Genomic DNA, 72,089 nt, shown 5'->3' on the forward strand with positions numbered 1-72,089 from the left:
AGTATGCAGCCTAGAAAGGAATCTTTCCTTTTCATCCCTGCTTCTAATTCTTCTCCCCTTCCTATTAATCACTACTCTTACAATTTGATGTAAATGCCTCTAGACAGTCTCCTGAGTATGCAGGCTCACACATTTGGACTTATACGCATGGGGAAGCACATATATGCACAATGACACAGACGCAGAATTAAAATGTATGTATAAGTGGGGCTTCACTATCATATTGTCATTGATAGGAGGCTGCAACATGCTGCCTGGTTCCTCTCTCTCGTGGAGCCTTGTCTCTGTTTCTTAATAGGACTCCCTGTGGCTTCTCAGGAGAGAAGGACTTACATATGTCTTTTTGTTGTTTTTTTTGGGGGGGGAGTTAATTAGGTTTATTTATTTGTTGTTTGTTTGTTTGTTTATTCTTTAATGGAGGTACTGGGGATTAAAGCCTGGACCTTGTGTATGCTAAGCAAGCATTCTATCACTGAGCTATACCACCCCCTCCTCCTAAGTCTTTAATATTTTCACCAAAACACTTGGGAGAGTGGTGTGGGGCATTGGAAATGTCACTGAAGGGAGAGGTGCTGATGTAGATTTAGCTGGAATGAAGTGCAGAATTTTTGGTTAAGGTAGTTTGTAGAATAGTGAGTTGAAGAGTTTGGGTTCCAAAAACTTAAGTTTGAGTATGGGTTTCACACTAATTAACCTTATGACCTTGGGAAAATTACTTAACCATTTAAAGCCTTGGCTACCTCATTTATAAAATGAAAATTTAACAGTGCCTACCTTGTAAGATGGTTTGGAGGACTTGACTTGCCTGCAGAAATGCTTATCACATTGCACGCATGTGACTGCTCAATCCAGTCAGACTTTATCATATTCCCGTTTCAGGGTCACTTTTGATTACTGGTACTTCTAGTCTATCTGAAAACTGCTTTTCCAAAGACTTGACTTGCTTGCTTTTATTTTTGATTCAGGACTTATGCACATTTTCTCTTTTGAATCTATCGTCTCTGCTTCAACATGCCAAGCCTCCTACTTGGCATTTTGGAAATGAACGAAGAACAAACCCAAGTGTTTGATGCACAGTTTCTTGGCCTTTCCTTAAATTGAGTTATAACTGATCATTGCCTTTAAAAAAAAAAAACAACCTTCTCTTTGTGGCTTTAATGGCATAACTTTCTGAATTGACATTTGATTTTGATGTCCAGGAATTGAGTTTCCTTGTGTTTGGACCTGTGAAGACTTGACTCCTTTTGTGCCTGTTGTCACTAGCTGACTCATGACTCGATCAGCCCATGGAGGGTTGTTGTGTATTAATTTGGTATTAACTTGTATTATGCTTTAGTTGTACATCTGTTTCACTAATTTATCTGTTTATTCAATAAGTGCTTATTGAGAATCACTGTGTACCAGGAATTGTACTATGTTCCAGATGGTGGCGGTTACAGTAGAGATGGTCCCTCCTTCCATGAAGCATGGGGCCCAGCAGGAACTATCCATGTTAAATGATGAATCACTAATACAGCAGTGCCCTGTAGGGGCTGCACAGGGCTCTGGGGGCTCCTAAACTAGCCTGTGAGAGGGGCCTGGCATGGCCTCCCCTGAAGGAAATGAGACCAATGTAAGATCTGATCAAGTGAGTCAAGTGAGGAATGAGTGATTCTTCCAGGAGAAACAACAGCATATTCAAAGACCTGGACATGGGAAACATCTTGGAGCATTTGAAGAACTGAAATAAAATGAATAATTGGTGTGGAGAGAGTGAGGGTGTTGAGTGCTGAGGTGGGATTGAAGCCATATGACAGATTCATTGTTTTCAGGAGTTTCTTTGATGGGTTTCTGATGAGAAGTGGTTACATAGTCTAGACTGTTGCTAAGCTCAGTGATGATGACAGTATGTTTGGACCTCACTGAACACAGCAATTCTTTATTGCTCTTTGGTGATTAATGAAATCTTGTCTCTGGCCAAGTAAACAGATTCTTAACACGATATATTTGAATTCAAGTCAAGAAGACAAAAGCACAAGTGCTAGTGAATAGCTCAAGTTAATATGCAGATAGAAAGAACTTGAAACTAGAGAATCTCTCCTTTATTTGAAGTCTTTCTCTGCCTTCCTTTATTAGTTTTCCTTTCTTTTCTATTTTTTGACTTTTTAAACTTTGTCTAAATGTTGTCAAACAGAGCGAACAAAACAAAATGATAGATACTGTTCCAAAGCTGTGAAACCCATGGCGACCTCAATGCTTCAGAGGTTAAACTTTTCCTTTCAGTATCTGCACTTACTTATACCTACATTCTATATCTCCAGCAAGGGGTATTGAAGAGTCATGATTTCCAAGGCCCAATTTTCAAGGCATAAGGGAATGGAATACTACGTAAAAAGGAATTCTAGTCTTATATCTTATGCAGAATTTAAAAATATATTTTTATTATTTAACCCCTCTAAATTCCTAGAATAAAATGGTGTAGAAAAATCAATAAATATAAAATACATTTATAAAAACATAACACTAATATAGAATATCTGATATGAAGTTTTACTCTAAATTGATTCTGTATCATCCATAAAGAGTTTCACGTCTGGTTTTTGGGGGTTTTTTGGGTCTTATTTAAAAAGCAGAACAGTCTTTTTTCCTTAGCAAGAATACAACTGGTTGCCAGATGCCTAGTCCCATTCTTCTGAGGGGATCAAAATTCTCTTTCCAGTCCAGATTTTTCAGTGAATTCTCCAGTATGTGGGTAGCCCTCACTCTAGATATTTCAGAATGGTGAAATCACAGTCATGCATCTTTAGGGGCACTGAGAAAGCCCACATGAGCTCCAGGAACCACTCTCTTGGGCCCCTCACCTGGAAAGAATTAAGCTCCCATCCCATGGAAATAAAAACAGCCCTGATTTAGAAGCCGCATGTTCCACAGGAGCCATGCCTCTTATAACAATGTCCATCATGTGTTCGTTCATAGTTCCACCCAGTCCAGATGCAGTTTACCAACCAGGAGTCATTTTTATCTACTGTGTCCTGGCCACAAAGTTGACCCCATTTTTATCAGATTAACCAGGGAACAGAGAAAGACGATTAACTGAAGTTCATATTCTCAGGTAGAAAGAAAAATGGTTTTGTTAACAGTGATTAGTGAGTCATGTGGGGAGGTTTTGGAGTTCACTGGTGCAGCCCAGCTATGATAAATAAATGTTGATGTAGGGGTTTATCACTATAAGAGATATTACCCCTTCTTGCTTTCGCTTTCTCCCTGGAACTTTCATCTTCCCCTTGTCACCAGGCTGACCTGATTAACTTAACACATTAGCTTGGATGTTACTTCTTCCGTGCGGGGAGGGTAGAAGTGGGCATGCTGAGCCCTGGAGTCCTGCCCAGTACTGCCTCTAACAACCTGTGTGACTGCAGGCATGTCCTCCAAGCTCTCAGCTCCTCATCTGGGCCATGAGGGACCCATAAGGGCTCTGGCTCTGGCCAAGCACCCACCTTCAGAAGCTTTGGTTTGGGGGCAGAATCTGTGGCTGGTTGTACCACTGCTACATCCCACGATTTAAAGGGCTTATGCGAAGAGTGTCTGTTCCCTCCCATGCTTCCCACGTGGAGTTCTCAGCTCTTTGCCAAATTTCTCCCAGCTCCTTGGTATGGAGGCTGCCGCAGCCTGGTCCTAGATGGGCTGTGCTTTAGAGTGTGGCTTTTGAGGTGACTTCTCCAACTCAAGCCTGTGATGTGTTTTTGCTCAGGTGGTCAGCACCTGTGGGGATGTGGCTGGCAGATCCCCAGCCCAGACTCTGGGTAGAAGACAATGGGAGTCCCTCACAGGGCTGCCCCGGAGTGTGGAAGGACCATGCTGTCAGTGTCTGGGGTCTCAGATATGGTTCTTAATGCATGATTTGGTACCAAAAGTAGGCTTTTGGTGTTTGAGAGTCACACAACTTTCAAGTGTCATATCAGAGGATGTAACTTTCACCTACATGATTACCCTTTCCACTGACTTGTTACTTAGTGAAGGTTAATGCTTACGAGGTAGGATAATTTAGTTTAGAGGGAGGATGTTAATATACTTGCTTCTCTACCAGAGAGGACTAAGATAGCAAAATGAGTTTCTATGCAAATTAGTTGGTCAGATGACTGTGTTAAGCCCAACAGAAGTCATCTGGTTTTTCCATCACAGCTGGTCATTCGCAAGGAAGCCACTTGCTCTCCTCAGATCATTTCTCTCTCTAATCATTTATGTCCATCATATTGTAGAGAAAGAGTCAAAAACCCATCAGTTAGGGCTTAGTCACCACTTACAATTAGGTTCAGTTAAAGTAGTAGTAAAATAAAAATAACAATAGCTTAAATAAGGCAGGAGTTTGCTCTTTCATCTCACTCTCATATTTCTTTCTCATATGTGTGTCAGGATGTAGGCTGTCCAGGGTAGTATGGATGCTTTATGACACAAAGACTGTAGGCACCTGGGCTGCTTCTGTATTGTGGCTCTACCATGCAGGACCTCCATGTCCAAGTTTACCTCATGGCCCAAGATGGCTGCCTCCTCTCCTGCCATCATGTCCATAATCTAGCTAGTAGTGCAAAGAAAGGTGTAAAAGACTGCATGGCACCTCTCACAGGTTCTTCCTGGAGCTGCATATGCCTTTTTTTCTTAAATGCCATTGGACAAAATTCAGTGGATTGGTCCCACCTAGCTACAAGGGAGTCTGGGAAATATCTTTTTTCCTAGGTGGCCATATGCCTAGCCAGAATTTGAGACTTCTGTTACTCAGTGATGAAAAAGAGTGACTATAGTTGGGGATAACTGGCAGTTTCTATCAGTAACTGGATTGGGACTCTTTACAATGGTGTGTGATCTTGGACACATAGAACTACAATCCTTTGAGCCTCAGTTTTCTTATGGAAAATCACCATAATGATATTTGCCTCACTGAGTTTTTGCAAGGATAATGCAAAATTAAATAAAGTAATGTTTCTGAAAATGCTCTGTCAGTTAGAACACAACATGAAAGACATTACTAGACACTAATTTGTTTCTAACATTTAAAAAATCAATTTCTCATATGAAAATGGACAAAGGGAGGAGCACGGCAAGTACATCTTCAATCAAACAGAAATGACTTTGGAGACAGAGGCTGATCTAGGGGCAGATGTGGAGTTTCATCTTATGAAATCAGGTAGAAAAATCTCAAAGGCAAATGTTCAAATGTGAATTTTCCAATTGCAATTGAAAGGATGATGTACTCCACTCAAAGGGATTTTCCTTTGGTATTTCAGCATCATTAGCCTTAGCTCAAATCTGTAACAGGAGAGTCACTCATAACCAACAAGTAGTAATGAAATCTTCAAAGAGTTTTTACAACAGAAAGGCTTTATTTGAATTAGGGGAAAGGGTCTTAAAAAAAAAAAAACAGCTCAAATCCATTTGCCTATTTTACCTAATAAGGAAATACTTTATAGCACATGATGCAGTGCTCTGGGAAAAGAATCAGCTTTTTTTTTTCCTTTTTATTTAAATGGGACCTGATGTAATAGGAATGGACTGCAGTTAATATTGCATATGATTATTTATTAGAGTTGTAAAAACCTCCTATTGCCTTGGCCCCTGGGCATATGGACAAAGCTGAAATACTAGGTAGTAAATACAAGCAGACTCAGCAAACACAGTTGCAAGGTCTTTCTATTAATGGACTCAGTGGAAACGTTGGCTCTCTCAGGGCCAGACTTAGACAAACTCTCTGGGGAGAAAAGTGACCAGGTTAGAAAGCGATGGCCTCTTCTTTGGGCTGTACTGTTGTTGGGAACCACACTTTGCTGGAGGGAAGAGGCCTCCACAGTTCTTTGTGCCAATTGTGTTTGGGCCTCTGCCATACTGGTCACTGAGACCACAGTGAAGCTCACAGAGGGGCTGACTCTATGACCCATGGACCCAGGAAATCACTTGAAGTACAGTTTTCTCCTTTACACAGAAGGAGCTGGAGGTGCTGAGAGTAAACTATCCTCTGATTTTCTTATATGGAAATATCCACAATGACAAAGAGGTGCTTAAAATAAACCTTGACTCAGGCATATATATATATATTTTTTTTTAATTGAAGTACAGTCCGTTACAAAGTGTCAAATTTCTGGTGTACAGGATGTCCCAGTCATGCATATACATACATATATTCCTTTTCATATTGTTTTTCATTAAAGGTATTACAAAATATTAAATATAGTTCTCTGTGCTATATAGAAGAAACTTGGCTTTTTAAAAATCTATTTTTATATATAGTGGCTAACATTTGCAAATCTCAAACTCCCAAATTTATCCCTTCCTACCCTCTTTCCCCGGTAATTGTAAGATTGTTTACTATGTCTGTGAGTTGAATCAGGCATATTTGGATATAAATCCAGATTCTGCCAATTAATACCTACATGTTATGAAATAAATTACCTATATTTCTGAATTCTGCCCTTGAGGATAATATGAAAACAAAAAATAGTAGACACTCAATAAATGCATCTGAGAGCTAGCTAAGGGATATCATAAAGAAGAAAATCAAATACAGATGACTTATAGTCCTTTCTCTGTCCAGTGAAGCAATTGAGGCCTTAAAGTAAGTATGGTGATGTTCTTAAAATTTGTGTCTTGAAGGCACCATATCTACTATTTTCCAAAACTTTCTAACTCAGTGGAAGAGGTAGGTTTATAAACCAAAGCATTATTTATGGGAAAAAAATCTTTCTGGCCCCTAATTACTTTCCTTAATCTACTTCACCTTTAATTTTGGATGTTTAATGGAATCCCAGTAAGGAATGGACTTGGTAGATTGTCTAGAAATGTTTTGGTTTTAGATAGAATTGCAAGCAAACCATGTGAAAGAGTGAGGAATCCAACCTTATATTTGACTTCCCAGTGAGGTGCTTGGACACCATCATGTATCTGGATAATTCATTCCACCATGCGGTGGCTATGTCATGCCACTGGGAATTATTCTTTGTCTATAACTTCAACTCCTTATGGTGTAATTTAGATCCATTTAAAAAATGTTCTCCTTGACATATATTCATTGAAAACCTACTATGTTCTTGACACTGGCAAAATGCTGGGATATATATTTGATCCTTAATGGAACCAAAATATCACTGGTATTCCATTTTAAATAAGGCCCTTCTTTAAAAAAATTTTTTTTAATTGAAGTACAGTCAATTACAATGTGTCAGTTTCTGGTGTACAGCACAATGTCCCAGTCGTGCATATACATACATATATTCATTTTCATATAAAATAAGGCCCTGCTTATAGTTGAAGAAAATTATTTCTTTTTAATTTTAACTACTCACCAATTTAAATTTTTGAATCAATTATTTCAGTCTTCACATCTAGGCATTTAGTCAAACCCTGAACCTTATCTAATTTCTCCATCTTTCCCCTTCTCTCTCTTTTTTTTTTTTTTTTTTTGAGGAACAAAAACTGCCAATTCTTTGAACTTAAAAAAAAAAAAGATTGATTTTTCTAGCTTTGGTCCCCAATGCCCCCATAAAGAGACCAGGTATTTTCTATGGAAATGTCTTTTATAACACTAAAATTTAAATAGAAAAAAAGCTGAATTAAGGAGCTATAATTCAGTCAGGAAATTCAAATAAACTCATAACATACAATAGCTTGACTGAATCAGTCTCTTGCTAGTCAAATCTCTACCCACATAAAATATGAAATGAAAAATCCTTTTGTGAAACAGTTTGAAACAAAAGTTCAAAAATTTTAAAGTCCCATGATCAATGGGAAGAATCCTGATTTGTTTTACTTTACTTTCTCCTCCACTGATATTATTGAAAGTAAGTCTTTGAGAGACATGCTTATAAAAATGTTTCATCTGAAAGTGTTCGCATCATTAGTCTCAAGAGTAGAGAGAAAAGCAGACCATCAACTTACCTCCATGTAAATAATTTTCCCTCTGGATATTTCAGGCAATAGACTTCAGTGCAGTTTTGACGCAATTTTATCATGATACACAAGGCTTAAAATTTATGCTTCAAATTTCTGAGACCATTAAGAACAATGATACAATAAAAGAATTTTATTGGTCCCAATGATACAATAAAAGAATTACAAAAGATACATTTGTAGAGACCTCTGTAGTCTATAAAGCATCTTCAATTCTCGACACCCTGTATAATAGGTCAGGGAGATCCAATAAAAAAATGGAAGCTGAGAGGCTGAGGAGCTTCTCTTGGGTCACCCAAAGGGAATGGCCCTGCTGTGGCCCTAGTTAGGCTTCCTGTGCCCCAAATTCATATTGTTAGCTTATTGTACTCAAGTCTCTGACAGCCCCATTTCAATAGATCCTTGGGGACATTTGAGTCATTTCCTATAAAGATCAACGTTTACCTTTGGAATTGCTCTGGCCAACTTTTGCTTCATATGCATGTGTCGTTTATCACAGTGTCTTGTGTTGCTGCTGCTCATTTCCCTGAGAAAATCCAGGCATCTTACAGCCCCTCAAGTCTGATCAGCTCCAATAGCAGGGAAGCAGGACTGGACAACCACAGGGTTTATTTGGCACATGCCCAGAGGCTGTAGGGTAACCTGTTCCTTTCCGGCATTCCTACAGCAAGAATGGGCCTCAGTTACCTGCCCCCTCAAGCGTGCTGGGTACTTGACTGGTTTTCCCTTCTCCTTAAAATCATGCTCACATTCCCCTGCCGCTGACTTCTTGGCTGTCATCCCTTTTGTGGCAGACTTGTCAAAAGAGGAGTGCACACCTGCAGATTCTAATTCCTCTTATCTTCAACCTGTCGACCCGACCTTAGCTCTGCCCTTCCCTCTAACTTATTCTCTCCGAAGGTCACCTCTGATGTGAGGATCTTTCTATATTTTCTCAGGTTTCTTTCTCCTTAACCTCAGCTTGGCTGCACTCCTCTTTCTGAGACTCTGTCTCTTAAATCTGCTCTGGTTCTCTTTCTAGCTCTCCAGACACCATTTTCTTTCCTCCCCTCCTCTCCTCTTGCTAGCCTTCCTCACTTCTTCCTTCTTTCTTTCCCCCCGTCCAGCATCATTTTCTTCTTCTATTCCAAACAATGGGTTTAACCCATAGTGCTTTAAGCTTTATTCACTTTTCCCTCTCAGCATACAGTTGCTTTTATGATTCCATCTCTGATCCCAATTTTGAATGACTCCCAAATCCAGGGCTCAAACTCTGTGTTCTTTCCTTGGCTTCCACCTCTGCTCTCCAGATGGTGATGGCACAGCTCTACCTGTGCATCCAGCCACCACCCCAAACTTATGTCTAAACATAGACTCTTCCTGATCCCTCCCAGACATCTTTATTTCTGTTGGCAGTGTTATTCCTCCAGTCACCCAAGGTCAATGTTTTGTATTATTTGGGGCTACTCAATTTTTTCCCCACAAATGCAACATCGAAACCCTTTCTTCCTAACATCTCTCAAACCCCCACCCTACTCTTCAGTTCCCAATGCCATTGTCCTTGTTCAGACTGCCTCTATGGCAGTGAGCAGTTAGCCTTTCGTTCCTACAAACTGCTCTGCCATCCTGCATGTTGCTGTCCCTGACTAGTTCTCTTTATTTCACTTGATGTGATTTATCTGTATACTTTGAGCCTCCACTTCCCTACGATACATTGTTCCGTGTACTTCTTCATCCAATTAAAAAAATGAGTTATAATATAGCTCATGTAGAAACCGTTTTTTTTCTCTCGAGAAAGTCATAGACTCCTGTAAATTTTCACAGGGTCTTAGCTTCTTGATGCCCTCCCCTCTTTGGGGTGAACACAGGTGGGAAGGAAAACGAAGTCATCTGGTAGTCTTCTCTTCCTGTGTTGTGGTTTCTCTGGGCCGATTCCCTGGTTGGAAGAACTGGCTCGCACAGCAAGGTTGCTGTGCTGTCTCCGGGCTGTGGTTGTTCTGGTTAGGCTTGAATGTATGTGCTGCTCAGCCTCCCAGACGTGGTTTGCAAAATTCTTTATTGTTTTTCCCTTCTGGGGAGCGATAAGGTATAACATTTCTTATTGATTTTGGAACTGTTTCTACCATGCAAACACACACTTATCTGAAAAACCGTGTACTAATCACAGAAAAATGTGGTCATGTGGGTCCCGGAGTGCAAGAATTTCCATGGCTATAGGTCTACAGAGAGTTTTCTTCTTATTATTCAGGGTTCTGTTAAAAATAGTTAAAAATAGTTGTCTCAATAGAAAATGAACAATGCAGAAGCAGGATATTGGAACTCTTTCTTCATGAATTCTCGTGGTAGCTTGACATTAGAAAAACCTTGCCTGCTGTATCTCCCTGTTGGTGAATCAAGCCTTGATTTCTTTAGTTGCTGAGTGTTGAAACTTAATGGAACTTCTAGCCCAATATTCTTAAGAGGAATCTGAATACCAGAGAGTGGATATTTCTGGCTGTAGGGCACAAAGACTGTTGGTGACATCCCTGACAGACCCTCTCTGTCCACCCCCCTCCCCAGCCCCCCGCCACTGCCTTCCCCATGTCATCCTGCCCTTGGTTCTAGTGTTTTCCTCCTACTTGAATGAAGAAGTTTGTGTGAAATCCAGTGGGCCTACCCTCAAACTTGTGGGGCCCAGGAGGAGAGTACAGTGGAAGCCCATATGTCTAAATAGTGAATGTTATACGTCATGCTGCCAGATATTAAATAAAATATGTCCTATCTTTTCTACCTTGGCAGACATAGCTTAGTAATGAACTAGAAGGCCAGGTTTAAATTTTGACTTTTTAAAATCTTAAAAATGTGGTTCCTAGACATCACCCATCCTTTTCCCTCCCCAGCATCAATTCCAGCCAGCACTCAGAGGGGCCTGGTGTGCCCATATCCAAGTTCTCTGTCCACTCTGCCCTGCCGTTAGCGGCCCCTGGGACTTTGTGGTACTCACCAACTATAGCCCATTCTCAGTAGAACAGACCTAGGAGGAGGCCCTCACAGGCCCATTGGCAAGAAATTCCAGGAGCCTCAGCACCCAGAGAGGGTCTAGAAGGGGCATGTCATCCTCCAATCCCGGCAATACAGACTCCTTTCCCCATGGAAACTGGTCATAGCCGCAGCTGGGTGTCCAAGGCAGGACTCCCTTACTCCAGGAGCAGCACTGAAATGCATCAGAGATCTTGGAAATACCATTTGGAGGCTCTTTGCACTCTTGACTTCATGTCATCTGTCTGGGATGGCTCCCACCTGATATAGAGAACACACAAACCCCACGGATGAGCCTTCAATGTGGGTGGAAAAATTCCAGGCAGTCTTCTTTCCCTATATTTTTGGCCTTAAATGCCCCCAACCTGTATTTCCTTGTATTCAGTTTTGTTCTTCAGCATCACAGCTAGGAGTCCCTGTAACTCCTGGTACAAATTCAGCTTTTGAAAATCTCTGTTACGATTCGTTGCCGGTTCTAGGGGATGCTGTGCAGTAGAAAGATGGAGGGCCCAAGGCTTCCCTTCAGTTTTCTCCTGCTCCCCAGAAGTTCTCCCCCAGCCCCAATTCGACTGTCATATGCTGCTCCTCTCATTACTCTTGTCTCCTTCACCCTACCCCCTCCTCAGGCTCTGTACTTTGAAAATAGCACCCCCTTCTCAGCCTTTTTTTTTTTTTTTTTTGCCTCTTTTTCAGTCATCAAAACTCTCTTTACTTCAGAAAAGCTGCGCTAAGTGTATGAGAAACTTTCAGCTAGATTAATGCAAGAGAAAACCTGGGCAGGTGAAGAAGTTCATTTTTAAGCCACCAGGCTGTCTTTGTCCACATTTGTATTGTCCGAATTCTCTCTTGTCAAAGTCAGCTCTCAGAAAGGAATCCTAAGAGGTCCTACAGGGTATCTCTAAAGGGGAATAAAAGACCTGAATTCTCCCAAAGGACAGGTAGCTGGGGGGGATGGGGTGGTGGGGGAGTGGTATCCTCAGGCATTTGAAAAGGCTTTTGTGTCTTTTGAGGTGTTGGATGCCTGCAAAGCATCCTCTCTATCTGCAGCATGGAGGGTCCCACCAAGCCAGGTCCCACCTTCAGGTGTGAGTCTACATGTCCTGAGGGACACTTTGTAGGAAGAGACTGTAATGGCAACAGTTTATGCCCAGTTTGTGCAAATCAGGATTGTCTTCTACTTATGCAGGAAAGCAAAATGCATGGAAGTTTCTACTAAGACTGAGTGCACAGTGTTGAAGGGCCTCTTTCGAGCTGTTCAGACACTGCTTCTTCCTTCCTGCATTGCACCTCCTCACTCTTCCAACACCCCAACTTCCGGAAGGGACCCAGCATGCACATGTAGCCACAGGGCTCCAGTGCGGTCCTTCTGTGTTCTCTGTCATTCCTCCTTTCAGAACTGATCAAAAGGATGGAAAACATAAAGATCATTTTTTCTTTCTAATATAAACCATCTGTGGCTGCAGTAAAGGGGGCTGGAACTTGAGGCCTACGTATTAATCACATTGATAGTTTGCTTTTGGCATGAATGACCTTTTCTGTCTATTCTGACTGCTGAGAGAGGCCAGGAAGTGCTTCTAAAGTGTGAATACATCAGTAACTGGGACACACATGTGTGTGTGTTCACGTGTGTTTCTCCGCCACCAGTTGAAACGGTCTGTAGCTCTGGTTCTGCAGTTCTGACAAAGTAATTGAAGTTACTCCTTCACATTCTCCTGGGAAGAAACAGATAATTTGAAGTATTAATATAACAGAAGTCTTGAAGATGTGTATGGTGCTTGAACTTTGGCAAAACATTTTTCCTGGGAGGAATCTTTGAAGGCTGAAGCGTTGTGAATAGGGCTGAAGTTTTGAAGTTAGATCTAGTTTAAATATTTCCCCATGTGAGGAGCTGGGTTGCTTATTCTCTCTGATCCCATTACTTATCTGTAAATGTAATGATAGTTTTCAAATCTTTTTGGGTTATTATGAGGATTAAATGAGAAAATTTATGTGGTGTTTCTGACAGGAATGCTAAATAAAATTTAGAGCCCTTTTATGGCCAGAGACTGCTTGTTGCCTAACCAATTTTCATATCCCCTTTTCATTTAGTATCAGAACTCTGATTTCCTTCAAACAGCTGTGTGCTCAGTATTGATGCCATATTTCCCAGCTTCCTTTGCTGCTAGATGTGGTCATGTGACTAAGTTCTAACTAATGTAGTGTAAGAAGTTGCTGGGTAGAATTCTGGGAAAATGGCTTAAAAGGGAGACAATCAACTAAGCAGTCTTTTAAAAATCTTTAAATCCCTACTGCCCCTGGAAATTGGTCATGATGTCTGGAGTTGCAGCAACCATCTTGGATCATGAGGCAACCTTGAGGGTAGTGCAAAGGATTGTAGAGAAATATAGGTATCTGGATCCCTAATGATCATAGCTATTGTACCAGCCTAGGACTGCCTACCTCTACCTTTTTTTTAATGTGTGAGCTAAATAAATTTTTATCTTGTTGAAGCATCTGTTCTCCTTGGCCTCTCTTATTAAGTAATGGAGTGTAATTCCTTAAACACCTTTCTGTCATACCCATATTCTCTTACTTAATTCTCACATTTATCCTGGAGTTAATATAGTTTTTCCTATTTTACAGATAAGGAACTTAAGTGGAGGGAATTAAGTATTTTTCCCTGTGTCACATGGCTATTCTGTGCCATTCTTGACTTCTACTCTATTTATTGCACTTTCTACTATGAAGGGTGATCTTGGGTTTTCCCCAGATGCTTCTCTTCTAGGTTTTATGGGAAGTATGACATAATGACTAAGAGTGCAAACTCGGGGGGCAGATTGTCCAACAGCAGGCAGAGAAATTCATTTTCTGGATACAAAGCCTCTGCTAGGATCACAGTCAATATTTGAATGAGTTACTTTATTTCTATCAGTGTTACAGGCTGTGGGCGTCCTTCCTGAAAGCACAGGGGGTACACAAGTGGAGGCTCTGTTGATTGGCACCACTGAATGCCTCGGGGGCCAGGGATCCCTGGTAGTGGGAAGGGAGGTCTGTGATGCAGGAAATGGGAAGTGGGACTCTGGGTGGAGAATACCAGAGCATGGGATACTAGAAGCTAAGTATAGAGCAGAGGCTTGAAAAATTACATTGATACCTTGGGGAAGAAAAAGATAATGTTCTAGACTAGAGGTAGCAGACGGTGGAGAGGAAGAGATGAGAGGATTAGAGGGAAGGAAATAAAATCAAGAAACTGTAAGTCAACTATACTTCAATATAAATAAAGAAATAAAAATGACAACATAAAAAGAAAAGGAAAAAAAAAGGGCAGGAAAATTCTCCAGCCTGAATTATGGAGATGTTAAATCCTTGTGGTTTCAAATTATACCAACCTGACATGTAAAGGGGGAAGAATAAATGGAACAATAGTTTCTTGTGGGAACATTATGAAAACAGAGAAATATATACATATATGTATATATTTTGCATCTTGACAGTGGAGACCATGATGAAGCTTCAGAGCAAGTATGCTGGAAGCTCAGCCGTGACACAGCAGAGCAGAGAAGGTAGTCAGAGGATGATCCACCGCTCAGCTGGTTCCTCTGTGAGTCCAGGGGGAGGACTCCGCCAAGCCCTCCCACACAGCCCTGCCCAAGGTCCGCCCTCTCCCGAGACATCAAAACTTGGTAAGATTTCTAGACATCTGTTACTCCATTCTGTTGACTATTTTTGAGCCCTCTGTCAGTTTCCTCATGGCATTTGCTATAAAACCCTTACATTAAAACAGGTCTCTGCACTTGTCCTCATGGTCAGTCGGGGGAAAGGTGGTGAAGAGCCTGGGTCAGCAGGCTGAGGGGGTATGGAGAGTGCCAGTGAGGGAGCAGGCTTGGTCCTGGGGTTTCCCTAAAGGGCAGCAGGCCCAGTGGAGACACGATCCTGGGGCATGAGAGGGGAAAGGCTGGTGAGGGGCTCCCCACCCCGCCCCGCTTTGCGGAGCAACCTGGGGCATTCCTTATTTCTTTTCCATCTTGGTATTACGTTCCACTGAAGGTCAGTGTCTGCTGTAAAGGGGACATTTCTCTGTTTTCAGTGGACTGGGTGCAGCCATTCAGTGGGCTGGAATAAATTTAGTATACTTAGCCACTACACATTGAACCCCTTGTTTTTGTTTTTAAAAGGCTGGGTGCTTTTCTTTTCCCCGCCCCCAGCCCCCCAGTCACACGGCAGTATGGTGTGTCTTACACAGCTGCTCTTACTCTCCCAGGGGGAACACGGAGGGATGAGTCACCCCTTTGGGACGGGGGCGGGGGATGGAGCTGCCCAGAAGTGTTTTTTTTACCAGCTCCTAGGAGCTGCCCCAGGTCCTGTTGGTGGACATGGCCCAAGGCAGGTAGGGAATCACTGTCCACAGGAACCAGCGAAGGAGGACTTTGGAAACTACAAGGGAGGAGGCATCAGTTGCCAAGAAAATTCAGATCCCCAGGTGCTAGGCATTGCCCTTTTCTTCCCCCAAGATCTTGTGAGAGTTGTAGTTTGCCACAGTTCAAAGCTGGTTTAGAAATGCTGTAGGACAACCCTTTTTGTTTACCCCATCTAAGTGGCTCCTGGATTGGTTGGAAAAGAACTCTCCAAGTTGAGCTGTAAATATTGAAGGATGTCTTTGTTAGTCACATAAATAACTTTGCAGTGTAGGGTGTGTACGTGCGTAGAAAACTTGTCCGAAAGATATTTCAACCCCTACGATATTGCCAGGGAATCTCTTAGATAACCATGCAGGGAGAGATGCTCTGGAGATGTAGTGTCCTCAGGGCCCAGAACATCTCAGTGGGAGCCTCTTCCATGATAGGGCTGGGGAAGGACTTGAACTGAATCCCCAGATGAAGCCTCTGCTCCCCCACATCTCTCAGTTCTGAGGCAGCCACAGTGAGTCACTATATAGGAGCCATTGCTTAGTATTTGTTTTACTTCCTTTCAGTCGGGAAGCTTTTGGTTGATTTAAGTTATCAATTGTTGTGTGATAACCCCCCTAAAGAGAGCGGCTTAAAAGAGCAATCACTGTTGAGTTTGCTCATGAACTTGCAGCTTGGCGGGGGCTTGGCAGGGACTGCTTATCTTGCTGCACACGGTGTCCTTTGGGGCATTTGAAAGCTGGAGGTGACCTGCTGGCTGGGGGTTGGAACCACCTGCCAGCTCGCTCACATGTCTGGCATTTGCCACTGCCTGTGGTTAGGCTGTTAAATTGGAGCCATCAGCCAGAACACCGACACGTGGCCTCTCCACATGGCTGCCTGCCTTTCTCACCACGTGGTGGCTGGGTTCCAAGAGTGAGTGTCCCAGTGAATCAGGCAGAAGACACGTGGCATTTTTATGACCTGGCTTTGGATGTCAGTTACCCCCATCCTCTTTTGACGGAGGTAATCCTTATTTAATTCCTGGAAACCTTTTTCTTTAACATTCTTTTAATAATATTCCTTCTAACTACTTGTTGGTCTCTTCTGAAAGAGCACTAATCATTCATGTATTGGGGTGCTTTTGTCAGCCATACAAATTCTTTCCCCTTTCAGTATTTTTCCTCTCTTTTTCATTACTCTCTGCTTCTGGGTGAAGTTCTTGTGTTTATCTTATCTTTTACATATGATTTCATTTTCTGCATTCTCAATTCTGCTCTTTTAAAGATTGCTTTAAATTCTGCCATAGCATTTTTAGTAAATCCTTTTCCTAATTCTGCAGACTTCTTTTAAACTTATTTTTATGTCTAATCCTTTCATCTTTGGTTTCCTAAAATCAAAGTTTTGTATTAATTTTGTTAACAAAGAAAGTAACAGCTGTCTAATTTTTTAAAATAGTAAATCATTCTCCCAAATTGCTTTTGTCTGCCTCTTTTGTGCCATGTCTGCCTCTTTCTTTCATGCTGCAGAATGTTTTCACGGTCCCTGTATTTTTTGGTTTTGTTTTCTGTTTACTCATCCCTGAATGAAAAGAGAATCATTCCAGCATATTAGTGACTCTAAAAAGGATGGCCATGTTTGGGTCCTGTCACATCCTCCTGATGCAGTTAGAGTTATCTTTCCATATGTTCAGCTCCAGGGCTGGTGATTTTAGATGATGTTTATATGGATCTGGTGGACTGGGGAGATGCTGGGAGGGACCTGGCATCCTGAAGCACCACAGTGAGGAAAATTCATCTTTGTGATTTTTATTTTCTGTGCTGTGGAAATTGCTACACCCATTGCCAGCTTTCTGCATACAGAATTTGCCTATGGGCATGGCTTGGCACCCATGGGTGTCACTTCTGTCTCGGAGCAACTGGCCAGTAGGTTGAAGAAGGTCCTGACAAAAGGAGAATGTAGAGACCGAGTCCAGCTGGATCACAAAGAATCCTCATGCAGAGAACTCTCTCCTGTTCCTACTTGCAGGCTTTCAGTTTGGTGTGTCTGTGTTTGCTCTTGGGCCTCAGGCTTAGCTAACTGGAACACTGTCCAGAAGCTGGGGCAAAATGGACACTGAGTGGAGGCAGGCTGTCCTGATTGCCCCTTAGCCTGCCCTGCCTCCAGCTCTCAGCACTTCACATGAGGAACTATAGAGTGTTCCGACAGGTTTTCCTTTGCTAACACGAGGTGAGGTCTCATCACTTCCTAGGGAAGGAAAATTGGGATCCAGGAGTCAGTGCTTTCCCTCAGTCTGGAGCCATCCACCCTTGAGCAGAAACTCCTTGAATTTTATGTATGTAAATGATGCCCTTCTCCTCTTTGAAGCACAAGGTTTTGTCCCTCTGCCCACCTCCAGGTTGGTACCTTTATAGTAAGTTCAGCTTATTTCAGGGTAGAAGGATGTTGGCACTTTTGCACTCACTTCACCATCTTTGCCCCAAATCCTAGTTGATTAATTTAGGTCTCAGCCTCAGCACAATTGACATTTTGGGCCAGATGATTCTTTGTTGAGGGGCTGTCCTGGGCACTATCCATTATTTAGCAGCATCCTCTATCCACTGGATAGCAGTAGCACTCTGTCCATCCACGTGCCATTGTGGCCACCAAAATACCCGCCCCCTGCTGCCCCCAGTTGAGGACCATCGCTTTAGAGCTTCTGTAACATGCCCTTGTTCCTGCTCTTCCCAAGTCATAGTACAGACCCCAGAGTGGGAAGGCAGCTCAAGAGATCACCTGGTCCAGCCCCTCCTATCAGACAAGGAAGATGTTGCTCTTTGCACTCAGTAAGTTATGTAAGATGATAAAGATAAGGAGCAAGAAGCAACTGGGACTTGCCTGAGGTTGCCCTCCACGTTTATTTATATGGGCAGGACTTGGGTTGCTTGCCTTCTGGGATTTTCCCAACATGCTTCTTAGTCTCAGCTCTTTTGTAGATAAAATCTGTCCCCCAGGTTTGCAGGACTCCTCTAATCCTACTTATTTGAGAAAGGAGAAAATGCTGAGAATGACTTAATTGACCAATGTATACATGTGTGCGTTGTTGCCTGTGGAGCTTATGTTGTCTGAAAGCTCTCAGTTCCTTGTTCATTCTGCTCCATGGGAGGGAATGAAGATGAGTGATGGTGGGGAGGGATGTGGAATTAGAGTTTACCAACCTGACCCTACCCTGGTTCTCATCAATGTCGAGGAAGAGCCTGTTCTGAAGAAATGGGAGATGGGGGAGTGTTGCTTAATTTAAATCCAGGGTGTTTAGGAGAGAGGCCACACCTCCCAGACAAGAAAGTTCTGGCTGGCTAGTTGAGTAGGGAGTGAGCAAAAATTGTACTGAGTGAGTGTAAAAATAGTGCGAGGGAGATAGCTCAACTCTGTGTGACCGCTGACACGACAGCTCTTTGGGAACTGCGCAGTTACCGTCCTGAGAGTTTGAGTCCCTAGGGCATCGTTAAAGGCCTCATTTGGCTTTGGAGCCTGGGGCAGCCCTCAAGGAGATGTACTCACTTAAAACAAGACGCAGCTCTGCAGTATCAGGACCTGCATCTCCTCCAGCATCTTCCTTTTCCAGGGAAGAAGAAATGGTTTATCATGCACTTCGGAATGTACAGAAGGGAGAGCAGAGCAGTAAGCAGATTCTTCCCTTATTGCTTCTGCTGATCTCATTTCTCAGCAGTATCTGGCAAAGTGGTTCCTGCTTCACGGGTGAGAAGGAAAAGCAGTCTCCCACAGGTCATCGGGCCTCAGAGATAGAAGGACCAGGAGCCAGAGCTGGTGCCACTGGAGTCCTCCCCTACCCCCATCCCCATCCCCTGTCCCCATCCCTGTCCCCATCCCTGCCCCTGGCAGCAGCGGCTGCCCTGGGCAATAATGATTGAGTCCCTTCTGTGCGGTAGGCTCTAGGGAAATTGAGCGGCTAGAAGACATAATTCCTGGCTCAGGGGCTTGTGGTCAGATGAGAAAGGTGAGAGTGGATGAGAAAGCCAAAACAAACCCCAGCACAGCTACAGCCCCAAATCTCAAGACAGTCTGTGCTAAATTCCTGTGAGGTGGCCGAGGCAGCAGGCATGGCCGCAGACGGAGGCACTTGGGGAAGGTATCCGGGTGAGGGGTCCTGTGAGTCAGGCCAGGAAGATGGTCACAACATCCCACCTGATGACCATGAAATCCTTCAAGGAGGATGTTATTTGTATCCGCATCTTACTGGTAAAGAAGCAGAGGCTCAAAGAAAGAGAATGAGATGAACAACTTGTGTATCCTTGAGTGGCAGGCCCTGTAATCAGAATTTACAGCGAGGCTTTGTTTAATCCCCATGACAATCCTATGGTATATTATCATGATTTTTACTCTTCTAATTTTACAGCCAAGGAAACCGATGCACAGCTGAGTAACCTTCCGAAGACCACACAGCTAATGTATGACTTCAAATCCTAAACCTTCTCCAATTTCACTACATAAATGTGACATCAGCCAGTAAAGAGAAAGTGAAGGGACAGTCAGGGTGGTGGTAGGGAGCCATGCAGCCATGTAGCATAGGCCAAAATGTTCCTAGTATGTTTGGGGACACCCCAAAGTCTGTGATGACCACAGCAGGCTCTCTTCATGCGAAGCGTCAGGAGATTAAGTTTGAAAGGTAACAGGGCTCAGATTGTCTTTTTGAGCATAAATTCAGCAGGGACACGTTAGATGGGTGGAAGGGGTGAGTCTGGAGAGCAGCCAGATCAGGTAGATGAGTATCACAAATGTGGGGATGAATGAAAAGTGATACAAAGGAAAGGCCAGCCAGCCTGGGTCAATTGCATTTGGCCTCAGAAGAAACAGTGGCATTAATGTGGGCGCTAATATTTTAAGCACCAGTGACTGGGGGAATGATGAAGGGCAGAAACAGGTACATTCAAAGAGGCTACTTATTCTTTTTTTAATTGCTGGGCTGCTCTAGAAGTATCGGCAGTCAATACCACTTGGAATATTTTGATGGAAGAAGATTCTATCAGTTTGTTGTATCAAAAATCAAATAATACCCTTAGAACAATGGAGACACTTTACTGGCTAGGAAATTTGGTTCCCTGGTGGTTGAGGTTTTTGTGCTTCATGTTGAGTTGGTAGTCTCAAAGCTTTTCAGGGAAGTTGCATTTTATGAATTAAATATCCTTTTGAAGTTCCTCTCAACCATTATCTGTATGGGATCCTAAACTGGCTCTCGGATTATTGGGAAACGGGGGGAGAAGGGCATAGGGGCATGAGGTGAGTTTGCTGATCTCCTTGTTCACTTACTCATTCACTGTTTATTTATTGGGCATCAGCAATCTGCCATGAGCTCGCTGAGTCCTGGGCACACTGCAGTGAACAAAACACTCATGGAATGTCCAGTCTAGAACCCACTTCCTCAGCTAGCTGGGCCAGGAGGAAGCGTACAGTGGGGTGTTCTGGGTGTGCACACGTGTCCTGTGATAATCCCATAAACGTGGTAGAGACCACACTGAAGAAAATGCCTGCCCTTCTTTTGAGTTGTGCATTTTGGCCTGAAATTTAAATTCAGGCACACAGCCTCTGCTTAACACACCCCTTGGCTTTTTCAGAGGGGAGTTTACAAGAGACTGGGTTGCCCTCAACTCTTGGCTCCGACCTGAGGCTGAGAAGCCCTTTTTCTCCCCCTCTTCCATCTGGCACTTCTGGGACCACAGTCTTGTCTCTCTGTCTACAAGAGCAGAGTATCAATCAGACTTGGGAAATGATTTTCTTGGAGAAACTTAAACCACAAGAGTTTATATAAAGGGCTCTTTATACCCTACCACACTGAGTTTAATTTGGAGGAAGCTTGCAGTCTCCAGATAAAGCATTTTATTCTTTATATATTTATTATCTTTGCCATATTCTATTTTAGTGAACATGGAAAACAAGGCCCTTAGCCTGAATGGAGAGCCAAAAAAATTTTTTTTAACTTATGAAAGACCCAGCCCACAGTCTTTATTGTTTTTTCCTTTTTTTTTTTTTTTCCCTTAAGTTTCTTTGCTCAGCTGGGTTCCAGGCCTGTTCTGGCTTGTCTAGTTTACACTTTGTGGGAGATAGATGACCCCTGAGGCTGGTCCTATAAAGAGGGAAAAGCTTCTCTCCTCATATTCCTCCCACATGCACAGCAGGTTTTCCTTGGCTGAGCTTCTGTCTATCTCTCTCCTTGAATGCCTGCTTGTCCCGGGGAGATAGGCACACTTATTGTTCCGGGAGGAGGAGGGGTTGAGTTAGTGCTTTCCCCCCATAAGAGTTATGCCATCTCTGAAGCCTCCAGCGGTCTGCTCAAGCCCAAGGGCAGTGTCAGACTTCAAGGCGCTCCATATGCTTGTGTCCCGCCGGTCCCTGCCTTCTCCACGGGTGGTGGAGAGAAACTAGCCCTGCACTAAGGCATAAACACCTGGATTCAGGCCTGTATGCTCCATTTATTAGCATCACTGGACAAGCCACTTCACTTTTCAAGTCTTAGGTTTTTCTTCTATGACAAAAGAGTGATATCACTTCCTCTGAGAATTACTGTGAAGACCAAGTGTGATAATGAATGTGAAAGGCATGTCAGTTGCACACACTGTATAAACATTTGGGTTCATTCCAGTTTGCTCTGGTCCAGAGTTCAGATGATCCACATGTCTCAGTGTTTTCTTCTGCTAGGGTGGCTCTGGCAACCTATCGGCAGGGATTTGGGTAAGTTGATGGATACAGGAAGGTAAGGATCTTGAAGACTAGGCAGGAGAGAGTGGTAAGGAGTATGATAAGCAAATGAAAGGGAATTTTATATAGAGAGGGCTGCAGTCAGATGATGAGCTTGTTTTGGGAGGGACTTTGTGAGACACAGAGGTTTGAGTGGTGTTTCTTTGGGGCCCAACACACATGACAGGGGAAAAGCTCTTCTCCGAGCTGCTGCTCAGAACTCAGCGTGGTTTCGGCTTGGTGAGGGCTGCTGGGAAGACAGAGGCAGCCATGCCTCAGGCATCATGCTGTCAGAGGGCCTTGGCATGGGCAAATGCATCAAACTCGCATCACTGTCTTCCCAAGGTCTTCCAGGAGTGGCTGTGTTGGGGTTTTGAGGAGAAGATGGTGCAGGTTATTTGTGAGTGCTCGAGACATCCCCTGAGTCCTATCAGAAATAACTGAGGAGACTGACAGGAGGCTGGAGGGCTTGGGCCATTCAGGTGGGAGCAGAAGTTAGTGAAATTGAGTTCCTACTCATCTGTTACACAAGATGGTGAAACCCGAGAAACTGGAATGGTGCAAGCATGGGGGATCGTCATCTTAGGCACCTCCGAAACACTAGGGTAGAGGCAGAAAAGAACAGAATTTAGAGTCAGATAAACTAGGGCTCAAATCTGTACAACTTTGGGCAACTCATATTGTCTCTTCAATGCCTATGTTCTTTATTTTTAAAATAGGTATATTACTACTCATGCTGTAGAGTAACGGGGAAAATTTGAGATCGTATATATGACAGGCATAGCAGAATATGCACCATGTGACAGATAGTCAATCACGTACAGCTTTCTGTGTTATTAATGTACTTTAGGCCAGGCCATATGTTTCCATGGTGGCACTGCAGAGACTGGAACAAATACTGACTGGTGTGAATGGGTAACAGGGGGACCTTGTCTCACGTCTTAGACATGCTCTCTATGATGGCTCTGAGGCAGAATCCTTCCTTGCCTCTTCTAGCTTCTGGTGTTTTCTGGCAATCCTTGGTGTGCCTTGGCTTATGGATGGATCTCTTCATTTGCAGGGCTATCTTTTACTGTGTTTCTTTACATCATCTTCCCTCTGTTCTGTCTTTAGGTCCAAATTTTGCCTTTTTCTAAGGACATCAGTCATATTGGAGTAAGACCCACCCTAATGACCTTATTTTAACTTGATTACCCTTGTAAAGATCCTATTTCCAAATAAGATTGCATTCTGAGGTACTGGAGATTAGGACTTCAATAAATCTTTTTGTAGGGGAGACACAGCCTAACTTGTGACAACCTATTAGATCCAAGATGGCAGCTCAAAGATTAGATTGGGGAGCAGAATTGTCAAAGGCAGATGAACAAACAAGCAACCACATAGGAAGAATGGGTTGTCAGGGTGATTTTAAAGAAAAGAATGGGCCAGAGTGAAGGTCCAATGGAGTACAGCATTTCTTAGGTCATATCTAGCTTTTATTGATTTGGCATGATTTGAGATGGAACTCTAGACAAATGAAGTAGTCACAAAAGCATACTCACAGACGCTGTGTTAAGAAAACTGTGAGTAGTCCACATTGGCTGGAGGTAGCTTTAGGAGGCAGAAGGAGATGGGGACGGAGGGGTGGACTGGGGTCAGGTCATGTGGGGCCTTGAATGGCTGTTGAGGAATCCATAGTTCAGTTCAGTAGGGGTGAGTCCATGGAGGGTTCTTTGCAGTACAGTTGACCCAATCAGAGCTGAGTTTAAAACGTTTAATTAAAAACTAGGTGGAGGTTAGATTGCAGTAGGGAGAAATGAGATGTGGGGCTTCCAAATAGGAGGCTAGTGCAAGAGACTAGGTGAGAGATGAGGAGGGCTTGAACTTAAGCATGATGGCAGTGGGCTGGTGCAGGAGGGGGACCATGTCAGAATATCATTTTTACCTAGGGCTTGGCTTGCAGCTAAGGGGAAGGGGTCTGAGTCTTCTTCAGTTTGTGAGCATCACTGGAGTGGATGGCTAGAGCATCCAGCATCATTAGATATTTGAGGCACTCCAGCTAAGAAAATTCCTTTCTGATCATGTCACTGGGAGAGAGTCTAGTAAACAGCTCTATCGATTTTTAGGCAGTCAAAAGATATTAACCCAAGGAATGAGGAGAACTGGGGAGAAGGAATGAATAATCTACATATTTGAAGTAAGCCAAGAAGCTAGATAACATTCCTTGATAGGTTTCCCTGTATATGGTTCTGTCACACCAAATTAGAAGATTTCACAGTGTAAGAGAGCCTTCCTGTGGAATGTAAAGACTTCAGACCATGGATCCAAAGTAATCAAAATCTCTAGAAACACTCATTCCTATTGTGATACCGTGTTATTTATTTTTCACAGAAGACCAGATTTGAAAAAAAAAATCTCATTGTACTGAATTTTTGCTTTATTTTCTTTGGAATCCATGCAGGGTACAATGAATGAAGTGATAATGGCTAACCCTCATCTCTAGTCAAAATAAGTAAAACTTTGAATTAGAGTTGGGAGTTCTCCAAGATACATTACCAAAGGACTTCTTATTCTGTGGTTTGAATTCCATTGTCTTTCCTGTGACTAGTTGAATACTCTTCTTGCTGTGTTTTCAAAGAAGATGAGCCTGATTCACAAGGACTTCAACCTACTGCAGAAGGCAACATACATGTTGTTAATATCCAATCTTAGAGCCTGGGAAATCCCTCTGTGTTTATTGATTTCACAAGCTTGGCCAGAGAAAACCAGCACCAGGACATACGCTGAGAACACAGGGCTTGGAAGCATCTGATTCGGGCTTAGACACTTTTGATGTAATGGATTATCTTTGAAGCCTCTTTGTCTTCTGTTATTAGTCACTAGTCTAGAGAAAGGCAGGAAGCGGTATGCTTCCATCGAAGAAGGCAGGGTGTGGTTGGTTGCTGGCTTCTGGTCTCAGGCATGGGACAGCCACAATAACTTTGCATTTGGCAGTTTCCTGTCAAATTCAATTGTGGAGCCTCAAGATGTGCCAGCCATACTAATTGTTGTGCTGTGCTTGAGAGCATTGCCCCTTCAGAAGCTGAGCTCACCCTGCCCACCCTGACTGAGGCTAGCCTGATGCTCACACATTTCACGGCATGAGGATTGTGGGGATGCTGATGGGGATGGGATGGATGCACAGAGAGAGGACCAATCTTTAGGTGATTTTTTCTTATTTAGAAAACACTTCTTCTAGGTTACCACCAGCATCTACTGTCTCTCCACATCTACCATCATCAAGGGTCCAGAGGAGAGAAAAGACAGTGATTCTAGAGGTAAATCATGAGCAGTGGTCCCAGCCCCAGATGAGTAAGGGCTATTTTGGTTCTAGCTCACGGCTCCAGATTTCCTGTGAGTATTCATGCCACAGCTTCTGTTTGGGGCTTCCAGGAGTTCCTAAATGGGACCATCTTCCAATTTTGATCTCTTTTCTCCTAAATGACACGTCTTTTGGTCTCCAGAATTTCTTATAAGGTCAAGAAGGAAAGAAGAAGAAAGAACTAATATTTGATGAGCGCATACTATTTAGCAAGACTTCTTCAAGGTGCTTTCGTTATCTCCTTTAATCCTAAGCGTATCCCTATCAAGTGTATAAAACTGAGACTTGGAGAGGTTAACCTACTTGTCCACATTCATAGAAGTTTTCAGAAGTGGCGCCAGATTAGAATCCAGGTTCAGCTTTGCTCTGTGTCACTGTGCTGACTGTGTCACTCTGCTCCTTGGGCTGGCAGGCAGAATGTGTAGTTAGCAGTCTTTTGCCACCAGACTGGGCAGCTTTGAAGGAGTCTCCCCACCTCTTTGTGCTTGGTTTCCTGATTTGAATATGAGGACGGTACTTCTGATCCACCTCCTGAAGATCTGCCAAATGACTAGAGTATGTTGCAAAGAACAGAAGCTTTAGAAAATATTAAATTAATATTTACTGTCAGTCCACAAACATTAGACAGTGTTAATGGAGTAGTTTTCTTTTCATTGCTCTGTCCTGGGCACCATGCAAACCACGTGGAACAAGTCTGGTCTCAGCCCTGCAGGCACATGTGATAGCCACCTCAGTTAGATTTGTTTTAGGGGATAAATAAACAGGAAAAATAAACACATCAGTGATTGTGTAAATACAGATACAGAGCATAAACAAACTGGTTAGGAACAAAATGTTCTCATAGTGAAAAGGGTAAAATTATTTTACAAAATCCTGAAAGGGAAAGGGGATATTTTGGTTAGAGTGTGTCCCAGTGGGGAAAGCCACTCTTTCTTTTTTGGATAGGTGGTAAATTTTCCTGATGGTCTCAGGAATAAAGGTTATTGGTGGATGAGGAGCAGATGGAAGCATCTTAGATACAAGGAATGCTTTGAGAGAACAAGTTTAGAGACAAGAATGAGACATGATAGAAAGAAAGATGGGAAAGACACAACCAGAAGAGAGGAGCTGAGTGATCCCAGAGAAGTGCTGTAGTCTGGGGATGTCGTGTGTGTTTTGAGGGGTGTGTGTGTGTGTGTGTTTATTGAAATATAGTTGATTTACAATACTGTATTAGTTTCAGGTATACAGCAAAGTGATTCAAATATATATATTGAATCACTTCTATATATATATATATATATATATATATATTTCAGGTTATTACAAGATATTGAATATAGGTCTTTGTGCTATGCAGAAAATCCCTGTTGTTTATCTATTTAATGTATAGTAGTGTATATCTGTTAATCCCATACTCCTATTTTATCCCTCCCCTTTTTCCCCCTTTGGTGACCATAAGTTTGTTTTCTATGTCTGTTTCTGTTTTGTATATAGGTTCATTTGTATTGTTTTTTAGATTCCACATATGATGTCATATAATATTTGTCTTTGTCTGTCTGACTTATTTCACTTGCATAATGCCCTCCATGTTGCTGCAGATGGCAAAATTTCATTTTTTAAACATTTTTTATTAATTTATAATCATTTTGCAATTTTGTGTCAAATTCTAGTGTAGAGCACAATTTTTCAGTTATACATGAACATATATGTATTCATTGTCACACTTTTTTCTCTGTGAGCTACCATAAGATCTTGTATATATTTCCCTGTGCTATACAGTATAATCTTGTTTATCTATTCTACAATTTTGAAATCCCAGTCTGTCTCTTCCCACCCCCGCCCCTTTGGCAACCACAAGTTTGTATTCTATGTCTGTGAGTCTATTTCTGTTTTGTATTTAGGCTTTGTTTGTTTGTTTTGTTTTTGTTTTTTTTTAGATTCCACATATGAGCGATCTCATATGGTATTTTTCTTTCTCTTTCTGGCTTACTTCACTTAGAATGACATTCTCCAGGAGCATCCATGTTGCTGCAAATGGCGTTATGTTGTCAGTTTTTATGGCTGAGTAGTATTCTATTGTGTAAATATACCACATCTTCTTTATCCAGTCATCTGTTGATGGACATTTAGGCTGTTCCCATGTCTTGGCTATTATAAATAATGCTGCTATGAACATTGGGGTGCAGGTGTCAAAATTTCATTTTTTAATGTCTGAGTAATATTCCATTGTGTATATATACCACATCTTCTTTATCCATTCATCTGTTGATGGACACTTAGGTTGCTTCCATGTCTTGGCTATTGCAAATAGTGCTGCTCTGAACACTGGGATTTATGTATCTTTTTGAATTAGAGTTTTCATCTTTTCTGGAGTGGGATTGCTGCACCATATAGAAGCTCTATTTTTAGTTTTTTAAGGAACTTCCACACTATTTTCCATAGTGGCTGTACCAATTTACATTCCCACCAACAGTGTAGAAGGGCTTCCTTTTCTCCACACCCTCTCCAGCATTTATTATTTGTAGACTTTTTGATGATGACCATCGAGCTGTGTAGTTTAGTGCTCTGCTTCTGGTCTGTAGGTGATAAGAAAACAGAAACAGAGCTAAGGTTCTGAGGTAAGAGGTGCACAAGAATCCAATAAAACCTGAGAGGCCTGCCTGGGCCCTGGCTGGCAGAGGAGGGCCGGTGTTAAAATTGCATCGTGATGTGTTAGAATGTCCTCTCTACTCCTAAATCTGCATATCAAAATTGTACCCAGCCCCAACGTCCATCTTAAATGCCACCTTCTCCATGGAGCCTTTCTTGATTCCACCAAACTGGTGTCTTATCTCATTTTTCTGGACACCCACTGTCCCCTTTACCCTTTCTTTGCACATTCAGCTAGACTGCCCAGTTATTTTTGTACATACCGTGTCCATCCACCTCATAATCTCCTTCAGGGCAAAGGAGTACTTTATTCATCTGGGGGGTTCCCATGACACCCAGGGAAGAGGTACTAAACAGTGTTTGTGGAACCGAATAGAAGAAATAGTGGGTTGAGTAATAGGGATGTGGCAGCCATGGGAACAGCAGTGATCGAGCCTGCTTGCTGAGAAAGGGCCCGTGTTGGCTCTAGCCATGACTTCAAATATCTGATGTGATTTCTGGTCTCAAGTCTTCCTTTCCATCCCTTTTGTAGCTCTTCTCAGCCTTGTGGGATAAAATCACTCACTCTCCTGCTGTATCTACAGGGGAAATGGGGGAGAAGATGGAGAGAAAAATATCACATTTGAGGTACCTCTATGAACCAGAAACTTCTTTTTTTTTTTTTTTTGGAGGAGGAGCTAATTAGGTTTCTTTTTTTATTAAAAAAAAAATTCCTTTTTAATGGAGGTGCTGGGGATAGAATCCAGGACCTTGTGCATGCTAAGCACACATTCTACCACTGAGCTATACCCTCCCCTGCCAGAAACTTCTTAATTATTGGATTTTCTTGATTATAAGATGACATTGATTTTGGAACAATATTTTGGGGGAAAAATTAAAAACTACTGCAGGTTATATAAGTATATCAACTGTAAGATCCATTTTGATTTTGGTAAAGGAGTTCTGGGATGTGAAGCTCAGGGGCCCTCTCCTCTGGCTTCTCTCGAGACCACCTAGCGGTAGAACCAAACCCCTCTTCAAGTCCCCTAGGAATCCACTCGGGTCAGCAGTGTAGACGTTACTGAGGATTTCAAAGGAGAGATGGGAAAGGGGGTTTATATTGCACACTTACAACAGACAGCTTACTGATACTCTTTGATGTGTTCATTCTTCCCCAAGAATGAAGTTTCTCAAGCACTTTGCCATGAGGGGTCCTTTGAATTCTCTTTCCCCAGTTGCATCCATCCACGCATGCTTCTCTCCCTCCCAGTTCTCCTCTCCAGCCCCCAAATGTAAGCTCCTCTTCTTTTCTTATATGCAGAGAGAGTAGTTCAACTCCATCTTGTCTACTCTGAAGGTCTTTCCTCATTGGCATTCACCCTCTTTTTATTGCTTGACTGTGTCCTTTGGCATCTTACTCTAATCCTTGATTTTCTTAATATGGTAAACTGTTTCTTAAAAAATACTGAAATCTCTCCAGGATATCTAGTGAATGATTTTTTTTCCCTCCATCCAGTTAAGTATATCATTTAATTCACTCCTGTGGTAGCTATGTTACAAAGTAAGTATTATTATTCCCATTTTTCCAGACAGAGAAACAAGCACAGACAGATAAAGCAACTTCCTAAGTTACAAGGAGTGGCAGAGTCAGGATCTGAATTTAGGTTGGCAGACTCTGGAACCTGTGTTTTTCAGTACGTGGAGCTGCTTTGAAGCACACATCTCTGCTCAGTACGGTACCCGAAAACGCCCCATTTGCCAGGAGGGAGTAAGCTGTCAGCCGTTCTGTCAGGTGGTAAATGCTAATTCAGAAACTCTCGGACCCTGGAAAGCTCTGGGCCAAGGGATATGTGGGGGTAGCGGTGGGTGGGACAGGGAGGAGTAGTTTTTACTCTGAACAAGCCTTCAGTCTGGTCAGGGAAGTGGGAAGGGTTCTGAGACAACTGTGAAACTTCCCATTTACAATCCAAGGCAGGTAGATGTAGGGTTTGGGAGGGAGGGGAGTCCCCGAGAGACCTCGTGGAGGAGGAAAGCCCTGCCTTCTGCTAAAGAAGAGCTGAGTGTTGGAGGAGAGCACTCCTTTCGTTCTGAAAATGTACCCTTGAATGAAAAAAGGAGCCTGTGGCCGGGAGCTTTACTGCACTCTTGAAGTCTTGTTTTGGGAGGAACAGGATTTTACAGAGCACTTCAGAAACCTAATATTAGGTTTATAAAGACTGCATTGTTTAGGAAAGGAAAGGACTTTATACTACCTGGTTTGTATTCTTCTGACCTTTCAGAAGAGCCTGGGGGCTCTAAGGGGGAAGTATGGAATGTTGGATGCTGATTGTTCTGAAACCATTTCCTCTATGCAGAGAGTGATTTTTTTTTTAAAGCTCTGGACTTTGGCTTTCTTTCCTTGTTCCTGGGGTATATTCATTTCCTGTGATATGCCCTGTGCATCATGTGGACATTTAGCAGAAATGTTCATATGTTTGCATTGTAGGTAGGGGATGAAGCTGGAGATGGAAAAAAAAAAAGAGATAGAGTTGGGCATCAGGCCACAGAAGTTGAGGAAGGGGAGAGAGTGTGTCCTGGGTCCCCATTGTGGCTGAGGAGGGGGACGAGACCCTGCGCTGTCCCCTGGCCACAGCTGCCACTTGAATCTGCACCCAGCTCTGTCTAGAGTGACTGCCCTCTTTGCTTCCCCCCCTTCTCTTCTCCACCACATGGATTCATTTATTTCTTGGCTGAAGGACTGGGGTTTTCTTGCTAACATGATTCTTTCTGATTGGCTTTGCTATCCTTGTTTTCCATTCTTGGAGTATTTCCCTAGAAAGACATTTTATTATATTTTGTGCAGCGCTTTTTCCTAACTGAGAATCTGTACCAGAAATGTTGAAGAGGATGGCTGGGGACAATGGACCGTGGGTGGTCAGCCTCCCTGCTGAAGGGTGGATCTCGCACAGAAATTGGCAGTGGTTCGAGACAGCCGCAGATAAAAATTTCCAAGCTGCTGGCCTCCTAGGACTTTATCAGCTATGCTTCTCCTGAAATACATTCTGAAATGACCAGACCACCACATCCTTTTTGAGATAAAGACCATGAGACATGAAAGAGGATTGGATTTAAAGAGTTTTATGGACATTATGTTAATGTAAATCCAATTTCCTTTCCCATGAAGTTAGTGGTTGGAACTCTGTATCTGTTTTCTCTTCCCTTCAGATAGAATTCCTTAAATTGATATACAGAGAAACTACATTTTATATATCTAGGACTGAAGGTACCTTAATTTATTTGAAAGATGTTTATTTTTTAGCAGAGTTTTCTCTGCTCAGTTCTTCTGTTCTTTTTGCCTCCCTGGCTAGGTGTGTGCCTAAAGCTTGGAGGAGATGGCTACCTTCCACCTAACTGGTTCATTAACATCCCTCTAATGATGGATTTAGTGATGACAGGAGGAAACACTGCCTTCGGTCTGCCCCTAACATTTAAAGCACTCAAGGCAAGAGTACAACTGGAGGTGTGCATATACCATATGTCTAAATATTTTAAAACTATAAACCAAACTATGCCCAAAGCCTGGCCAGCTTCCCATGTCGGAGCCCTGCAGCCTGTTCCCTGGAGGCTACAGGAGGATGCCTCACTGGGGACCTGCCCTGCTTCCCATGAACCAGCTGTGCTGTGGTTCTGCTGTGGTTCTGCTGGGGTCGGTAGAAGTTGGGTCCATGCCTAGCACTCCTGACAGGTCACTGGAACTGTCTGGACTCAGGATGGAACTGTGGATAGAGTCAAGCTCTTGGAGAGCTGGGAAGGGCACGTTCCCCTCCACTACACGTCATTTTTTTCCCTTGGGCTTTTCAAGTCGATCTAAGCAACTCTGAAAATGATACTGCCAGAGCAGAAGAGAAGAGAGGGAGGGGGTGTGGGGTTATTTTGGGAAATTAGTCTGCCCAGACATGTCTAATAGGTAATTTATTGTTTCAGCTTAAACAAAAAGAAAGGCAGAGGCTGTTATTCCTTCCTCCTCCCCTGCCATCTGACACAACCTCACCATGGGGCTCTTGCTCCACCGGCCTTGGGGGGCTTATGTGGCCCATTCCTCCTTCTCCTTTAATTGTGCTTCACTCAATCAAACTTCCAAATATTTTTCTTATAAGACTAAAAAGAGGAAGACAGTCTCTGTGTTTTGGGGAGTCTTCTAAAGCACAAGGCACTGACCCGAGTCCACTTGCCACCCTTCGTCACTCAGGTAGGGGTGGAAGGTAGGACCAAGAACGTGTCCTGCCCTTCATGCTTGTGTTTCTGTCTATGCACAGTTCTCACTGTGTCTGAGGCTTATCCATGAGATTCCAAATGGAAGAAACAACACCCCATGGTGGGCAGAATAATGCCCCACCCCTGCACAATATCCACGTCCTCATCCCCAGAACAAATGAATATCTTAATTTAAGTGGCAAAGAAGTTTTTCAGATGTGCTGTTGAGATGGGGGTTATCATGGATTATCCAGTTATAATCTCAGAGTTTTTAAAAGTGAGAGAGGGATGCAGGAGAGGCGGAGGAGGAGATGTGAGGACGGCAGCAAAGGTCGGAGTGATAAAACCTCTGGCTGTGAAGGGAGAAAAGGGCCCTGGGCCACGGAAGCTAGAACAAGCAAATAGATTCTTCCCGAGAGTCTCTAGAAGGAACCATTTTAGATCCCTGCCAACCAATTTAGATTACTGACCTCCAGAATCGCAAGATGATAAACGTGTGTTGGTTTGTCACTAAATTGTGGTAATTTGTTATGACAGCAGCAGGAAACAGATATCCCCTACCCCTTCCAATCCATTATAATCACCTCTTGCCTCCTTCAAATCATAGCCTCAACCCACTGCCTTTGGGATGCTTCTTTTTTTTTATGATTAACCCAAACCATTTTCCAATTCCCACTAACACACATTGTGGCTTCATTTTTTTGGACTTGGATTTTGGGAAGTCCCAAAGTGCTGTTCAGTGTTTTAAGGGAAAAGAGAGCCTCTGTCCAACGGATGTCTCAGTGAGCCAGGCAGACAGGCAGCTGTGCAGGGGACCCAGTGTGATAGGCCAGCTGTTGGCTTCTGAGGAACTTGCCTTAAATGGGAAACCTGATTATTTAACTGTATGCACCTCTGTGCTGAGACACTTCTTGCCTCTTCCCTCCCAGCCTTTTTTTTTTTTTTTTACAATTACACAGTTTAATTTTTCTACTTTTCTGTGTTCATATTCTTTTTCATTATAGATTACTACAAGATATTGAATATAGTTCCCTGTGCTATACAGAAGGAATTTTTTAAATCTATCTTATATATAGTAGTTAATATTTACAAATCTTGAACTCCTAGTTTATCCCTCCCCATCCCCTTGCCCCACCCTCCCCACACTGGTAAATTTGTTTACTATGTCTGTGAGTCTCTTTCCATTTTGTAGGTAAGTTCATTAGTGTTTTCTTTTTTCTTTCTTTCTTTTTTTTGTTTTAGATTCCACAAATGAGTGATATCATATGGTATTTTTCTTTCTCTTCCTTTGCCCCCCCAAGCCTTAAATAAAGCCTCTATAAGCATTTCATGTGTGCCATAGTTTAGCTGTGCTGCAGACTTGCCAGAGGAGTTAAATGACTATATTTGGGTCAAGGTGGTAAAGGGGAAATGGCCCCTTTGAAGCCAGAGTAGGGGAGGCATCAGCGATAATTAATTTTCCCATGGGATGCTCACCTGCAGGGAAGAATCCAAAAATGCTTTTCCTGAGAGAAGCATGTCATGGACATGAGGATTTTAGAATGAAATTCCTTTATGATGTGAATGTGTTTCACTGAGCCAGTTACTTCTTTTCACCTCTAGGATCTGGGGACATGTAATAGAAGAAGTGGAACCTAGGAGCTTGGTGACACTGGAGACTGTCAACCCTAGGATTAAGCAGAGGCAGCCTAGGTGAAATTAGCTTCCTGGCAGGTGGGTTATTGCTTCCATTATACCCGGCCAAGGGCTCAGGTACCTTCAGCTCAGGTGCTGTAACAGGGAAATAGCACGTGTACCATTTCACTGTAATGATCAGGTGTTCAACAGCTGCTGGATACCCAAGTGCCGCAGAATATGTGTAGCCCTCTGATCTGTAGTAAAACAGAAGCAGTTTTACAAATTGCATTTCTTATATTGAGTTTGAAGTTCTTTTGAAATACCATGACCCTCTTCGTAGTGTGACACTTGCCCTCTTTCAAGATAAAAAGAACCGATAATGACAGGTGAGAGTAGAGCAGCTCGGGTAATTACATGCTACATATCCAAATCTCAGCAGTTCTGTCTGTAAGCACAAAGAAGAACCAGGATTTTTTGTTTGTTTGTTTTTGTTGTTTCTTTAGATACAGTTACAAAGCAGGCTTAAGTCTAGGAAAGATTTTGGTTATTTAAGTAATACTGGAATTCAAACTCTTATGTCAAAACCAAGTTGGTTTCTGTGGGTATTCCAGTAGATAGGACTTTGTAATTCATTAACTGCCTTCATCTCCTAAAGGAGGGACTGGAAAAGATAGTAAATGATGGTGGAAGTTACGGGAGTGAGTGTTGCTTTGGAATTGGTGGTGTTTGTGAGAATGTGATGACAGACTGAAGGTGATATTTGAGGTAGGAGGAGGTGTCTGACATGAGAGAACAGAGTTCGGAAAAGAAGGTAGGAAATGGATAGACCATCCAGCAGGCCATGCTCTCCCTCGGACCTGTGTTTCAGGAGTGCCAACGTCCTGGGACAGTATGGCAAGAAGGGAGAAGCAACATTTTCTCCCATTCACCCTCCCCTTCCCCTCCCTCCGTAACCCCTTACCACATTAGCTGGTTGGAAAATAGAAAGCGATTAAAAAAGAGTTAAGTCAGAATGTGTTTTTCTTTCAAGAAGTAGGTTATATAAATAAATAGTCAAATCAAATTTGTGAAGGCACTGATAGAGTTATGTCCATAATCTCACAGATGCTCAATGTGTGTCCCTCATGTCACAGCACATAGTCCCGTTGTCTGATTTATCGCAGACCCTTTGACAGAGTCACTACTAATGGCTAGACAGGCAGCCCTGGTGTGTTCCTTCATTTCCTGAAGGCATGGGGAATGGTTGGCTCCAACGTGACTTTTTTTTTTTTATTAAAGTATGGTTGGTTTAGAATGTTGTATCAATTTCTGGTGTACAGCATAGTGATTCATACACACACACACACACATATATCCCTTTTCATATTCTTTTTCATTATAGCCCATTACAAGGTATTGAATATAGTTCTCTGTGCTATACAGTAGGGTCTTATTGTTCATCTCTTTTATATATAGTAGTTAGTATCTACAAATTCCAAACTCTCAATTTATCCCTCTATTCCCCTCTCCCCCGAGTAACCATAAGTTTGTTTTCTATTAACATGACTTCTTAATCATAGTTAATCTGTAACTTAGTAACTGAGTAATACATTTTTAAAAGTGTGCACTCTTTTAAAAATAACCCTGAAGAGCTTCTTTGGATTTACACCTATTTGCAGCCTACTCTGCATTCACCATGTCTCTCCTAGTAGCGTTCTGGTTTTGAAACCAAAAAAGAAAGAGCTAAACTTAGATGTTTTAATAACAAGCAGTCATTCTAAAAGGTATGGGAGTGCTTGTGAAAAAGAAGTCATTAAATTCTAGAAACATACATGGTACATGTAATTAAAGGGAGATGCCCTGTTGTTTATAACTTACATTGTGATTTGGAGCAAACTGAAAGGCTTCAGAAACAAGTCTTTTTAATTCTCTGAAATGTATGTTTTGTATTATTGTGGATTTTTTGAAATTCTAAGGAGCTGTTAGAAATTTCATGCTAGCCAGATGGTGTCAGAGCACTTTTGCATGCACTCCATATAAGAGTTTGGAGAAGCTACCAGAAGTCAATTTCATTATCCTCTTTTCTAGTTCTTATTTTATTATTCCGGCCAAGGACATGGGATGTCTTGGTAGACTGAACAGATGTGTATATTGACGCAGAACTGAAAGACACAATGTGTCCTGTCTGAGATTTCTGAGAAAGCATTGTGATGAGAGATTTATTCAAATCATTTAGCAAATATGAGAAGTGGGAAGTTCCATCATCAGTCCAGGAGCAATCATTTTTGAAATTGTCTGGACTTAGAGAATTAAAATGATAATCTTGACCTGGTTTGAGCACTTTTATTGAAAACTCAAAAGTTTGATACAGTGTCAACCTACTTTATATAATTTCCTTAGATTTAATTTTTCCATTCAGTTCAAAGTACTCAATCTGTTCTGTCATTTAAATTAAAGCCTAGTGATGAGAGTTGAATTATTTCTTAGTTTTATTGGATTTAGATTTTTTATGGGTAGTCCTATTAGTCTTTCTAGAATGATTCTGCAGAAGAGTTGCTTCTTTTTACCATATTTTATTTCCTGAAATAAATCAAGTATAACTAAATATGTTATCTCTCATTATATTAATATTGGTGGTGTATAATGGGTCAATATTAAATGAATTAAAAAATTAGTGGAAATGCTACAGTTTTTTGGGGACGAGAGAGGATGAATTATTCAGATTATCTATTCCCTTAAGACTTGTTAAAATCATATTAAATTACTTAAGCATATTCCCTAGAATGGCCTGATACTTCATCACATTTGGAAGCATGTGTTTCCTTTCTAAAGCTGTAAGCCTTAATATTGCTGGGGCTGGAAATAAAAATTTCAAATGTCAAAAATTTTCTCACATTGTATTTCCAAAGAGAACAGACTTCACTGATGTGAGTGGTTGATGCTTTAAAAGTTCTAAGCACATGTTCACTTTCAACTGAAATTCTATTCCATCTGCCTAGAGAATCCACGTGAAGCACATCACCCTCAAGTTACAGTCATCTTCTCACGGTGTGGGTCCTCATCTAAAAACCTGGGAAACGTGCCCCACTGAACAGCACACCAAATAAAAATCATTTAATAACGCTGCAGGTTCCAACCAATGTCTTTCCTAAGGTCTTGTGGAAGGGTATACACTCTAGGTTTCCTAGGAAAACATGATTAGGGAGGGTGGGAGAGGGAGCATATGAGCAATCTAGTCTGTCATTTCTATCTTGCAAAATCTTTGGATTCCTTCCGCAGTATTATAGTACGGAATTTCCAGCATCTAACTTCACCTAATGGAGCCCAGCACTTAGTCCACGTTTCCATCAATTATTGCAGCACACAGTTAGAACCGTGAGCAGTTATTGAAGCTGTCATGTTAAATGCAGTACCCTTACTAAGAAAACTCAGAAGTATAACTTCAGCCTAATGTACAACTATGCTTTCCCCTCTTTGGTAGAGCACCCTTTTTTTTTTTAAATTTAAATCAAGTTTTTCTCTTTACAACAGCAGAGCCCTCCTTGTACACAGATTTCCAAGATTTTTATCTAAAGAAATCAGCGAAGTCCTACAATATCTTTTGTGCATGAGAGCCCTTTCCTCCAGATTTTGACTTCAGAAGTGGGTACCCTTAGGTGTGCCGGGATGTGACTTTGGGTCTAGAAATAGCAGAGGTGACTGTGGAGTAGGGCATGAGAAGAAACTGTGTACTCCTCTTTATGTGTTTGCTCCTTCCCGTTGGTTCTTTGTCTTGTCTTGCTAGGTGCTTCCGCAGGCCGACCTCCAGGACTGTGTCACTTGGCCTCTTTTGACTTCTGGCTCCCTATTGGTTTAGGTCAGTGGGAAACAGAGGATTTTAGGCAGTGAAGGGGAAGAGAATTCAGAGTATTTATTTTCCCCTTTTCTTTCCTCTTTTGCCAGGGTCCTGGCTGGGACTGTATTCCTCTATAACCATAGCTCCTATTGGGTGGCCTTCTTCCCAGGGTTCTGGTCACACGGTTCCCTTTTGTTGCTCCTTTGGGCTTAGTGATGATAATGACTTCCTGCTGTTGTTAGCACAGAGTGCCTCATCATCCCTTCTTGGTTCCTTAATCCTGCCTAGACCTCTGTAATTAGTTGTAAATTGAATTCTCTTTAGTTAAAACCCTTTGGGTATTCTATATGTTATCTCCAAGGACCCTAACTGATAAAAGTAGCCTTTCCTTTCCAGGTACCTCCATCAACTAAGGCTGTTTCACTCATATTTGTGCAACAAAATGGTAAAGGCCTCATTAGATGAGGAAAAGAGGTTGCTTTGGCTATAAAGGGTGTGGCTGGATGTTTGGAGTCTCCTAATTCTCAAATTTTCCTAAATAGCTCCACTCCATTTCTTGGAACCCATCCTTTTCCACCACTGCTCTACATGTAACATGAAAATCCTGGTGGATCTGTGAATTCAATCAATGGAGTTTGTTTTTTAGGTACTTCAACTTTATGCCTCTAAGAGATAAAAGATTCTTTTAGCTCAGTCTGTGCTTTGAGATATATTTAGTGATTTTGACTGTTATTTTCTCTTTTAAACTGGTCAGAGCCAATAGAAGAAGCCACCCACCCCTCTCCACAGCATTTCTCATATCCTTTATATTGTTTCATGGCAGTGAAAGCTTAGTCCCCCATAGCCTGGCCCTCATAAAGCACTTCATTTCAAGTTATCCCAGGAGATATTTTAATGAACTATTTCTCCACTGTTTGCCATGAGCTGCAAGATTCCCTTTACTGAGTTCTAGAGGGATTTTCACTGCCTTCAGCCTGAATTGGGCCAGGTGATCAATCCTAGATTAGCCCATTTCTCTAAGGGTTTCCTGCAATTTACCTGCAATTTCATTACCTGCAATTTCATTCCGTGGTATCAAAATTTGTTTCAATCAGCATACTTGATTTTAAGTAACAGAAATTGCCTTTAGATAGTTCAAGCCAGAAAGGAAATTTCTGGAAGAATGATGAGTAGCTCACAAATTCCATCCTTGGAAAAATAGATAGAAACTAAGTGAAGAGTCTAGAAAGTAAGAAAATTAGCTAAAGTCATGCCAGTAGTCTGGTTAGGATTCTACCATGGGACCATGCCATAGCCATTGGTGGCCCCCCTGTGTCACTGAGGCTGTGAATAATTTCTCAATAGTTCTTGTATATTTGGGCCACTTTCTCAGATTCCAAGTGTCAAAATCTCAGATTGGAGCACTTGATAGACTGAGTCCAGGCTCTTCCTGCTAGTGAATGAGTATGAGACTGGGCCTTGCCTCCTGTTCACATTCACACAAAAGGGAATAGTTGCTAAATTAAAGAAGTGCTCAGTTGCTGGTTAGCTAAAAGTCAAGCAAAAACCAAATGAGGTAATCAGTGTCTAACATAACCATCCAGCCTTCCTGTCTCTGTGGATGGTCAGTCCCCTTATGGGGCCAATGTTGGAAGAGCAGTCAAGGAGACAGGCTATAATTCTTGGCCACAGTGACTCAAATATGAAAGTAATAACTACTCAAATTGGTGATAGTTTAAACATGCTGATAGGCACCATTTATAGTCTAAAATCCTTCTTTCTCTTTTCTCCTTCTCCCTGATATTCCAACTGGAAAGTCACAAAGCTCTGTTGATTTGTATTTCACACTGCTGTAGAGATTTGATAATTTTATTTTTTGTTATTTGTAGTTTTGGCTGATTAGTCAAATAATTAACTGCCACACCTAGTGTCAAACATTAATAAAGTAGTTCTGAGACCAAGTAAAGGGGAAGAATGTTCTTGATATTTTTATAATCTCTTTTTTTTATTGATATGGTTTCTTTTTCTCTGTTGCAACTTTTGTTTCTCTGAGTCCATCAAAATTTAAAAGTTGTATATTTTGTATTTATTTGGCTGCAGATAATTTCTTCCTTTTTGATAAAATTGACTATTTAGCCAAGGATGTAATGTTTTCATTCTCATCATTAAGTTAATATCATTTTTTATAATAAATAGAGACACATTTATTATTTCTTCTGGCATTTTACCAACACATTATCTAGAAGTTATAGATTTTACATACGGTAATCTCTTATTAGTTAGGTAATTGAAGATTTATAAACAGCTTGTGTTTCTGTGGAAACCTTCCATATCTGAACTATAAACACTGTGGATTGTCCTAGAGGGTCCCAGAATTCTCGCTGGTGAACATAACTTTGTCTTCATTATTGGGGTCAGCTTTTCCCTCATGATCTAGATATGGAAAAAATAAACAATCTTGAATAGCTACTAATTCTCACAGAAAAGAATAGGGGATGATATTTGGGGCTGTTCTCAGTGGGTCATAGAGAATATACAGGAGTCATGACCATGTTGGTGTCTGGCTTTCTCTGTTCACCCCCAACCGGTAAAGTAGCTAGGAAAAACCTCTCTTACTGCAATACCCCCATGAAGGAGATACGAGCGAAACTTGAATCCTTCTTGCTGTGTCTGTGTATCATATCTTCTCCCTTCTTCACCAGACACTGTGACATATGGCATGTATATGGTTATAAATGCCTCAGTCCCAATTCCGGAGAGAGCAACTTGGCTTTTGACTTACATGTTGTCAAATAGCCAATTAAATAAGATTTTCCATTTTTCAAGTGGTGTTAAGGGTGTTGTCTAGATAAAATATCTGTCGTCATATCATACTGGCACATCTGTTGACTAGATTTAACTGAATCTAAAATTTTAAGGTAGTTGAAACAGCAGATTTGGAATGGGATGAAAAACAAGGCTGGCAGCTCCAGGAGCCTCTATAGTTTTGATTACTTATGGTGTTAGCTTTTAAAGAAAAATGACAGCTATAGTTCAGACAGATCCTTTCATATTTAAAAAGGAAGTCTTAAAGTATCAATTAATTTTAATGAGCAGTCTCTCTCTTGATACATATATATGTCCCTAAAGACTTTCCAACTATACTTCTCAACATCTGGAAGCACTATTGGGCAAACCACATGCTTAGTTCCTAACTTCAAACAACAGTTTTTGAAAAGAATCCTTTGTAAATTCTGGAAGGAGGCTGTGAATACTTACCAGAAAAGTGGACTTTTCAATATATTATAATGTTTGAGTTATTAGGGACTCAGATGCCTGAAACACACCTCTAGAGCAATTTGGAGTTTAGAAAAAGAGAGAAAAATACCAGAAAGAATGTGAGTAGATTAGAAGAGCTGAATATACCTTTGTGCTCACTGAAGGGCCCTCTTTTCTCTCTCCCTCTCTCCCTCTCTCTTTCTTTCTCCCTTTCTTTCTCTTTCTTTCTTTCTTTCTTTCTTTCTTTCTTTCTTTCTTTCTTTCTTTCTTTCTTTCTTTCTTTCTTTCTTTCTTTCTTTCTTTTCTTTTCTTACTTTCTTTCTTTCCTCTTCCTTTCTATTCTCCTCTCTTTCTTTTTGAACTAAAATTTCAGCAGCAGCATAGCTATCTCACCCTCCACAACATGATCAGAAGAGTGGGAAACTTTTATTGACAAGCAAAAACTTTAAAAATCCAGCTCTGTAGGTTGAGAGGCATAGGAGAAGTGAATGGGAAAGAAAAGAGACAAAAAAAAAAAAAAAAAGAAAAAGAAAAAAAACATGCCTCAGAGGGAAAAGAACACAACAAAAGTGACAGACACTAACAGACAGGAGCTGAGAATACAGTGGTAAGAAATAGCACAGTAAGAATAATGCAGAACAGTGGTGTTCATGATGTACATCACACTCCATGAATTCACTCGTTTATTCATTCAAATTATGCTTACTGAGTTAATCCTACATGCCTGACATTAAGAAAATCCTGGAAGGTTCAAAGGTGGATAAATACTGTCCCTGTCTTTGTCCTCCAGGTGCTCATTGATGGGTGAGGGTGGGAGAGTGTGGACATGTGTTATGGGTGCAATGCTGTATGCATGCAAATGATAGAGTGGGAGCACCAAGGAGGAACTTATCACTTTTCCTTGGAAAAGGGGGAAGGAAGGCTAGAAAAGGCTCTGTAGAGGAGGTCATAATTGAACTGAGCCTTAAAGGTTACTCACTTCTTTACAGTTTCTGGCATATTTTAATGGAGACATTCAAAATACGAATTAACTGCCTTACCAACCCAATAAATAGTGATCATAATGGTGCCTGAACCATCTAAGAAAAGATATTATGTTTAGAAATACAACTTGTGTGTGCTTTAAAACTTAACTCAGGGACATCATCTACTCTCTGAACCCTCCTTCGATCACCCTGGCTTGAACTGTCCTTATGAGAATTATCATAGTACCGAGGACCATGTTTGGTCCATGAACCACCCTTAGATCACACTGTTTTCCACTGCATGTGACTTCCCTCATTACTGGGTTGTAAATTCCCCAACATCCCTGAATTTTACTCCACTTCTCGAGTAAATTCTAGCATAGGGCATTGAATATAGCTGCAAAATGAGTGAATAAATATTGGTAAGGCCCTGTCACCTCAAAAGATTATTCTTTGATTATCTGGAAAATGTGCTCATTTCTAGACTCTTCTCTATTACAGAGTGTGAGGCTCAACCTGTGTCCGCACGGCTTTATCTCACTATTGAAAAATAAGCACATCTGAAAGTTAGGGAAGAAGTGTAGGTATTGGCTTTGGATATGTGCATTTCAGAAAAATGTTACCTGCGATTAGGAAGTAATCGTTTTGAGGAGACTGTGGTGCAGCCCCAGCCCTACATTGCTACTCATGGTGGATCATCGAGGGAGGGTGGGAGTCACTTACAGTGGTGTTAGTTTCATCTGTGAAGGCTGTCTCAGTACCATGCCATCTGGTGGACCACTGGTGAATACCAAGATAATTATATTAACTATAAAGATGGCATGGAGTCTAAAATAGAAAATTGCAAGATAGAATGTTTCCTCATAAAATCTATCCATCAGTCAGTCAATGTTGATGAACAGAAGACTATCCAAAGACCCTAGGTTTAAATTTGTTTGTGTTATGGAATTTCTATTTTCCGTTAATGATCCAGGGCTCAATAGTTCTCTCTCTTGGATGTTCATTTTACCTGTCCCAGAAATTTTCTGTGGATGGGGAGATATGTTTTTTTCTGGTAGTTGAGAATGTAGGTCATAGTGTTTGTGAGAACTACTCTACAAACAGAAAATATTGCCACATATAAATCCAAGATATTATTATTATTGCTATTATCTCTGCCTACTAATTACCTGAAGACCAGTTCATCCACTAAAACCTAACAAGGAATTTATGATCTTATCTACTAGCCATCTTTCCCTTTTTAAATGTTTACATGGTCAAAGGTACGAGGTGCAGAATAACATACGGATGAATAGGTCACACATATAAAAAGTGATCGTCTCTGGATCATTCTACATTTCTTTGGGAATAATTGAGGGGAAATAATAGAAAAAGCAAGAATGAAGAAATTTTAATTTATTAAACATTAATTAAAGGAGAAAGGAAACTCTAAGTCTTATAAAATAAAGTGCCTTTGGAGATTAATTTTGGTTAAATGCATAGAAAATTGTGTTGTTATATATATATATATTTCACATTTTTTATTAATTTATAATCATTTTACAATGTGTCAAATTCCAGTCTAGAGCACAATTTTTCAAATTTGTGTTGTTATATTAAAGAAAATAAGAAACAATCAAATTCTTTGATAAGTTTTAAAAATGCAAAAAAAGTGCTTAAAAACTCCAATTTAGAGATTAAAACACAAGTTTAAGCTTCCTAACTAAAAGGGAAAGAGAAGAAATTCCTCTTTTTCTGAGAATACGATAATGCCTTACTAAGCAACCCCCCAAAATTCTAAAATTTCAGGAAAAAAACCCTGAAAAATACAAATATCTCGGATATTCATATAATGAGAAGTCACAGAATAGACTGAAATAAATGTGCTTGTACTTACAACTGGTTGAAAATCATCATTGGATTCATTAAAAAATTTTAACATCGGAAGATACACTGATATTTTCTAAGATGTTGGTATATCAGAGTCACTTTGCTTAAAGAAGTATTGCTAGTTACTGGACATAATAAAACAGAATTATTCCAAAATATTTCCAATAAAAAAATTGGAATTACTGTACTGATACTAGAATTTATCATTTCCAAAATGCTGCAACTGTATTTTCCCACAGTGAAATCCTTGATGAGAGAAATATCTAAAATCATAGCTTACAGAAATTATTCAAGACATGTATAATTATGCTAAGCAATAGAAATAAAATTATCCTTGTCAAACTGTAGCATAATGACATTAATTAATTTGAAATTACAATCTCTTTCTCTATTTTAGAAGTTAGGCCTTATCTGTAGTAGTTTTGCTGTTTTACAAGTATAATGAAGTTCGACCAGGTAAACATTAAAATATGTGTTTGATCAGCAGAACTCCATTCTGAGCTGAAAATTCAGTTGATTTATAAGCAATATTAATGGAATGCTTCTGTTTCATTATGCTTATTTAATGAGGGAAACAAAATATGGAGATACTAAAACGTTGACTATTGGGTAGTTAAGAAATTCACATTGGCTGTTCTGATTGCCAGATTTGTTAGTATATTTTAGGATAGAGTATTTTATTTCCCTATTGCTTATGTATTTATGGATATTTTTGACCCATATAATTCATTATTTCTATACAAAGACGTAAAACAAAACCAAAATTCTAATTAATAAGACATGTTTGCAAAACACATACGCATTTTTTACAAGGTGGTACAGGACTGCCATTGTTAAATATTTTAAGCAAGAACTAGTGTTTAAAACTTGGAAATTCTAGTTTTCCATTCTGAAAGGACATTTCTTTCTTTTTTATTTTTTAGTGATTATTTTTGAAAAGACATTTCTTATTTTACTCCTTGTCACTTATTTTCATTTAAGCAAGTCTACATTTCTTTGAACCCTAGAGGTAAAGAACATAGAATAGGATATCAGAATCCTGCTTAAGTTGATAGAGGTCAAGATACGGTTAGCTGGACAGGAGCCCACAGTACTTGGATGGAGATGAGTTTGCTGGTTTACGCACTAGCAAGAGTGGACGATTTACCTTGACTCAGTTGGAAGTGGATAGCATCACTATGACCTAGAAATTGGAGAAACTGTAAATGCATTAGCATGGAACCCATTCAGAAACATTTCCTGTGAACAATGGGAGGACCAGCCTCGTCATATTCCTGCTTACTGATCCACATCTGCTGGAATGTGGACAGGCTGGCCAGAATGGAGCCCCCAATCCAAACGGAATACTTCCGCTCTGGGGGAGCTATGATCTTGATTTTCATGGTGCTGGGTGCCAGAGATACAATTTCCTTCTGCATCCGGTCAGCAATGCCAGGATACATAGTGCTGCCTCCAGACAGCACGGTGTTGGCATACAGATCCTTGCGAATATCCACATCACACTTCATGACAGAGTTGAAGGTTGTCTCGTGGATCCCACTGGACTCAATGCCCAGAAAGGAAGGCTGGAAAATGGCTTCTGGGCATCGAAAGCGCTCATTCCCAATGGTGATCACCTGCCCATCGGGAAGCTCGTAGCTCCTTTCCAGTGAGGAGGATGCAGTGGCACTGACCATCTCCTGCTCAAAGTCCAGTGCCACATAGCACAGCTTCTCTTTGACATCACGAACAATCTCCCGCTCAGCTGTGGTGGTGAAGTTGTAGCCTCGTTCCGTCAGAATCTTCATGAGATAATCAGTCAGGTCTCTGCCCGCCAGGTCCAGACGCAGAATAGCATGGGGCAGGGCATAACCCTCGTAGATGGGCACCGTGTGAGTGACCCCATCCCCGGAGTCCATCACAATGCCTGTGGTCCGGCCCGAGGCATAGAGGGACAGCACAGCCTGGATAGCCACATACATGGCAGGTGTGTTGAAAGCCTCAAACATGATCTGAGTCATCTTTTCCCGGTTAATCTTGGGGTTGAGGGGTGCCTCGGTGAGTAGGATCGGGTGCTCATCCGGTGCCACGCGGAGCTCGTTGTAGAAAGTGTGGTGCCAGATCTTCTCCATATCGTCCCAGTTGGTGACCACTCCATGCTCAATGGGATACTTCAGGGTCAGGATGCCTCTCTTGCTTTGGGCCTCATCCCCCACATAGCAATCCTTCTGGCCCATTCCCACCATGACCCCCTGGTGCCGGGGACGACCTACCATGGATGGGAACACAGCCCGGGGGGCATCGTCACCCCCAAAGCCTGCCTTGCACATCCCTGACCCATTATCCACCACCAAGGCAGACAGCTCGTCCTCAGTCATGGTGATGGCCAGAATCTTCCAGATGGGGGAACAGAGGTTAAATCGAGAGTAAATACCAGACTCTGGTGTGCAAGAGAGAGAATGAACAGGCTGAAAACACTTCAGAACTGCCTTCAGAGAGGGGAGCCTGTGCTGTGATGACAGGTATTTAAAGGTACACACTGGCACCACCCACGTCCCATCCCACCAGTTCCCGGCATTCTGGGTGGGGTTGTCTCTGAGGTATTAATAATGAAGATGCTTATTATACAAATCATTAGTAGACCTTCCTTCATAAGGAGAAAATTGGCTACCAAGTGGCCAAATCTCAGGTTACTATAATTAGGCAACCCACACCTGGCTGTCAGCCTGCTTTGGCGCAGTGTCTAGGTAACTATGATGATGCAGTGGGGGATGTAAAAGCAAGATGAAAGAAAGCTAGTGCAAGGGATGGGTGACACTGCCAGAAGGGCCACTCTCTCCTCAGGTCACCCTCTGGGTCCATTTTCTCCACACTGGCTTTAACTTTTCATTCTTAATACATTGTTCTTATGACTTTGACTCTGCAAACTTAACTTTTTCAAGATTCCCGCCACCCCCAATTAGATTCCTAATCCCACAGGATATCATCATGATAGAGATTGTTTTAATGAATGAAAATGACGAATGGCCAAGAGTGGCCTGACACTTGTAAGTATAATGTATGGGTGTCATGTAAAATTTAGGAATATTTAACAGATTTCTAACACATTAGAGATCAAGTAAAATCAATAAAGTAAACCACTACAGGTTTTCTTCCTTGATGTAAATTTCTAATAACCAAATTTCATTAAGCACTACTATGGGTAGACATTGTTCATAGAACTAGGTTTATTGGGTTTATGTTGATTGCATAGAGGCAATGTGTTTTAATTGTGTTCAAATGTACACAATTAAAATATAGTAAGAATTAGCTTTCCTTCAATTTTAGGGCATATTACACTCTGATCATTTTATAGGAGCAGTTTGTCTAATAATATGTGTATTTTGATAAAACGGAGGATGTTAGTAATGTCTTACAGAGAAACAATTAAGGGAGTTTGTTGCTTTGTTCCTATATGTATTAGGTATGTAAGATATAATCTCCCCTGTCACCTCTTCTAAAGCAAGTTAATTTTTCATGCCCACATCTGTGTTCTCCAAAATCTTCATTTTGGTTAATTAATTAATCAACCCAACAGTGGTCACTTTGTAAGAGGTAGCAGCAGCTCTGCAGTACTGGACAGATGTATATCTTCTAGTTGAAGGCCAGAACTAGGTAGTGTCTTTGCCCATGAGCTTCTTGGGGAGTCATGGTAACACCAAGCTGTGAGTGTCCAACTTTCTTCTTTGTCTACAACTTGATATAGAATCATCTTTCTCTGGGTTTTCCCAGTGCTTTACCCTATAGTGTGCCTTCAAAACCTTCCTTCTGACAACCAGTCATGAAAAAATGTGTTTCATTACAAAATCCATAGTTCTGCTTTTTCTCCCCCACTAGGACTATCTGTCCCTTTAATTTTTTCTGTTACTGCAAAATCAATTCCTTCTTCAATAGAATTAAAGAATTCACCCTAAAACTTCACACTGAATGGTTTGTGTACTTCCTTTTTATGTAGCACAGCCAAACTTTTGATTAAAACAATATTTTATTGCTATAGGATGATGCTTCTGGAAATTCCTTTTTCTTTTTTAGACCTGTAACAAACTATATGCACATCCTACAAAATTGAACCTACAAAAAAAACAAAAAACCCAGAAAACCCTCAAAAAAACACATTGCATTTAGCACCTATTCCTATTTATGAATCTTTAGTCTGGAATGTAAAACAAAGCCAAGTCAGTGTAGAAGCCCATATGACACCAGGAGCAACCTTTAGAGTCTACATTTACTGTAGCACTCTCCTTAGAACGGCCTTTGAACTGAGAGCTGGTTGGTAATGAATCCACACGGTGTAACTGATCCCTTGAGAGAGAGGCTGATGTGTGATTTTGCTACAAGACCTTCTAACCTCTTTTAATTTGGTGTCCCAAGAGAAATTTTCAGCAATTAAAGATTCTTAAAATAAGCTTACGTTCTTTTAATTAACCCCCAATAGTACAAGAGGGACACATTATAATTCAACAGTCATTTAAAAATATCATCTGTGGGACTGGTTACATTTTTTAAAAGTAGTAATACTTGTGTAAGTGAAACATAGGAAGATGGGTTTACAAATACTGGACCCTGGGGAGCTGTTCTTGAAGGTAATGGATCTTACAGCTGACTGGATTTGACAAATCTTTAGTTACCTAAACCTAAAACCAATGGGGGCCTTTGTGATTAGCTTTTGGAAGCTCAGGATATCATTTTCTTTTACATTTGCCTAGTTTGACTCTCATGCAGCTACACAAAACCCCAGAAAGGTGTAGGTGTGAGCATTATGTGTAAGGACAATGTGCTGAGATGACTTGGAGCAGTGCCCCACTCCCCATTCCAAGTTCCAGACCACAAACATTGATTAAACATCTATCATGTGCTGGGCACTGGTGATACACTGGTGAATAAAACACAGCCCTTATTTTTAAAGGGTTAACTCTGGTGGGTGAAAGCCACTTCTCCCCAGGCTGAAAGGTGGTCACTCTGCCCCGACACGGGAGCAGCCAGCTTGTGATCTGATGGTGCACTGCCGGTGCTGCACCAGCCCTTGTAACACATTTTGAATATCTTTCCCAAATACACAGATAATCATTACCTATGTAGAGGGAGAAGCAGCATGGTGTGATATGAAGGTGGAGGGAAACGCCCTTGAACCTGAGGAGAAGAGGAAGGGAGAAGCCAGGGAAGAGGACCCCTGGGCCGAGTCTCAGGATGAACAGGAAGCTGTTGGCAGCCAGGAGGGAATATCCCAGGTGTGAACGCCACCAACTGGAAAAAAAATCAGAGAATCAAGAATGTACTTGGAGCTGGGTATCTACACAAGTGTCAGCAAGGATTTAGAGCAGGAGTCTGCATCCTAGCAGGCGTGAGAGAGGGAGGGGAGCTCCAGAATTGGATGTAGCTTTCCCTCTGGGAACTGAAGATTTGACTACGTGCCTCCCACCATGTGCCCACAGAGGCCACATCTCAGTGATTATCTCCCATCCCCAGATGCTCATCTCTTAACCAAACTGCTGAGACTCAGAATTTTAATGAGGTCCCTTTGTGCTACCACCCAAGGGATCCAATTTAGAACATTGAGGTCAGCTACCTTCCTCCTTGGTCTCTGCTTGTTTCTTTCCTACTGGCCCCCCACTCTCTTTTGTCCTTTGTAGGTTTTACACATGTATCTGCCTTTCCCACTGTGTAGACTGCTCTGAGAATCTCCTTCACTGTACTCTGCTCTTAGTGGAAATTTGATACTTGTTTAATTAACAAATACAGGGATGGGTAGGTAATGAGATTTTTCATTACATACTCTGATCTAGTCATTGGTAGATAAGTATAGCCGACCCCTTTTTTAAAGTTAAAAATTCACTTATTTTATGGTTAAATACTGTCTAAGACTTATATTTTGCATTGATAAAATGGCTTAATCATATCTTGGGGACTGTAATTGTTCACTCAGGAGAAGTCTCTAACATATGGGTTTGGTAATTTCTTAGAATAAATCTACCAAAAACAATTACTGATGAAAGTTTATAGTGATTTACTATTTATTTGTTTTAATATGTAAAATTTTATAAAAACATATGAAAAATTTAGAAGTACAGTGACCACTCCCCCACATCAAACCTGACTCACCTGTTTTTTAAGGCAGGTGTGGGCAAGAGGGAGGAAGAGGTGGTGTGATGAGGTGCCACTTGGCCAGTCCAGAAGCACTAGGAAGGATAATTGGAGTGCAAGAATTGTTTTAGGGGTGCAGAGACCAGAGCTCCCAGCCCCCAGCCTGTGCTGGCCTCCTTTCTGTGAGCAAGATCAACGTTCACTCCACAGGGTGATAGGGCCCCCGTCACCCTACCCTGATGTTTAAAGGGACCAGAAATGGATTTTATGGCAGTTCTTCCTAACTCTTAATTTTAAAGTATGCCATCAACTTTTAGCTAGTTCAATAGACTTGTAAACGAAGTTGTTAAGAGGAGGAATGGATTCCTGGGAGCAGTAGATGAACCTTTGCAGATATCTTGACTCTAAGCAAAGAGGAGGTAAAACAGGGGAGGAAGGGTGTAAAATGAAAATGTCAATATTCACAGCAGCTTGGCCACTGCGATGTGCAGCCCGTACCCTCCAAGATGGAGGCAAGCTCCAAGTTGTGTTCTGATTCTGAAAGGTGGAGAGAGGAACAATGAAAATTGTGATCATTGATCACTTAGTGTGTTCCAGTCTCTCTGCTAAATGTTTCTCTGACACGCACCTGTTCTTTAACCATCATGACAATTATCCCAAGGTACCGAGGATTTTCATCCCCATTTTAGAAGGATTAAACTGAAGCTTAACGAATAAACTGACCTAAGCAACCCAGAGTGATGGAGGCAATGTCAGGATTGGAACCCAAGCAGATCCATTCCAGAGCTCAAGCTCTGCCTGAAGAATGGCTCAAAAAAAGGATGCAGGGCATTGGGTTGGCCCCCGGTGAGAGAGGCTGCCAACTAGGGCTGTGCCAGGGAGATCTTCGCATTCCCTGTTGGGAAACAGCATCATAAAGTGTCCAAACACCATCTTAGAGTGGAGACCAGGTTGAACATTAAAGTCATAAGAAAACCAAAAAGAACTCTAGAAAACTTTAGCAGGTTCTTCATGTTATTAATATGAATATCAAGATGTCTTACTTTCTAAGTGGAGAAAAATGAATGGTGATTTAATGCCTGGATGGAGAAAGACATTTACAAGTGAAGAGTCAAATCTATTACCTCAAATAAGAAAGTAGCATAAGAGTAGGATGGGCCACTAAAAAGCAAAAACTTGAATCATTAAGGAAAATGCATGCTTTGGATTGCAGCCATGTGGGAAGTGAAGCCCCCTACATCTTCAGACCCCAGATGGCATTGTCTCCAAACGTCCGGGTTTGACCATAACGTGCCAAGCGTGAGAGTAGAAGGTGGGGCAAGGACTGTGGTGTAGGAAGTGTGGTGCACCTGGGAGAGCCTGGGGTGATTGAATCCATCTGATGTTCTCTGAAGTAGGCCAAGAGTAGAAGCCAACCAAAATGGACAAGAACTACAGATTACAGAGGTGAAGGAGGCAAAACTTGAGAAGAATAAAATATTAGGTCAAAATAAAGGCCCTAGTGATCAGATCACCTTAGAGAGTATGAGTTAGAGTTAGGGATAGTTCACTTGGAAGCTGAGATAATTCGCTGAGTAGGGGGACTCAGGGCCTGAAAGGACTTGAAGGGACGATCTTACAGACAGAGAGGAAACAACTCTGAGTGGAGGTGTGATTTGTACAGACTGGGGCTGGGGAGATCACAGGTCCTTAAGGCTAATTTAATGAGTCCCATCTTTCATTAAAAAAACAACAAAACGTGAAAACTGCCTTGTAGCCACCGAGTTGTGTTTGTTGTTTCTTCTTCATTCTGGGTAACCTGGCTTCGTTACTGCTTAAGTATCAGACCTGATTTCTTGCAGTTTCATTAAGGTCTCTGTAGGTCCCTGTCTACACAAAGGGATTGTGGATTATCAGATGCTGGAACGCAACAGGTCCTCTCCTCTGAAACAGTGCTTGCTGCTCAGGGAATGCGCTACCCTTTCTAGGTAAGGCACGTAGGAGGTGGAGGGCACTGGATGAGAAAGCTAACTCAGGGTTTGGAAGCTGCGTAATTTACCTTCCGGGGAAAATTTTGGTTGGTAGGAGATGACTCAATGTAGCTTATTCTTTCTTAAGTCAAGGGAAGCTGTCTTTCTGGGGATCTCAGGAGACACAGTTGGGAAATTATTTCCAGTATCTGGAACTAGTAAGACCCCCTGAGGGTTTTAGTTATCTTTTTGCTGATGTCAAGGTGGCATGTTTTCTGTTGACAGGAATAGGAAGGAGGATCCTTTGGGGTGGACTTCAGGAGACGGGGGGACTTACAGAGAAGATAGGAAATCTAGCAAAAAATGGGGGAAGTGGACTATCAGAACTTGAACCTGTCTGTTGATGTTGAGGGTTTCTCTTCCTTTAGTTATCCTGTTGTGAAGTCCAGGAAAAATAATACCGAATAAGCCACAGAGAAGATGGTCCTAGTATTTGGCAGGTTCGAGATTGCTCATCGGGCCAGCCCGTGATGTAATACAGAGCGTGCAGACTGGGCACAACTTCTTTGGTCCATACAGCGTTGCTACTAAGGTTTTTAAATTTTTACGTATTTGTAAAACAGACCCCTGAATTCCCGCTTTCCTTGAAAAATATAAAAAGAAAGATCAAGCGACATTGGATCTCATTCCCAAACTACAGCTGAATAGCCGTTACCCCCTTTAGCAGGGATGCGAGTTCTGCTTTCCCCCTTGGCCCCCCTCATTCCTGTAGTGTTGCTCCCACCCAACTTCATTCATGCTCCTTGTAGGAATGTGAGTTTAATGTGTTCTGAGAAATTGGAGAGGAGCATGCATTTTGGAGGGGTAGGGGAGGGAAAAGGACAGATGGACTCTGTTCTATGGTCCTTTGTTGCTTTGGGGATGGGTTGGTATTTACAAGAGAGGAAAAATACTGTATGGCTGAGTTTCTTTAACTACATGACAACTGTCCAATGTAATACTTAGTCTTTAGGAATTTGGAAAGAAATTCAATGAGAAGGGAGGTTCTGTCCTTCATTGTTCTATTGAGGTTGGGATATAGTGGAATGGGTTTGTGGTACATAAGGAAGGATTTTAACTAACAAATTAGAAGAAAATTGTGAATATAATGCATTACAACTTTGTTTTTTGGTGAAATGTCTCTGTTGCTATTTTGAAGAGAAAATTCAAGGTGCCAGAATCCTGTTCTGTTTCTCCTGTTCTGGTTTGCCAGGTTGGAAAAGACTGGACTGGGTTTTTAAATGATGTTATCACATTCTGGATTTTTTTTTCCTCTTCTTTAAAGCAGGAAGTCTGTCCTTATGAGGGAAATGAATGCATTTTGACTTCTTCAGGTCCCTTTCCTCTGAAATATGATTTTTTTGGAAAAGGATACCCAAAGATGCTCAATATAAGAATTTGCTTAAGGGAAGCATTAGTTGAAGCAGCCACAGCAAGTCCTCCTTTTGTTACATTCAGCTACAAATGGAATCTGGGCCAAACTAGTGGAGTATCAGAAATGGACTTTGGGATTAAAATAAAAAAGGAAAAATTCTTTTGTTGATATCTCTGGTTAACATTGGTGGTATTTTCAGTTCTAACCAAAAAGAAATGATAAAAGGTTATATAAAAGGTTAATTGGAAGTACTGTATGTAACATAAAAAATGCAAAAGAATTCAGGAATATTAACCCAAGGGCAAGCTTTGCCAAAGAAAGTAGAGCGACTGGGAAGCAATACAAAGCAGAATTTTATTTGTTTCATGCAAATCAAACATTCATTTATGGAAATGAAAGATTAGCATGTGACTCACATATGAACCTGTCACTCTTTGCTCTAAAGCTTCTGATGACTCCCATTTGCTATAGAACAAAGTCCAAACTGCTTAGTATAGACTTTAAGACCCTCTATTATCTGGCTCTGACCTACTTCCCTAGCCTGATATTTACATCCTCGCCTTCCCCATCCAGGAACCTCATGTTCCTGAACTAATTGCTGCCCCTGTTCCCTTGGACCTGATGCTGTTGCTTATTCCACCGGGAATGTCTTTCCACCTTCTCCGTCCTTTGACCTTCCATCAATCTCAGATGCTCACCAGTTTCCCCGTAAAGCCTTCTCCAGTTTACCCACAAGGGGTTAATCTCTTGCATCTCTCCAATCCCACAGCGCTTAGCTGATACTGCGGTTGTGGTTCTCATCCCTTTCTGTCCTGTATTATTTATGTACATGGTTGTCTCCCTCACTACACTCTCTAGATCTTGTCCATGTTTTATTTCTAACAGTGCTTACGGCGGGGTCTTTCAGCTTCCGTTGTTCAATCGTTGACTGTTGACCTGTACTTCCAGTGTTTATTTTTAAACAAATACTTCATTGATCAGGCTGTGCTAACATTCCAACATTTCTGTGTGTAAGTTCTAGCCTCTCATATCCAATACCAAGTTAATCAGCTTCTCCAAAGTGCTCCGTTTATACCAGTGGCCTCAACATTTTCAAAATCTTTCAGTTTTCTATCTGATGATCATTTTTGACTCAACCACTTTATTCTTTTTCTTTTTTAAACATAATGTGGTATGTCATCAGATTCTCTTGGATATTCTTTGAGATAATTTCCGTTTTCTCATTTTTGCTCCTATTTGCTCTTAGTTCAGGCCTGGGTCACTTCACACTCAGCTAAGTTCCAGAGTACTTTGCTGAATAATTCTTCCAACACCAAACCCTTCTGAAAACCATTGCCAGCAAACTTTAATCATGTATACTAAAATCTCCCAGGCTCCAAATTTGCTGTCACATAAAATCTCAACTTCTCTGTCATGCTCAGGTTCTACAATAACTGTCAAAACCTAGTAGTTAAGAACATAGCTCTAAAACCTGGCAGAGCTTGGTTTGTCCCCAAACTTGCTAGGTCTATAAACTGAGGCATTTCAGAACTTCCCCCAAAGTCTCAGTTTCCTCCTCTCTAAGCTGAAGATACATGTCTCTACCTCATAAAGTTGTCTTGGGTTTGGCATGAGATGATGCCTATAAAGAGTTCAGCAGAGTGTGTGGTAAGATCCAAGTGCAGTACATATTAGCAACAATCATGGCATCTCCCATGACTCTGCAGGATGGCTGCTCATTTGCGCCTCCTTATGGTGAAGGCTGTGAAGAGCAGGTAGCAGAAGAGCTCTGACAAGGATCCTAATGGGGACTGAGCAAACACTACGTATGGGGCAGGAGTCTATGTTTAGCACTAAGAAAAGGAAAGTTAGGGATGGCTAAAGGGAGGTGGACAGTTGGTGAAACACCCTGAAGCCAATACAGAGAGGTCTGAACTGCATAAGCCAGGCAGGGATTGGTCATCCTATGTCAGGGGTGGCTACATTCTGAGTAGAGATGGAAACTACATTCTCGGGATTCATTGGTTTAGACAGCGTACATCTCTTACTGATCTAGATGCAGTGCTTTTGTACTCCTTGGGTTTGGAGGCTTGGGGGGCAGTCTGTTTGCACTTTTGACTGCATGTTGAATTGGGGCTTAGTGGAGTCACATGGTAGAGCTGAGGCGAGGGCAGGGGAACTCCAGCAGCCCATGTATGCGTCTCATAAGTGACCCCTACATGCGAACCGTGCTCTCTGCATAATCAGTGGTGATTATTGGCAGAAACTAGAAAACCTGTAGCAGGTCTGAGGGCCATTAGACATCAGAAAGCATTGTTGGCATTGTTCTGAAGCACCAAGTTCTAGCCACTTCTTACTGGCTGAGGAGTCACTTATCTGTCTAGTAAGGTTGCTATGTATACTTTGTAATTTTGTTTCGGTTTAGAACATAAGCATTTGTTTATATCATTAGACTTTTAAACCCTTCTTGAGTATTTTCTAATTTGTGTCTGAAATTTCCACATAATTTGTAAGAAAACAAAAATTCACAATTCTGTATGAATGATGGTTTAGACATCAGCAGAGATCACATATTTGTACATTATAAGGTATATTGCTGTTTACTGCAGAATGCTTGTTCAATTGTCTAATCATACTATTGGTCAAGTCTGGAACAGACAGTGGCACTGCAGAATCTCGTGTGCTGTACTGAAGAAACCGGAAGTTTTATCTGTTCTATTCCTGTTCCATGGGCTTCCTGACATAATCGTGGAGGCAGCATGGGAGAGAGGAAAGAACACTGGCTGCTCTCAGGGCTCTGGATGGTTCCATATGTTTCACTAGCCACCCAGATGGCTTTGGGCAAGCCATTTAGCTGCTGTGACTTCAGAGTCCTCACGTGTAAAATGAAGTGAGGAGACTTCTTCTTATCTGGTAGATTAAACATATGTATTTGTCTCCACTTTCTCTGAAAATACCACTAAACTTTGCAGTCAGGAAGTAAAAAGGCACTAAAGTCAAGGACAAAGTGAGCAGGAAAGGACATAGAACAGTAATATTTTGAAAGTAGGAAAGACGTGAGTGAGTGGTAACTATGCTGACTTGGGTAAGGGGAAACCTCAGCTGGGAGTAGGGGAGGCCCTGAGCAGTAAGGTTCCTATTTGAGACAGCAAGGCTCAGTGGGAGCCCAGGTACTTCTGAAATTGGGGAAGCTTTGGGGTCAGAAACAGAAAAATTGGCTAAAGATACGTATCAAAAGCAGATATATCAAAAATACTCTTCCTGCCCCTGCACCGTATCTCTGGGGCTTTAGCTGGGAAAGCTGGGCTGACCCACTTCTGATTCATAGTGTCTTTCCTGCCTCAGCAGCCTAAGCTCCGGCTCTTCACCTTGGCTGGACAGGCTTCCGAGAGAGCAAGTCGAAGCCTGCAAGGACTCTTGAGGCCTGGACTGGGACATGCTAGTGTCTCCTCCATGCATTCACCTGGGCAAAGCAAGTGGCAAGGTCAGCTCAGATTCAAGGGGAGGAGAGATAGATTCTACCTCTTGATGGACAGAGCTCCAAAGTCACATTAGCTGCAAAGGGGTGTGGATACAAAAAGAGGAAAAGTTGTTTCCAGTTTTGCAAACAATCTACCATAAGACACAATACGAATGGCATTCATGAAAAAACCCAGTTTTCAAAATTGCACCCTAAAAATAAAAGGCCATATGGGAAAAAGAAAAAAGGATTGGGGCAGAGAATTAAAAACTTATGCAAAGCATTAACAAAAATAATAATTGATACTCAGGGAAATAACTTGGACTCTGAAGGCAGGCAGCTGATTGTGGCTGGGGCCTGTTACGGCTGGTATGTAACAAGAATAATTGAGTGGGAAGGTTGGCAACATTTGCAGGAGAGCAGGGCTGCTAGTAACTCACACAGGGTAGGCAGAAGTGGCGTTTTAAGTCAGTGTGGCTGCTCTTAAGGTACTGAGAGGCAGTACAACCTGCCAGAAGTCAAAAGCCACAGTGCTGGGGAATAGCCTCTTCATGGTGGAAGCCCAGGTAGAGGTGCTTGTTTTAATTTTCAAAATACAGGCAGAACAGTTCCTGTTGCCAATGCAGCAACTGATTTAAAAGCTTTTTCCTTTTCTGCTGAAAGTTGAAATTCCACTCCACATTCTATTCTCTGGTGCTTAGGAAATACTGCACATGAATTAGTGTGACTTACGCATTATACCAACAATTTTTCTTTGTGCCAACTGCGTCTTAGCTAATTTGTATTATTAAGTAAACACTTGTGTAGTGCAGGGAGAGATTCTCAGCCTCTTTTCCCGACTTCCTTCCAAAGCAGGCCTCGAGCCAGTCCTGAATCACCTGGGTAGGAGGGTGGAGGGCGAATGAGCCCAAGATACTATCAGTGAGGGAGGGTCTCTCAAATCATCTCATGGTGAAGGCTATTACTTTAAACACAAGGAGCTTCCAGTCACCTCTTTATTGCCTCCCTCTTACAATGTGAGTGATGGCCAAGAATACCAGCCATTTGGTTATAGCTTCCAATATGAAAGACAGACCCCAAAGAGACAATGGGAACAAGAGGACCACAAAAGAAGCCAAGAAAATGCAAGAAACAGAAGAAAGAAAGGTCTAAAAAAAGTAAAACTATAATATCTTCAGAGAGATAAAAGATGATATTGCATCTATAAAGCAAGAACAGAATGGCATAAAAAAAAATAGAGAACCAAAAAGAGCTCTTAGAATTTAAAAACAAGATTGCACAAATAAAAATTTCAGTAGCAAAATTGGAAGATAAAGTTGAGGAAGTCTCCCAGAAAGTATGGCAAAATTGATAAAGAGGCAGAAAAATAGGAGAAAAGAAATTTTTTAAAAATGAAAGGATTAATCTGACAGGTGCAAAATCCAACTTTTTTCCCCCAGCAAGGAAAAAAAAGTTTTTTCAGAACTGAAAGATACAAACTTTTAGACTGAAATTTTAAAGTTACAAATAGATGAGAGAACCCACATCACAGCTCGTATCATTGTCAGATTTTAAAATACTGGTATAGAGAAAATGTTGTAAAAGTTTTAAGTAGGAAAAAACCCCAATAGATCACAAAGAAATGAAAATTGGAGTGTCATCAGTCTTCTCAATAGGAAAATGAGGACTTCTGAGGGAAAATGATATCCAAGCTAGAGTTTCATACCCAGCCAATCTCATAATTAATCTGACAAAATAATAAAGCTTTTCAAACATGTAAGTTCTCAAAATTTTATCTCCCACTCACCTCTTCTTAGTTAATACTAGCATATGTGCTCATGGAAAACTAGAGGATATTTCAGGAGAGAGGAAAATATGGGACACAGATAATAAGGAACTCAGATCTCGAAATAAGCCAAAGAAATTTCCAGGATGATGTGAAGGGAGATTCAGATACAGTAGCTGTAAAACAAACCCAGAGAGAATGGAAGACTCCAGAAAGGTGTTACAAAGGAAATGATGAAACTCACAGAATTCCTAATGTTCTTGAATGCATTAAGAAAAGATTTATGGCCTTGGTAGGGATTTTGGGGATAGGGACATAGAATAGTAACTAAACAAAGAAAAGAGGTTAGTAACTCTAAAATTGCATGTATGTGAAAATGTAGATGATACTGAGATGGTACTGTAAATGCTGAATAATGATTCTATGATAGTTAATGATATAATTATACTGGATTTTGGGAAACAGGGAATTTGTGAGTGGGTAGAGGCATCAAGAGCGCTAAATCTTCCTCTTCCATAATAGGAAGACACAGATACCATCTACATCTGAAACACCAGGAAATAGCTATATAAATATGTTGTTTAAAAATAAGGAGATGAAAACCAAAACAAACATAGAAAAGAATGATTAGTTGCCTCTGAGAAGAAATTGGTGGTAGAAAGTGGTGGGACAGGGGAATTCAGTTTTTTATTATAAACCTTTTATAACTAAATAACTCTAAAGTATGCATATATAATTTTGATAAGAACCAACAAGTTACAAAGTATTGGACCTTCACCAGAAAAAAATCTCTAATCTCATCATCCAGAGATAATCACTACTGTTCTTTTCACATATTTTTCCTACACAGTTGAGACCTTGTAATATACAGTTTTGTATCTTGCTTTCTTTACATATCAGTGTATCGCAGAAATTTCCCCCTATATCATATAAAACACAGATAATAAATAAATTGATGAAGAGTTTCCAGTAGATGTTCTTTAAGGGTCCTTTCCCTCTGTAAGATAAAATAATGAGTTAGGCTAGATACAAGAACCATATTTCCTGGAACTGGATGGGGGATGTTTTGATTTCAAATTATGCTGTCTACTTACTAAATCATGTTTCCTTTTTTTGGAGGGGAGAGATAGTTCTATATATGTGATCTTTGAGAGAATAAGCATCTGTGTCCATGGAGACATGCTGTCACCTTTGGGAAAATTGACTCTGTGATATATAAGTTGTTTCAGTTCAGTTTTACTGTACTTGACAATAACAATGACATCTTATATATACATACTGCCTTTTAAGAGCTGTCTTTGCCTCATCTCACTTGATTTTCACAATAACTGTGAGATAAATAGATGATTTTTTATACAACCCAAACACACTAATTTTTAATATAATATGAATACTAATAATGGTATCTACCCTAAAGAACACTGCATTTGTCTACGAAAGGACTTTTTCATGTAAAATTACGTGAGATTCTTTGTTTGGGAGAATTGGGCTGTAGAAAATTCATGGACATGCTGGAACTCTAGTGGAAATTCTGTGCCTTGCTCACCTCTGTTCATCCATCCATCCATCCATCCATTCATTCATCCATCTACCCAACCATGTGTGTTCTGTGGGCTGTAAAAGAGATCATGCAGATCTCAGATAATTCTTCCTTTTGGCCAATTATGGAATCATGTCCAAGTTATAACATGAGTTTATCTTCTCTTCCTCTAATGGTAGTTTCCCTCAAAGCTTTTCCCCTTGAATAGAGTAAGCTCAAGATTGTCATATTTGTAGGACCTCAGCAAACTCAGAGATGGGAGAGGGTAGGGCTGCTCCATTAAAATAGTGAGGAGAAAGAACCATCTCATTTTATGCAACCACCCTGAACTATGACTGGTCTGGGAAGTAAAGGACTGTGTGGGTTGGGACAAAACGTCCTAATCTTAAAAAAACCAACCAACCAAGTGACCAACTGATCAACCATCATCTCTTCATCTGAAACACAGAAACAGAGTTCAGAACTCATTCAAAAGGCATGTTGTGAAGATCACAGTAAGTTTCCTCATTGTTTTAAGATATTTAGGAATCTCTATGGTGAAGGAGTTGAAAGCTTTCTACCTTTGGCACAAGAAAAATAGTCAAGGTTCAGCCCATCCTGCCATGATAAAACTTGAGAAAAACCATTGGAAATAATGAAGAGGGAGCCTATAATTCTGGGTAAACTGCACTCCTCCAACTTGAGGTCTGGTTTCTCTGGAAATTACAGGGAAGGTGGTGCAAATTCCTCTTTATATCCTTCCCAGAGTTCTTAGAGAAGTTCTTTCAGCTATTATTTTTATGGACTGTGTGTGTGTGTAGGAGTAACAATGTGTGTTTGGCTGGAGAAAGATCTCTGTCTACACTCTGGTTCTTTATAATTTTCATTTCAATAGAGTCAATTTAATTTTTAAATTTCATAATTTTTTTTAAAGCAAAGGAATTCCCTTGATTTATAATTTGCTGAGAACTTACCATTGTTTGGCTATGATCCAAAGAAAAGGGAGAATAAAGAATGGCTTAATGAATGCAAATCAATCAATGTGATATTCCCAGCAACAAAAGAAAAGTCAAAAAGCTCATGATCATCTCAATAGTGGCAGAAAAAGCATTTGATAAAATGCAACATCCATTCATGGTAAAAACTCTTGGCATGAGTATAGAGGGAACATATCGCAACATAATAAAAGCCATGTACAACAAACCCACAGCCAGTATAATATGCAAATGAAAAGCTGAACATCTTCCCACTAAATTCTGGAACAAGACAAGGATGCCCACTCTCACCACGTCTATTCAACAAAGTATTGGAAGTCCTAGTCACAGCAATCAGACAAGAAAAAAAATACGAAATAAAAAAAATCCAAATTGGATGGTAAGAGGTAAAATTGTCATTGTATGCAGATAACAGGATACGCTGTATAGAAAATTCTAAAAACTTCACACAAAAACTGTTATAACTAATAAATGAATTCAGCAAGGTAGCAGGATACAAGATCAATATACAGAAATCTGTTGGATTTTTTTACACTAACAGTGAAATATGAGAAAGAGAAAGTTAAAAAAAAATCCTGTTTAAAATTGCATCAAAAATAAATAATCTAAGAATAAACCTAACCAAGGAGGTGAAAAACCTATACGCTGAGAACTATAAAACATTGATAAAGGAAACTGAAGTTAATACAAAGCAGTGGAAACATATCCCATGCTCTTGGATTGGAAGATTAATATTGTTAAAGTAGCCATACTACCTAAAGCAATCTACAGATATAATGTTATCCCTATCAAATTATGTATGACATTTTTTACAGACCAAATAATCCTAAAATTTATATGGAATCACAAAAGACCCAGAATTGCCAAAGCAATTCTGAGGCAAAATAACAAACCTGGAGACATAACCCTCCCAGACTTCAGACAGTAATACAAAGCTACAGTAATCAGTACAGTGTGGTATATGCAGAAAAACAGGCATATTGATCAATGGGACAGAGTAGAGAGTCCAGAAATAAACCCACACACCTATGATCAATTAATCTTCAACAAAGGAGGAAAAATATCCAGTGGAGAAAAGACAATCTCTTCAGCAAGTAGTGTCAGGAAAGCTGGACAGCTGCATGTTAACCAATGAAGTTAGAACACTCCCTCACAGCATTAACAAAAATAAACTCAAAATGGCTTAAAGACTTAAATATAAGACATCACACCATAAAACTAGAAGAAACCATAGACAAAACATTCTTGGACATAAATCACAGTAAGGACATAAGTCATAGTAATATTTTCTTAGTCTCCCAAGGCAATAGAAATAAAAGCAAAAATAAATAAATGTGACCTAATCAAACTTAAAAGCTTTTGCACAGAAAAAGAAACCATAAACAAAATGAAAAGACAAACTATGGATGGGAGAAAATATTTGCAAATGATGCAGCTGACAGGGGCTTAATATCCATAATATACAGACAGCTCATACAACTCAATATCAAAAAAACCAAGCAACCCAATCACAAAATGGGTAGATGACCTAAATAGACATTTCTTCAAAGAAGACACACAGATGGCCCACAGTCACATGAAAAGATATTGCTGATTATCAGAGAAATACAAATAAAAACTACAGTTAAGTATCACCGCACACCAGTCAGAATGACCATCATTAAAAAGTCCACAAACAATAAATGCTGGAGAGGATGTGGAGAAAAGGGAACCCACCTACATTATTGGTGGGAATGTAAATTGGTGCAGCCACCATAGATAATAGTCTGTAGATTTCTTAGAAAACTAAAAATAGAGCTACCATATGATCCAGTAATCCTGCTCCTGGGTATATATCCAGAAAAGATAAAAACTCTAATTCAGAAAGATACATGCACCCCAGTGTCCATAGCAGCACTATTCACAATAGTCAAGATATGGAAGCAACCTAAGTGTCCATCAAAAGATGAACAGATAAAGAAGATGTGGTATGTATATACAATGGAATATTACTCAGCCATAAAAAGAATGAAATAATGCCATTTGCAACAACATGGATGGGCCTAGATACTGTCATACTAAGTGAAGTAACTCAAACAGAGAAAGACAAATACTATATCACTGTATGTGGACTATAAATATGATACAAATGAGCTTATTTACAAAACAGAAATAGACTCACAGACATCGAGAAAAAACTTATAGTTACCAAAGAGGAAAGGGGAGGGAGGGATAAATTAAGAGAATAGAATTAACAGATATATACCACTATATATAAAATAGATAAACAATAAGGATTTATTCTGTAGCAGGGGGAACTGTATTCAATATCTTGCAATAACCTATCATGGAAAATAATCTGAGGCTCTACACCTGAAACTAACACAATATTGTAAATCAACTATAGTTAAGTGAATAAAGTGTATATATATACTTTATTCACTTAACTATAGTGTATATTTATATATATATATAAAACAAAAATAGAGGAAAGGGTGAGTAGAAGGACAAGTCCTATCAGAGAGTTCTGGGGTCACTGACTGCCTCAGTGCCCTTTCTACCCCAATGAGCTATGAGAATAAGAAACCACCAAACACCTGTTACTCTTATCAGAAACCTGGACTTTCCATTTCATACCACACAAATGAAAATGGAGGAAAATTAATTGAAGGCACTGGAGACCCTGAGTCATATATAATTTTAAAAAGTTGTAAACAATTGCTTGGCATAGAACCCAAAGTTATTATTATTATTATTTTTCTTTTTGGTGTTCTGAATGTGGGAATTATGTGTGTTGTATGCCTGCAGACCTTGTGGCTCCTGTCTTTGGAGCTCAGAATGGGGTGCTTTGGAGGATGCTCCTTTCATCCCCTAGGTGGCAGCAACATTCTTTACTGGCTAACTGGGAAGTTGCTCTGTAGCACAGCACACCTCTTTAAAGGGAGAAGCTTGCAAGTCCTACCTCTTTAGTCTTTACTCTCAAATTTATGTAGTTCCTTCAGATTTACAGATTGCTCTCTCTGAGGCTGCCTGACTTAGTGAGTCTACTACTTATTAATGAGAATAAATGATTTTCTCTTTTGTATGGAAAATTAATGGCTTTGTATTTCCAGGAACATTCATAAATCTAGACCAGGGTTTTTCAACTTTGGCATTGGCATTTTGGGGCTGGATAATTCTTTGTTGTGGGGGCTGTCCTGTGCATTATAGGATGTTTAGCAATGTCTCTGGCCTTTACCCCACTAGATGCCAAAAGCACCTTTACCTACCTTCCCCATTTGTGATATCCAAAAAGGTCCCCAGACATTGCCAAATGTCCCCTGAACGGGGGGAATTGCCCCTAGGTGAGAATCACTGACTTAGGTAGTTTTAGGTCTCTCCTAAGATTGGACCCTGCATTCCTACCCATTTAATTTTATATGGATGGGTAATTTAAATCATGCCTACTTATAATTTAAATATATTCTACTTTTTTGTTTATTTGCTTGGAGGATACTTTTTCTGGAGAAGAAAAATAAAGTGGAAAAGAATTAGAAGTACAAGTATAGATGTTATACATCTCACCCCGCAAATGAGAAGACTGAGGTTTCCAAATTAGAGTTTCCTATTAATAATAATAACCACGGGCCTGTGATTCTGTTACTTTTTATTCCTTTTGATTTTAACTAGCCTAGCTGAAAGTGAATCATGAAAAGGAGAAACACCATAACAGGCTATGCTTGCAAACAATTTTTCAGTAGGTGAAACATTTTCCAAAAATTATAGAATTTCAAACTGGAAAGGAATTTAGGGGTAGCTTGGTCCAACTTCTGAGTCTCTTAAGTCGGGTGCAGGGGTTGGGGTGTGGACTGAATGGAAGGGAGGGCAGTATCATCACAGATTCCCAGGCCCATGGCCTCTTCTAGCTGAGCAAGGGGAAAGCAGTTTATCAGTAAAGAGAGAGATGTGGTTCTTTGCAAAACAAAACAAAACAAAACAAAACAAAAAACCAAAGCAAAGCAAAACATGCAAAAAGTCCTTCCCCCACCCAGTCTTGCATTGTAAGTTCCCAGAAAAAGATGGCACTCGGAGGGGAGGGCACTATTAGGACAGGACCCCCGAATCCGCTCACCTGAGAGGGTGATAGTTCCTAGGTATAACAAGAACTCCATCTATATTAAGTAGGAACTTCTTTTTACTATTCGATCTGCACATTCCTTACATTATCAGAGCATTCCAGTGAGTGAATGGAAGGAAGAAATGGATGTGAGACCAGAACCCAAATATGAATAAATTCTAAAAGTGTGTTCCCCACTCTCTCCTGTGGGATGCCTCCCGCGTTAGAGAAGGGTGAGAATTCTCTGGGCAGCCAACACAATCAGACTTGGACATGCATTCAGAGAACCCTGTCAGCTGGGAGCAGGGGGCCATGTTCCCAACTTTAGAATAGATATGATTTCCATAACAGAAGGGGTGCTTTCACTGGTAAAGAAAGGGACAAAGGCCAGACAATGAGGTCTATTTGGAATCATTTGGATCACAGTTGTGATGGAATCATGGGACAAAACACATGGGTATCAAAGGGTTTAATATTGAGTGAGGCATGGAGGAGGGATAGTGTGGGAGAGCAGAGAGAAAGCCAGTGCAAATGTACAGGACATATCTGTTCTTTAAAGGCACAGCCACATTTTACTTGAATTTTTCTACACTGTTGGGTTAAGCTCTGTCAAGAATGTCTGTCCCGTTGGGGCATGAGATGTTTCTTACCACCCATTTCTCCTCCCATGAATCCCATCAGTCAAGGGCTGACATCCAAACAGTAGCTGCACAGCCCTAGAGAAAGCTGGACCCCAGGGAGAGACACACCTGAGGAGGTCTCCCAGCAGTGACTTGCTTCTGTGACCTTTGTCCGAGATGTTCAGACTCCTTCAAGTAGCATCTCGGTGATCTTTGCACTGCAGTACGGGTCACAAAGCACTGTGGTGCTCTGGGAGGCTGGGGATGGGAGAGCAAGTGAGGGTCAGCAGTGAACTGGGGCCAGGGCCAGGGGTAGAACTTGATTCCCTAATTCTTGTTCCAGAACTCCTGCAGCTTGGCTTTGCTGGGGCCAGCCTGGTTCTGTTCATAGAGCTGGTGTTTGATTTTTGGTCTTATACACCATTTGCTAACTGTTCATAATTCCTGGGCAATTTTGTTCATGACATGGGAAACAAAGACAGCAAAACAAGGGGCCCTTATGCTTTTCTCTGCTGTCGTCAGTGGGTAAAATTGGCTGCGGAGAGAACAAGCTTTCCCTTGCTACACCAGATGGATTTTTTTTTTTTTAGTTGCACAAGCATTTTGTAGGAAGAAAATGTTTGTGAGCAAAGTTAAGTGCAGAAGCCTTGTGAGGGAGATGGAGTAGGGTCAGTATATTAATTACTCAGTCAGCAAATATATGAATAGATACAAATCAGTCGCCATTGTCAGAGCTGCTGCTAGCCTACACTGAGTTGTGCAAATTAGAGAAAGGGGGTTCTCTGGGCAGAAAGAGCACTGCACCAGGCTGCATGACTTTAGTTTCCATCTCCTCACAGTTGGGTGCCTTTGTGCAGTGTACAAATTGTACAACTGTACATGACTATACATTGAGGCAAGAGAGTGGGCCATAAGTTATGCTGTTTGATTAGAAAACTTCCTGAAGAATTAGGTCTCGAGCAGAGTTTAAAGGAAACAGCCCTCTCTTTGGGGCATGGCAGACAGGAGGAAGTAGGCTCTTCATTTTGAGGAAAAAACTATAAAGACCTGCTGAGTTCTTGCTCTTAGAGTCTTTACTCCTGCCTCTGGGTTAATGGAGTCTCCTTGCAGCTGTAGGAACCCTCCTGCCTGTAAGGAGAAGGAAAAGAAGGAGCTGAGAACTTAGCATTGAATGAACTTCCTCACTTTTCAGCTTCGTGGTGCTACCTCATGTCTGTCAAGCACAGAGCCTTGTTTTTTTGATTCTTGCCATGGCTTCAGGGTTTTCTTAGTGGTGGAATTTTGTGCCTGGTTTCTAGCCTTTTTCCCATCAGCCGTCACTGCTGTCCCTTCTCATCCCCTTACCCCCGAACCCCTGACTGGTTCCTGTGACCCACAGGGCTGATGCCCCAGGCCTTCTTGACTTTCTTGCAGCCTGCACGCTGCCAGACACCCACCACGGGGACTTCTGACCACTGGCCTCACCTGTTTGGGTGACACCCTACCTACATCAAGGACTCATTTTGGACTTTCAAATACAATTTATGCTATTGAATCTCTCTCCTGGTTTTGGACTAATCTTTAGAACAATAGTTCTCAATAGGGATGGCTCATTAGAATTGCCTAGGGAACTTTGTAGTATTTGAATGCCCAGGATACACTCTGGATCAGTGAAATTAGAATTTCTGGGAATGCATAGGCACCAGGATTTTTAAACCTCTATGGGTTATTCCAGCAAAGAGGCATGGTCGAAAATCACTGTTTTTGGCTATATTCCCATCTGTCCATCCTTAGGTTAGTCAGCCTTTGCTGTGCCTCCATGTTCAGGCCTGTGGCTTTCATCCAGCCTCTTGAGTAGAATTGTTTCCCTGGTTCCAGTTCTCTCTAGGATGGCCTGGCTCACCACCAGACAACTTTAGATTATGATTATGTTTTGGAGCCAGAAGGCTCTCAGCCTTCTGGAGATCCAAAGACAGCCTTTTGTGGTTTCCTTAGCCTGTAATTCTAATAAATGCGATTCATCAGCCTTGACTTGCCTAGGAAAGAACATCCTTTGTAGGCAGTCCTCAGTTTATGAGTGGGTTGTGTTCCAAAATGTGTTTGTTGTCAGTTGTTAGGAATGTAGAACCCAATTGTCGTAGTAACAGTGTTACAAAGCAAAGTGGCAGGTCTCGGTAGTCTTCCAAGTCCTTAAAAAGCTGAGCTTTAGAACTAATCGATTCAAAGAATCAAGTCACCCTTTATTATTAGGTTGAACCGTATGAAATTGACATTTTTGTATGTGTCAAAAATGGTTGAATATTGGCAATTTTATATGGGCTCAACCTATAATGTTTTACTTTAGGCAGGGGAAGAAGGTTTTAAGCACTAGATTGGAAAATTCAGAGCATGTTCACCTTATAAGGATTCCAAGAGGATCAGTAACCCATTTCTCCCTACCCTCCCCCCTCCTTCAGTCTCTCCCCTTCTAGCCAAGCAGGCAAGGAGCACAGGCCTTCCGAGGGAGCAGGTACACAAAAGAGGAGGGCTTTCCCAAGCACGGACTTGTCTTGATCCTGCTGGTGGCTAGGGGTGGGGCAGGGCAGGTAAGTGAGAAGGGGAAGGTGGGGCTCTGATGTTAGCAATCACCAGGAAAGCAGACATTCCCCCAGAAGCTGTGGAGGTACTGCATGAAAATCTCAGCCTTTCTTAGAGCTGTTTTCTGGGAGTGGGAGCAGCAGTAGCTGGGATTTTGTCAGGAACAGGGCAGACTGGAGGCATGGGCGAAGAGTAGCTTCACTTGTACGCACTGGGCCACGCGTCAGCTGAGAGTGTGTAGGTGAGGCCAGTGAAAGTTACCTGCCTTGATGAGTGATGAGCATGTTCCACAGATGACTAAAACCATTTGAGCCTCGCTTTGTGTGCATTGTCTTACAATAGAAGCTGTACATTTTAGACAATGGGTTGCTTTATGAGTCACAAAGTGGCAGTGTGTCCTTTTTCTTACTAATGCAGGAAAGGCCATTCTGTTGTCAGAGCTAAGGATACACATTTGACACATAGTAGGTGTGTGGTAAGAGTTGCCTGGGAAACCAGTAGTGTTGATTATTTTTCCTCTCTGTTTTCTATGAAAAGTTTGAAGATCACGGATGTGAATCCTCTGAAAGGCAATGTAACAGTTCTTAGTGTATTCGTATTACCTAAGAAACTGATGACTTTAGGAGAAGCTGTATGCTTGTTTACAAAATAGCTGTTTTCTTTATTTCAATGTTAATTGTGCGGTTTATAAAGGAAAACACCGTTTTCACTGATGCTTGTCCTTTCTTCAATAATCCAAGTTCCTATCTTCACTCTACATGAATTAAAATCCAATTTGTATCCAACTTCATTCAATAAAGTGGCTTGAGATTTGTGCTGCTCCAAATGAATTCCAGGTCAAGAAGGGGAAATATCAGAGTCTTCCTGGAGTTGCCTGTCTGAGGACAACTGAAGATTTACATGCAGAACAGATAAGAATGGAAATGGGATATAAAAAATGAAAAAGATTTGATTGCATGGACTACAAAGATTATGGAAGCTCTTTTTTTCTCCTTAGCCAAGCATAAGTGAATAAAAAAAAAATTGGAGGGCATATATTGGAGCCTTCACAATAGTCTGGGTCACATCTTTCAAAAAGAATGAATGTAGCAGCAAACAAATAATTATAAATTCTATGGACTCTGAAAAATAGGCTGATCTCTTAGCTTTTGCAAGTGATTTCCATAATGCATTTTCCTTCACCGTCACATTTTAATGCCATCTGTTGCCTGTTTTCATGCGTGAGGTCAATTCTGAATCACTTTATGCAATTATGTAAATGTGATTTCTATGAAGTACAGGAAAGTAATACTGCTTTCAGCCATTTTTGAAAGCCTTCCAGTGATAGAGTCTCACCCTAGATTAGTAAAACTGCATTGTTCTTTCAACTGTTTAATGTATTTTCGAAGTAAAAGTTTATAAATAACTTTTTGAAATGGTTTCTAATATACCTCTCTCAAAGATTTGTTTATTTTTAAGATGGCCTGGAATGGGCTTTAATTTTTTTAGTTTGTGAGCTTTGCTTATTGGCTACTTCCAGACCAGGGCCAATCCAACTATAATTCTATTTCTGCACACTAGTCCCAGCAAAACACAGGCATATCCTCTTATACATGCAGTGATAACCTTCTACCCCAGCCCCAGTCAAGGAGAAGGATCCTGTGGCGTTTTCTCATTACCTCTCATCTGTGATTGTGCAGCTTACACAGGAGTAGACGTGGACTAACCCACAGCACAGTACAGGAAGTGATGTCATCCCAGGACTGCTGTCTAGTATTTGTGTGTGTCTACGGCTGAGGTGGGGGCTGGGAGAAGACAGAGATAAGGAGAGAAAATGTTTTCTCTCTAGAGCCTGATCAGAAGATTGTACTTGTTGCCAGAGGAACATAATAAAAATACTCTTACCATTGTGAGTACATAGGCTGTGTTTGGACTACTCAGAGATCAGAGTGTTTGGGTAAAAAAGGCAGAGATGCAACATCTAAAAAATATTAAAAGAAGTGTGTCTTTCCGTAATTAGTAAAGTGGGTAGCCAGTATTGAAGGGATAAAAATTCTGTAGATAAGAACTGTAAAGAAAATGAACATCTGGCAAGTTTATAGCCAGATAACAAAGATAAAGGCTATATTCCAAAGAGTAACAGAGTATCACAGAATGGCATAGGACACCCAGAAAATTCAGTTATTCAATTAATGCATTTATTGAGCACCTGCTGACTTTCAAGCACTTATGGTAAGCACTGGAAAACAGCAGTGAAAAAAGGACAAGATCCCTTGGAGATTATATTCTAATGGGGAGGCAGAGAATAAACAACTAAATGGGCAAATGAATCCATGTATAGATAAATGTATATATATGGACCAATGATAATATAGTTATTGTTAGTAATAATTAAAATAATATAATTCCAGATAATACAAAGGGCTTTGAAGAAGTCAAAGCAAGATAAAGGAATAGAGCCAGGGGTGGTCATGTTTAACAGTATGAATTTATCTAGGACAGTCAGAAAAGTGTTCTCTGAGGGGATTACATTTGAGTAGAGAGACCTGAGTTATGTGAAGGAGTAGGCTGTGTGAACCTATGGGGGAATAATGTCCCAGTAGGAGAAAGAGTTAGTATAAAATCCAGAGGCAGGAACAAGCTTGAAGCTTGGGAAGTATTAGAAGAAGCAAGAAGGCCTGGGTGGATGGATCGAGTGAGTGAGGGAAGAGGGATAGCTGATGAAGCCTAAGAGGTAGGTAGGTCAGACTTGTATAAACCATTGAAGGTCATTGGATTTTATCATAAATGGAAATCCAGTGAAGAATTTGAGCAAAGGTAGATGGCATAATTTGAATCATCTTTTAAGAGTTTTGATTGGCTGCTACATCAAGACTAAACTGAAGGCAGAGAAAAGCCGAAGTTGGGAGACCCAGTAAGCTTTAGCAGCTGTGCAAAGGGGAGATGATGGGGGCTTGGACCACAGTGGTATCGATGGAGATGTTAAGAAAGTTTGGACTTGAGGCATATTTTGAAGATAGAATCAACAGGATTTGATGACTTGGATAAGGAGTTAGAGGATTTGATTTGATGGCTTGGATAAGGAATTAGAGGGAAAAGAGGACTCAGAATGACTCCTGGGTTTCTGGACTGAAAAATTACGTGAAAAGGGATTCAGTTTATTGGGAGTGATGTTTTAGACATGTTGAGTTCGAAATGCCTGATGGAGGCCAACTGGTGAAGGTGACTGGGTATATAAGCTGGGTTTTAGGGGAGAAGTTGAACTAGAGATATACAATTTGGGTCCGTAAGTATATAAATGTCATTTAAAGTCATGAATCTGGATGAGATAAGTTTGGGGATGATGTAAAGAGAAGACTAGGTCCTGGAGCATTCCGACACTTAGAACTGAGGAGCAGGAGCAAAGGAGACTGAGAAGTAGTTGCCAGTATCCAAAGTGCAGAGCCTTTGCAAATGGGTGGAGACAGTGTTTCTAGATTGAGGGTGGTATTAACTCTGTCAAATGCTGCAGAGAGGAAAGGCAAGATGGTGGTAGAGATGTATTTAGACTTGGCCAGATGGATGGAGATCTTTCTCTACGTCTCTTTGTGTCTGTATACACACACACACATACACACACACAGAGAAAAATTAAGATTCTAGAGTACCTCCTTTAAATATACTTTTTTGCAGACAAAAAAACCCATAATGAATTCTGGATTGACAATGTATTAGTTGTTTCAGAATAATTTAGATATTTACATATTCATGGGGCACCTTGTACTTCCCGTTTCTTGAAATGTCAAAGGTATTAGGGGGAAAGTAAACATTTTTATTAAAATTTTATTGCAATATTTGATGAGTTGAATATGCTTTCATTTATTTGATCTCCTTTGGTAACAGTTCATAAGGCATGTGGATGCAATTTTTTTTCCTATTAGAACTTGACAATTTTTGCAACATATATACATATCAAACCATTATGTTTTATATGTGAAGCTAATTTAA

General features: G+C 41.1%; 1 protein-coding gene across 1 annotated transcript; it reads right to left on the reverse strand.

Moving 5' to 3' along the window:
- Window positions 1-43,216: 43,216 nt before the first annotated feature.
- ACTBL2 (actin beta like 2) lies at window positions 43,217-46,166 on the reverse strand. Its single transcript, XM_006180355.3, has one exon. It carries the CDS (start codon window positions 46,047-46,049, stop codon window positions 44,919-44,921), a length of 1,131 nt encoding a protein of 376 aa, XP_006180417.1. The 5' UTR covers window positions 46,050-46,166; the 3' UTR covers window positions 43,217-44,918.
- Between the last annotated feature and the right edge of the window lie 25,923 nt (window positions 46,167-72,089).

Source organism: Camelus ferus, chromosome 3, assembly GCF_009834535.1.
Source record: "Camelus ferus isolate YT-003-E chromosome 3, BCGSAC_Cfer_1.0, whole genome shotgun sequence".
Classification (NCBI taxonomy): domain Eukaryota; kingdom Metazoa; phylum Chordata; class Mammalia; order Artiodactyla; family Camelidae; genus Camelus; species Camelus ferus.

What these genes read in the sequence shown, in the direction of transcription:
- ACTBL2 (XM_006180355.3), bottom strand. Translation starts at nt 46,049, where the DNA reads ATGACTGAGGACGAGCTGTCTGCCTTGGTGGTGGATAATGGGTCAGGG.